The sequence below is a fragment of the Sciurus carolinensis genome, chromosome X (genome assembly GCF_902686445.1).
Source record: "Sciurus carolinensis chromosome X, mSciCar1.2, whole genome shotgun sequence".
Taxonomy (NCBI): domain Eukaryota; kingdom Metazoa; phylum Chordata; class Mammalia; order Rodentia; family Sciuridae; genus Sciurus; species Sciurus carolinensis.
The window spans coordinates 99989185-100061273 of NC_062232.1; the positions used below are offsets into that span (position 1 = coordinate 99989185).

General features: G+C 42.7%; 2 protein-coding genes and 2 pseudogenes across 2 annotated transcripts; 2 read left to right on the top strand and 2 right to left on the bottom strand.

Moving 5' to 3' along the window:
• Nucleotides 1-12267: 12267 nt before the first annotated feature.
• Nucleotides 12268-17576, bottom strand: LOC124971625 (rhox homeobox family member 1-like). Its single transcript, XM_047535301.1, has 3 exons — nucleotides 17197-17576; nucleotides 16004-16049; nucleotides 12268-12381 (listed from the first exon to the last, which is right to left on the bottom strand). Exons 1-3 carry the CDS (start codon nucleotides 17574-17576, stop codon nucleotides 12268-12270), a joined length of 540 nt encoding a protein of 179 aa, XP_047391257.1.
• Nucleotides 17577-18512: 936 nt separating this feature from the next.
• On the top strand, nucleotides 18513-26589 carry LOC124971626 (E3 ubiquitin-protein ligase Praja-1-like; annotated as a pseudogene).
• A 6473-nt stretch (nucleotides 26590-33062) lies between these two features.
• LOC124971627 (rhox homeobox family member 1-like) lies at nucleotides 33063-38056 on the top strand. The gene is made up of 3 exons (XM_047535302.1): nucleotides 33063-33552; nucleotides 35688-35733; nucleotides 37940-38056. The coding sequence occupies exons 1-3, from the start codon at nucleotides 33122-33124 to the stop codon at nucleotides 38054-38056; spliced, it is 594 nt and encodes a 197-aa protein (XP_047391258.1). The 5' UTR covers nucleotides 33063-33121.
• Nucleotides 38057-64339: 26283 nt separating this feature from the next.
• On the bottom strand, nucleotides 64340-65814 carry LOC124972484 (glycylpeptide N-tetradecanoyltransferase 1-like; annotated as a pseudogene).
• Nucleotides 65815-72089: the final 6275 nt, after the last annotated feature.

Here is a 72089-nt window from a genome sequence, read left to right on the forward strand (position 1 = left end):
GGAAAAAGGTACACTCACACATTGCTGGTGGGGCTGCAAATTAGTGCAGCCACTCTGGAAAGCAGTATGGAGACTCCTTAGAAAACTTGGAATGGAACCACCATTTGACCCAGCTATCCCACTCCTTGGCCTATACCCAAAGGATTTAAAATCAGCATATTACAGAGATACAGCCACATCAATGTTCATAGCTGCTCAGTTCACAATAGCCAGATTGTGGAACCAACCTAGATGCCCTTCAATTGATGAATGGATAAAGAAAATGTGGTATATATATACAATGGAATATTACTCAGCCATAAAGAATGATAAAATTATGGCATTTGCAGGCAAATGGATGAAAGTGGAGAATATCATGCTAAGTGAGATAAGCCAATCTCAAAAAACCAAAGGAAGAATGATATCGCTAATAAGTGGATGAGGACACATAATGGGGGGTGGGAAGAGTTAGTGTTAGGGTTAGAGTTAGGTTTAGGGGGGGCAAGAATGGAGGAAGGAAGGACTGTATAGAGGGAAAAGAGGGGTGGGAGGGGTGGGGGGAAGGGAAAAAATAACAGAATGAATCAAACATTACCCTATGTAAATTTATGATTACACAAATGGTATGCCTTTACGCCATGTACAAATAGAGAAACAACATGTATCCCATTTGTGTACAATAATAAAAAAGATAAATAAATAATTAAAAAAAATCTAGATATCTAGGGAAAACTGGAGATAACTAAAATGACCAGCATAAGCCAGAAAATGAAAAAGCATCCTTCTCAACTCTGACATCATATTTTTTATTAGTATAATGTGTTACTATGATGGATAAGTCACAGAACCCAGGGAAAAAGTCAAATACAAATAACATGACAACTGGTGTTATTGCTTAAATATAGGAAGATGAAAACCATATTCTTTAAAAAATATTTTTAGTTGTAGATGAAACCCATGACTTTATTTTATTCACTTATTTTTTATGTGGTGCCTGAGGACTGAACCCAGTGCCTCACATGTGCTAGGCAAGCACTCCATCACTGAGCTACAACCCCAGCCCCCCATATTCTCAATTCTACCTTTTAATTTCGTGTTAGAATAAGGAGTTAATACTACTGAGAACTGGGAATATCCAGGGAACTAGTTAACTAGAAATAAGCAGAGATAAGTAGAAAAATACATAGGAATCCAGAATCTGAAAAACACATTTTTCCTAATCTTAAATTCTCATTATAGTGGATAATGAGTGAATACTGTGGTCATCTAGTGGTATACAGGTGATTAGTTAGAGAAAGGTGACTGGAAAACAAAGAATAAATATTTGACACCAGAAAGTTAATGAAGACTTCATTCTCAATTCTTTTATGTATTATAAAATAATGAGTTAATATTATTTACAAGTAATGGTACCTATTTATTTAATTACAGGGAATTAGGTGTACCTAGGACAACAATTTGAATCCAGGAATTTTTAAAATCCATCGTATTGACACATAAATTTAACTATTGTTGCAATCATCTGTTAATGCCATAGGTGAATATTGGTACCCAGGTAACTAGTTTACAGGGGATATAGATAACCAAGAAATCTGTTTGAATACAGAAGTTGAAAAACTGTTCCTTTACCACCCTAATCTTATGTTGGAATGAAGATTTAGTTCTATTGATAATTAGTAGTAACATGTTCTCTAGGTAACTACAGATAACTAGTTGAAGCAAGAATGTGAAATCAATCTTTTTAAAAATATTTTTAGTTGTTGATGGACCTTTTTAAAATTTATTTATTTGTGGTGCTGAGAATCAAACCCAGTGCCTCACACATGCTAGGTGAGTGCTCTACCACTGTGCTACAACCCCAGCCCCAGAAATCAATCTTCTGAATATGAAATTCTTATTTCTGGTTGAAAAAATGTAACAGAAGTATAGATAATTAGGAGTAGCCATTTACTAGATACCTACAGGACTTTGAATTTAGGAAACTGGGAAACACTCTTCCCAATTGTTAATTCTTTTTTGGAATGTAGAGTTGGTAATGTAGGTAACAAGATGAATGTGGATAGGAGTTGAATTGAAATAACCATATAAAAGCAGAACAAGCAGTTGAAGGCTGAAGGCTACAAAAATTCTTCTCAAATGTTAGTCTGAATTTTTGTTGGAATAGGATGTCATTTGTACTATAACTAGTGGCACCTAGATGTTAGTAACATAGAGATGGTTGGAAATAGCTAGAATAAGTAGTTGAGGTTTAGCGCTGAAATAAAATTTGTCTGGGATTCTACATTCATTTTTCCTGTTGGATTAATCAGTTAGCACTGTAAATAAATAGTGCTTAGGTAAATATTTAAATAAAGCATATCTAACAGAAACCATGAGTTGAAAGCATATCTACTATGATTTGAATATGGTTTACCCCCAAAGATTTATGTGCTGGAATTTTAGTCCCCAATGTAATGGGATTGAAGAGGTGGGGCCTTTGAAATATGTCAATTAGATCTTTGAGAGAGTTTCATATTCTTGTGGCAGTGAGATAGGTTTCATGGAAATGCATTCTCACTCTCATTGGACTGGAGGTGATCTCTTGCCACGTGATCTCTCTCTCTCGCACTCTCTCTCTCTCTCTCTCTCTCTCTCTCGCTCGCTTTCACACACACACACACATACACACACACACACACACACACGCGCATGCACATGCTCCTAACATGGGATGTCATCCACCATGTTATAATGCAGCATGAAGGGTTTACCTCACCAATATCCAATACCAGTGTCATGCTCTGTGAGCTAAATAAACCTCTTTCCTTTATGAAGAATCCAGTCTTAGGTATTTTCTTATAGAAACACAAAATGGACTAAGATAACATTCTTCTTAATCTCTCTTATTTTGTGATGAAATAATCCATAAATCCAAGAGATGAATAGTGGGACCTACCTAGGTTTATAGGAGGTAACTAGAAATAAGCAGAAATACTGGTTGAAGTCAGGAAATAGAAAAAGACGTTGTCAAATTTAAATTCTTATTTCCTATTGAAATAATAAGTTAGTACCACAGATATGTAGTGGTATCTAGATAATTAGTTAAATATAGATAACTAGTGATAACTAAAATAACCAAAGTCAGGAAGCTGAAAATCATGATAATCTTACGTTTATCTTCTTATTTCCTTGTTGGAGTTATGAGTTGATTGGAGAGATATCCAGTGGGATTTAAGTAATCATTAATCTAGAGAAAATCAGAAAAACAAGTTGTACTCACCAAGCTGAAAACAACTCTCAACCCTAAATTCACATTTTATAAGCCAATCCCCAAAAAACCAAAGGCCAAATGTTCTCTCTGATTTGTGGCTGGTAACCCAAAACAAGGGAGGTTGGTGAGGGGAATAATAGAAGTCCACTGGATTAGACAAAGGGAAACAAGGGATGGGACGGGGGAGGGGAATAGGAAAGACAGTAGAATTAATCAGTCATAACTTTCCTAGCCTTGTATTTGTATATACCACCAGGGTAACTCTGCATCATGTATAGCCACAGGTGTGGGATCCTAAGTAGAATAAGTTATGCTGTATGTATGTATATTCTGCCAAAATACATTCTACTGCCAGGTATAACTAAAAAAATAAAATAAAATAAAAAATGTACAAAATCCTAAAAAAATAAATAAATTCATATTTCAATTAAAATGTTAATGCTCTACACAAACAGTAGTATCTATGTTAACTACATTCTTAGAGTTAGCTAGGGGTGACTAAGAAGTCTAGGGAAACATACACATTTACTCACACTAACTTCTTACTGCTTGTTGGGAAAATGAGTTAATTCTAGGAATAAGTAGTGATTTTTTGGCAATTGCTTAACTGGCAACATAAAGCACCCCTCACATCTGAATTCCCAAATCTTGTTGAATTAATGAGTTCACCCAGTAGGTATTAGTCACACCTGTGTAACCATTTTACCAGTGATTACTAGATGTAACTAGGTACGCTGACTGAATTTTAGATTTTGAAAAACCCTTTCTTCTCATATCTAAGTATTCATGTCTTCGTAATGTGGGAATAGTGCTATAGTTACTTAGGTAACTATTACGTAGAAATAAGTAGAGGAGCATGTAAAGGCACAATGCTATAAAACAAATCCAACTTTGCAGTCTTATTTAAAAAAAAACTTGTTAGTAGTCAGGCACAGTGGTGCATGCCTACAATCCCAGCTGCTTGGGAGGCTGAGGCAGGAGGATCATAAGTTCAAAGCCAGCCTCAGCAAAATTGAGACACTAAGCAGGGCTGGGGAGATAGCTCGGTTGGTAGAGTACTCGCCTTGTAAGCACAAGTCCCTGGGTTTGATCCCCAGCACCGCAAAAAAAAAAAAAAAAAAAAAAAAAAAAAAATGGGGAGAGAGACACTAAGCAGCTCAGTGAGACCCTGTCTCTAAATAAAATACAAAATAGGGCTGGGCATGTGGCTCAGTGGTTAAGTGTCCCTCGGTTCAATCCTGGGTACTTAAAGGAAAAAAAAAATCCACACTTGTTATTAATATAAATAACTGTTAGGTAAATACAATCTAGTGATACTAGAAATAAGTAGGAAAAATACATGAAGCTAGGATGTAGAAAAACACGTTTATTCAAACCAATTTTTATTTCCTCTTCATATATGGTATTGAAAATATACATAACTGATGGTAGATGTGAAATATTTCATTAGAGATAACTAGAATTTGCTGAAAAACTACATAAAACTTCAAAGCTGAAAACACAGCTTATCTTATGTAAAAATCTTTGTTTTTGGAATGTGAAAGTAGTGCTATAAATAACTAGAATACATAAGTAAATTTTATATAGCAATAATTAGATATTACCTGAGTGACTAGTTGAATACAGATTTTAAAAACCTCTTTCTCAATCTAATTTCTTTTTCTTTTTAAATTAATGCTTTAGTGATATAGATAACTAGTGTTAAGTAAGCACTTATCCAGGAATAACTGGAAATAATGAAAACTAACTGAAATCAGGATGGTGAAAAACATTTTTCTCAAGTGCAACTTCTTATTTCTTCTTTTTAAAATTATTTTTATTTGATCTTTTTAGTTATACATGGCAGTAGAATCTATTTTGATATATTTATACAAGCATGGAATATATCAATTTATTTCTTCTTAAATTAAGGTAGTAGAAAGGTAGATAACTAGTGGTATATACATAAACACTTTAACCAGATTAACTAAAAATAACTGGAAAACTATTACTGCCTCCAAAACAAAAAGGTACTTTTCTAAAAATTTTTTTGTGGTACTGGGGGTGGAATACACTTTTCTAAAACTTTTTATATATGTGTCATGACTACAAATAACAAGTAGTAAATAGGCATTTGATTATTTATAACTAAAAATGATTAGAAAGAATAAGTTAAAGCTGGGAACTTGCAGGAATCCATCTTGACCTGATTACAGCTATCTTGAACTGTTACTTGAATGGCCTCAAACTTGTGATCCGCCTGTTAGAATTACAGGCACCTGCCACCATACCTGGTTTCAGATTGTGCAAAAGATCTACCTGTATGCTGTCTACAAGAAAATCATCGTAGCTTTAAAGATTCATAGACTGAAAGCAGAGATGGAAAATGATGTTCCATGAAAATGGTAACCCAAAGGGAGCACAGGTGACTATACTTACATCCGATGAAACAGAAAATGTTTCACCTATCCAAAGAGAAAAATACTATTACAAGATAATGGCAAAGTGTCAATTTATCAAGTGTATATAACAACTGTAGATATATATGCACCCATTATTGGAGCACTAAATATGTAAAGGAAATACTAACAAAATAGAAAAGAGAATAGACAGCAATACAATACTAAATAGGAGAATATTATGACCTCATTTTCAACAATGGACAGATCATTCCAACAGAAAATCCATGCAAGGAATCATTGAACTTGAATCATAACTTAGATCAAATGGAAAACACACACACACACACACACACACACACACACACACACAAAACAAACAAACAAAAAACCAGTCTATCTGTGAGCACAGAAAGCACATTTGTCTCTAGCACACACAGAACATTCTCCAGGATGGCTCAGATGTCAGGCCACAGAACAAGGCTTGATACAGCCCTCCTTTTTCCAGACTCCTTGACCAGGGACCAGGTAGAGTGAGCACATCAGATCCTCAACAGACATTGTGTGAGGGACCACTCAGGGTCCCAGACAAGAAGTCAGTGTGCAACTAACTTTCCCTACCTGGTTCCTTTTGCTACTGGGTCTGGCTCCTCCCCTGGGGGACTTTCAGTCCACTGGGCAGCACCTCCTCTCCCACTCCAGCTGCCTATATGTTCTCTCATGACTCCCATTTTTTCCTCTGTCTCTGACTTCACTAAGGATAAGTTGGAACTGCACTGGGAAACTAGAGACCTCACTGGCTGGCTCCTCTGAGATCTCTCCTGTCCCATCGGCCCTCTCCTCCTCTTCCTTCTATATCCTGGATCTTCCCTTTGCCTCCCTGAAATCCCTTGATCTGTGCCCCTTCAACACCCTCATCTCCCTACCCTGCTGTCCACCCCTGCAGACTCTTCCCTCTCCCACTGCAGCCACTTAACTCCCTATGGTCACCATAGCTTCTGCCCCTTTCCTCATTAGAGGTATCAGGGACTCAGGGACTCCCAAACTTGCCACATGACACAGAAAAGCTACTTGGAAAAAAATGGATTTTTCATCTACTCTGATGAGTTTGGGAGTCACTCTGAGACTCCCTTGATGTACCCTTGGTCATTCACCCAAACTGCAGTGCACAGCAAAGAAAATCAGCCTCCTCCAAAAACACTGGCAGGAAGCTTAAGTCCTCACATTGAACCAGTAACCTCACCTTGTCCCATCTTCCAGAAACACATTCCAAACAGAATTACAAAGTCTAGTAAAAGCAAGGGTCAACTCTCTTTATATCAGTCAGTGAGTTTTGTACTTTTGTGCTTCTGCCTGACTCTTTGCTAAAATTGGAGAATGAAAGGCATAAGATCTGTGTCATGTCTGTTTTTGTATGCACACACCTATGCAGGTGTATGTTTTACATATGCAGAGGTGTGTGAATATGTGTGGTGTGTGTGTGTGTGTAATTTTGTAATTTTCCTATCTCAGAATGATATTCTCACAATGTATGATATCCCTTAAAGAAACTCTATGCTAATTGGCTGAAAAATAAATAAGTGTTTATATAAATAAAATATACTTTATACTCCCAGAAAAAAAATTGGGGGTACTGGGAATGGAGCCCAGGGGTGCTTCGCCATTGAGCTACATCCACAGCCCTTTATATATTTTTAAGTTTTGAGATAGGCTCTCACCAAGTTGCTGAGGCAGGACTCAAACTTGCCAATCTCCTGCCTCAGTTTCCTGAATCATTGGGATTACAGGTGTGCACCACTGTGCCCAGCTAAACTCACACATTCTTAACTAAAACCGGACACAGCCACTCATGGCAATATGCAACAAGAACTGTGAAGAGATTCACTGTCACATATTATTTTGGTCCTGGAACCTTAGCCTCAGAAAAGATTTAAAGGAGAAAACCCATGCATATGCAGATGTTCATTTATTCCAACAGCGCCAGGGAACAACCCTATGCATACGAAAGACATGAATGCATATAATTAACTACGAAGAAAATGATGAAATGTCCCAAAGTACTTCTGAAATATGGTTAAGTGGTAAAAGGAGAGCACACTATTGGATATGGAAAGTAATTGTTGAAGAGCTAAAGAGCTGAGGAAAAGGGGATGGGGACCTGGGGAGTCCCCATCTGCTCCAGGCCCCTTCTCTCCTCCTCCCTCCAAGTGGCAAGATTTTTTTTTTCTTTTTTTCTTTTTTTCTGGTTGTAGCAGGGATTGAACCCAGGGGCATTTAACCACTGAGCCACATCCCCAGTCCACTTTTTTTCCTTTGGAGATAAGGTTGCTCAGGGCCTCCCTAGGTTCCTGGGGCTGGCTTCGAACTTTCCATCCTCCTGCCTCAGCCTCCAGAGCCACTGGATGACAGGTGTGCACCACCAGGCCCAGCACAAGATGCTTCCCTTCCTTCCCTGGGAGCAGCCTGGGATTCTGGAATGGGAAGTGAGGAGAGGCCAGGCTCAGCAGGAGGTCAGGCAGTGTGAGGGGTCTGCCAGTAGAGGGCAGCTGCTGAAGTATTCCAGTCCAAAAGAAGGGCTCATGGTCACTTCTGGGTGACTGTACTGAGCCCCTCTTTTCAGTAATTCAGTCGTTTGTGGGTCCCAGGGTTCCAGGGAGGGGCACTCACCTTCTACTCACTGTCCCTCTGTCCCATCTGTGACCCTGCCGTGGCATTGGCAGGGGCTTGGCTGCCACCTAGAGAACCCGGAGGCAGCTCTGCACAGGAATGTAGGATCTCTGCTTGCTGGGTTCCGTAAGCTATTTCCAATCGTGTCAATAACTGCCTGGGAGATTTCAAGAGGAGTGATTAAAAGTTTTCTTTTGGAATCTGTTTTTGACAGGACCTGAACTAGCTACTTTAAAGATGAATTTTCCTCCTGGGGACTTTTGAGGCAATACAGATTTGCACACTGTGACACTCTACTGAGGGGGCTGGCTTTGTGGGTCCTGCCAAAACCCAGCTTGACGTGCTTTATTCTCTAACAATGTATTTGCTACAGTTCATATGGGAAGCACTTTGATATTAGGCCGCCGTATGTATGAAAAATTCTCCAGACTCCTGTGTCAGGCGACTGCAATTTCACACTGCAGGAGCCTCCCACAAATCCACAAGTGTTTTTGTTCTCGTCTGGAAGCAGCTTCAGAGCTGGGCCTGCCAGCAGGTGGAAATGTGGTCGTAACTTGCAGGCATGTTCTGATGACCAAAGGAAACTCGGGAGAAATGGGGTGGGGTGGCCATTCCAGGATGTACTCTCAATAAAGACCCTACACGTGTGTTTGTGTGCCCACACTCATGTGTGTGCAAAAGAGAGAGGGAATAGCCAAAGTGGCGGATCCCGACTCCTGGCTTGGAGAAAGAATCCGAGGGCTCGGCTGTGCACCAGGCCCTACCAGGTGGCTGGAGAAAGAGGCCATTTGCCATCTGTCCTTCTGGCTACTGCTGAGTGTGGGGAAGCCCTCCTCAGCCCCTCCCGGGGGATTGGAAAGGGAAGCCTCAGAACTTGGGCACGTGCCTCCTTGTTTCTGAGATACTACCAAATGTAGTTCCAAATGGGGAATGAAAGCTAACAAATAACATGATGTCCATGTTGGAATATTCCACAATGAATCATATATATATACATATATATGGTTAAAATGCACTATTGAAATAATAATAATTTTAATAGAAATGGAGGGGTAGAGTAGAGCTAGTAGATGAGGGGGAGGAAGGAGGGAAGAGAAAGGAAAGGTGCTGTGGAAAGAAATTAACCAATTATGTGCATATACAAATATGCATAATGAATCTTTTCATTATGTCTACTTATTATATACCAATAAGTGTAAAAAAATAGTTTCAAAAAAGAATATTCTTCCAGAGGAGTCTTTGTAAGCTACGTGGCCTAATGAAGGCTTTCCAGCTATTAGCCTGCCTTCCTAAAAGCATTCATTCGTCACCTGCACAAAGCTGGCATTACCTCATAGGCTGTGCAGCCAGCTGGCAGGCTGCACTTTGCAAGGACATGGGAGGGAATGATGGCCATTGCACTGCAGCCCCCCTCAGCCTTGTATGAGCAGGGTGCAAACTGCATCTCTCTCTCAAGGCTCTGAAGTGTCACATGCAAGAGTGGACATCAGGACACTGCAGTCCTTGAGGGGAGGAAGCTTAGTGTTGAGTGCGAATGAGAAACCTGGAATCTGCGCCCTTTGAAGGAAAGTTCTGGGCACTACGGTGGTGCTAAGGAGTGAGCAGCTGAAGCTGGGTGTGCACTCCAGAGTTGTGTGAGCTGCCCTCCCAGAACCTCATCTCCTCCCAAGCCCCTCAGGGTCTTGAGTCCTTCTTCTGTACCAGCAAGGGAGTGGACAGGATGCCAGTGAAAGCCACCCACACTGTGGAGAAACTACCTTGTTCTCTTCCTTTTAACAGGGTGTCCCCAGAAGAGAAAGTACTCTGTTGGGACAGGCAGCACGAAAGGAAGGGACTACTTGGCGGTCATTGCCAACTTCTTGCTGCAGGGCCCGAGATCATTTGCCTCTCTTGCTAATGTGCTGTTCTTGTGTGGGAGGAAACCAAGCATGTGTCTGCGAAGAGGAGGTGGCTGAGGCAAGGATTTACTCTCCTGGGGACATCCCTACAGCCTTGGTTTACAGGGCAGGAGCATAAGAAATCTGGGGTGAATCCCAGAGTAGAAGTGATGGGCAGCATTCTTAGGATGAGGGCCATGTGATGAGGGTTATGTCACCCTAGCAACCAACTCTGTGGGGGAGCCAGGAAGCAATGAGAACCCCAGCCCCTGCCAAGTCAGACCAGAATAAGGGAGCCCATGAGGGGTGCTGTTGTAACTCCCTTACTTGACTTGCAGGATTGCACCCTTTCTTCCAGGAGTCACATCAACACCAGACCAAAGTGTGGACAACGGTACAACCATAAGTGTGCACAGCGACCAATTATCAGACGACACCCATGATCAGAACTGAGGTTGTGGGGTCCTCGAGTCTCCCCTGCTATCTTTCTGTGTCCTCACTGAGAACCAGAGTGCCTGTATGGCTCTGTGACCTGGACAGAAGCTTGTTGTCCCTGGTAGACCAGAACAAAGCTGGAACCTTGAACATTCCCAGGCATGGGTACACTTGTGTGGTCATGGCCTAAAACAGGGAAAGATACAACATGCTGGCAAACCCAGAGAGACCAGCCCTAGCCCTGAGACACAGTCCTGAAACCCCGTTTAAGCTCCATAACCGACACCCTTCATTTGGAACTAGCTAGGAAGAACATCTCTCCTCTCACTGTTCACTGTGCGGAAGCAGAGGCCCCTCTGACTGCTGGAATTCCTAATCAGTGCTTTAGTCTGATGTGCCTGCCCTACAGTGTTCCTTTCTTGGGAGACCTGAGTGGCCCCATCTGGGATGGTCAGTCCTTTGGGGGAAATCCCCCTACCACCACCCCTGGGAAGAATCCAGCCATGGCTCAAGCTGAATGGAACACAGGTAAATGTACTTTGGCTCTCGTGAAAACAACTCAGAACAAACTTCATTCCCTACTTTGTATACATTCAGTAATTCTTCTCTTTATTCAAAAGTTCCTTTCCACATCTACATGGAGACCACATCCTTGTCCAATAAAGAGTTTTTGGTGTCCTATCCTTTCACCTGCCCTTTGGTTCTAAGTAATTGTAGTTAAAATAGAGGTCTGGAATTTTGATTCTCAGTCACTTCCACGTTAGCTCTCCCAGGTTCTGATTATATTATATCTGTCTCAGTGGAGACAGGTACACTATATATGAGTGACATTCACTTCTTTTGCCTTCTTCCAGGCAGCTGGAATGTGAAAACAATATTCTCTGCTGCTGTGAGTCGGACCAGATGTTGGGGATTAATGGATTTATGCTGAGTGCGCTTGGGCTCTCAGTTTCAGCTGGGGCCAGAGTGGATAGGATGTCAGGGCTGGGTCTAACGGTGTCCTGGACTTATTTGTACAGGCCTTGTAGTACTGAGGCTACTTAAGGCATTGAGAAACCTCAGTGTTAAGAAGGGAAGAAAGAGTCCACACTGGGCAATAAGAGTATCAGCTTTCAAAATCATCCTGCGGGCTGGGGATACAGCTCAGTTGGTAGAGTGCTTGCCTTGCAAGCATAAGGCCCTGGGTTCAATCCCCAGCACCACAAAAAAAAAAAAAAATCATCCTGTGAGGCAGGGGCATACACGTGTATTCTTGGATTTTTGGCACTCCCAACTGGGCAAGGAGCCTCCAGGTAGCAAGCCCAGTCTTCTGTGCAGGCACCACACTACACACACCCACTCTGCTGACACAAGCAAGTGTTCAAAATGAGGGAACACAGATAAATGTAACAGTCAGTGTGAACCCCCCTAGGATTTAGGAAACTGTGATTTGCAGAGCCTTCTGATGGTGACCCAGGCATGTCACCTCATTAATGCAGAGCTCCTTGTTATTATGCTGAAATGTCCCTTCTGGAAAAATTAACCTCCATATTTTAAATATCCCAGTATACATGAAGACAACTATATTGATAACTCACTTCTTTATTGCCATTATAACTGCTGAGGAAATAAGTGCATGTTGGGCATCAGTGCCAACAGATAAACATAATCAACAATCTTGTTCCAGAAGAAGGATGGCATTCTAGGGCCCCTCCATCATGGCATCATCATCATGCTGGGTAGAAGTAGGTGCATTTCTCAGGAGGGTTTCCCTCATATATTTCCTATGCTTGGCTCTCCTATACTTAAACCAAGCCTACAATCAGAAGGAAAAGGTATTGGTTTAGTACATTGAAGTTAATGTCATAATTGTAAAAAAGACATCATGCAGTTCTATAGGTCACTTGGATTTTTAAATTGTACAGCAGAAACTTTTTTGTTTCTGTTGCTTTGGGGTTTCGTAGTTCTGGTAATGGAACTCCAGGCCTCACACCTCCTAGGCAAGTGCTCTCCCACCAAAAGCTATTTTCTTATTGCTCAAATGCCTCAGGGGGCCTGGGTTATAGCTCAGCAGGGAAGGACTTGCCTAGAGTGCAGGAGGACCTGGGTCCATCCCCAGCACCACAAACAAGCAAACAGAACGACCTTAGGAGACTAAACGCCCTACCCGCTCCTTCAGCTCATCCTTGGGGAGCACCAGGCCTGTGCCCTGCTCTGGAAGAGGCCGAGTGCCTTACTTTCCTCCTTCCAGTCTAATGTTCTTCACTGCTTTCTTGCAGGTGTTGGATGCAGGTCTAACTTGTGAGTGGCTCTTGGTCCCTCATGCTAACCCCACACCTGCACAGTCTGCATCCTGGCAGCTGTCCCTGGGCCATGCTGTCTCCTGCTCCCTCACTAGGGATAGTTTCACCCTGTTTGTGGGGATGTTGGGTATGACAACATGTGGGCCCCATCAAAGTCACATGGAGGAGTACATCTCCCTGTTTGAAAAGCCCCTGTTCAGGGTGAAGTCAATATTCAAAAGGAAGGAGCATGTGGGACTTTGGCAGGGGGTGCCCTTCAGGGTGGCCACTGCATCATTTTCCTCTGAAACCTCGTGAGAACTGAAAGGGATCTGGAGTGGAGGCCTGGATGCTGCTTTGACAGTGTTAAGGGAATGAGAGCAACACAACCCATTGTCAGTCTCGCTCCCTGCAACCTGCCACCGCCTCCCAACCTTTCTGGAGACAGGACAAAGTCAGCTCACAGTTTCAGCTACATTTCCCAGATCCTGGACAGTGGTGCCATTGACCAGCATGGAGGGGCACCCTTGGCCCCACTGTTCAACCAGGACATGCAAAAGCTGTCTCTCATTCCTAAGGCACAAAGCTGCAATCAAAATTGCAAATATTAAAATACAAAAGGAAAAAATCCTGTCAGGTGTCATTATCCTCTCAGCCTCCTGCTTGATGAGCTTTCCATTGTATTTAATTCTTTGGTAAGTTCTCCACTGCAAATTGTAAATGTCACAAATGGCCTCCCTGCCCTCACGCCTTCTTCAGCTACATGAATGTATAATTTAAAGAAGGCATGTGTAAGAAAGCTCGGGCTGAGGGGGATCCAAAGGTTCCATCCCTCAAGTCTACATAAACATGAAGCTTACAAGGGACTGATGGTGTGGGCTGATATTAAGTCTGTATTCCCAAGACTGGTTTCCTAAAACACTTCTATTATATTTGCAAAAGAGAAGGGGAATTTGCATGTTAAGTTTCTTGGGAAATTCTCCCTGGAGAGTTTGGAAGTGGATGAGAACATCTGGACTTTCCCTCAGTTGTGTCCTGTGGCTCAAGTTCCCTTTAGAACTTCATAGAGAGACAAGTGACCCAGGGAGGGCAAAAGCAACCCACCACACTTTCAGATTTTCTTTTCCTCTGACTTTGCCTGACCACCTAAGAAATGCTCCAAGCTGCTTCCCGACTTCTCCCACCTGGGCCAGGCCTGACACTGGAGCCTGGCATGTGGCATTAGTACACCAGGGCTCAGGGGCTTGCTTTGTGGGGCTGCTTTTCTGGGCACCCACCATCATACTCACAGCCTGTTTCCATCACTGCACTCACACGTGCATGCTGCAGCAAAGCTAATAATAATAGTAAGGTCAACCTGAAGTTTCTTTCCTTTTTTGTTGTTGTTTTGAATGTATCACTTTGGTTTTTGGTCTTAGGGAGTCACTGTTTGATCCTATGACCTGCCTACATTTTAGTCATCACTGCCTGAAGGAATGAACAATCCATAATTAATACAGGTAGTTATCTACCCTGAAAAGAGGGCTACACCCCAAACACACACCTATTCCACAACACCCAACTCTTTAAAATAGAACCACCAAAATAGAAAAATAAATCTTCCCATGTTAGAAAATATTCAAGAAGACTTATATATGCATTTAATGTGGAATCTTCAAGGGGTATTTTGATCCCAGATAAATTTTTCTTACCCTTTCAATCTTCTTTGTTTAAGTGAAATTAATTCAATATTATTCTTTTTGCTGGTTTCACTCTGTATACAAATTTCCAAAGTTTTTGCAAACATTTGTTATATATTTCAACCATGTATGTTCCAACTATAATGTTACTATGTTTTAGCAATGTTTTTAGGTGGACACATCACAGTATCCTGAAAAAATTAAAATTAAAGGTGGTCACTCTATTATCTTTACTCTAAACTGACAAAGACTTGATTCACATCAATACTGTATGAAAATATTGACCTTGATCTCTACAAGGAAGCCCCCCAACCTGCAGTCCAAAGGCAGGTGAAGACCCCAATGATGTTGTTCAAGAGGTGAAGGCAAAAAAAAAAAAAAAAAAAAAAAAAGGTGAAGGCCAGGGCAGCAGACAGGAGAGAGCACCAGGTACTTTTGCTTTTCAGATTATGTGGTCATATCAGCCTCAGCTTAACTAAACATATATCAGTTACACACAGAATGTGTTCTATGGGTGAATTATTTCCCCCTCATCCCAATATGTATAAATCCACTCATTTAGTGCTTATGCTTAGTTTAAATAACTTAGTACAAGCCTGGTGTGGTGGTGCATGCCTATAATCTCAGTGACTTGGGAAACTCAGGCAGATTCCAAGTTCAAGACCAGCTTCAGCAACTTTTTTTCTTTTTTGGTACTGGGGATTGAACCCAGGGGCACTTAACCACTGAGCCACATCCCCAGCCTTTTTTAATATTTTACTTAGAGACAGGGTCTCGCTGAGTTGCTTAGGACCTTGCTAAATTGCTGAGGCTGGCCTTGAATTTGCGATCCTCCTGCCTCACCCGCCCAAACTGCTGAGATTACAGGCATGCACCATCATGCCTGGCTAGTTTCAGCAACTTAATGAGACCTTGTCTCAAAATAAGAAAGTAGAAAGCACTCAGGCTGCTGCTCAGTGGTAAAGCTCCCCTGGGTTCAATCTGTAGTACCAGAAGAAGAAAAAATAGTACAATTCAAACATCTTAAATACTTGCTCCTCCCTGCATCAATTTGAATACTTCCAAGGCAATCTGAGTCCCAATGTGAATCAGCACAGTGGTGCAGCTTAAAATATATCCATGATAGAAGGAATTGAACTTTATTTATTGAACATATGCCCATACATCTCTGTATTATATATTTTTATAATTATTCAGATACATATGTACATATATTTAACATTGTACATAGAATTGTCTTGTTTGTTTTTTCCTTTAGGAAATCTGCTTTCCCTTGGGCAATGGGAAAGAGCACAAGTTGGAGTTTACTTACTTCATTTTCCACCCATGACTACACCAAAATCCAAAACTTGTTTGGAAATGTAAAAATACAATAAAAACACATTAACTTGAAAACTTCTAGCACAAAGCTGTGCATACCCTAAAGCAGGTTTTAAAATAACTGTTCAGACAGAGTGCCATTTTCAGACTTACTAACCTGCACTTTGGTTTCAGCCACATATACACGTCTTGCAAGTTCCCTTCTGTGGAGAGAAAACCACAGGTGTTCAGCATTGGGTGTTATGGATGAAATAAATATAATTCTGGGCTCATTTGAAATTTACAATCTCACCTCACAACTACCCAAGCATTCTATTCTGTAATCCCCTGGAAAAGTCTGCTTTAGAAAGGGTTTTACCTCATCACAAAATTTAAGGTGACACTAATTGTTCAGTAGTCCAAACAGATAACTTGTCTATGTTAAAAATAACGCAAACATCTGAGGAACAAGTTATACAAATTTTAAATACAGGAAGGCTATAGTACTGAAGTTGCGTGACAGTACCTCATTCTTCTGATCCCAATAAAATTTAATTTACAAAAGCAGACCTCCAGAATACACAATAAAAGAAAAATAAAGTGGACTATCGAAAGTAAAGACTTCTATGAATCAAAACACATAATCAAGAGAGTGGAAAGGTAACCACAGAATGGAAGAAAATATTCAAAAATGATATCTGACAAGAGATTTTAAATATAGCTGATAGTTCCATATACTAGAATATCACTCAGCCTCAGAAATGAAGGAAATTCTGGCACATGCTACGACATGGAAAAACCTTAAAAAAATTACACAAAAAGATATAAGGCAATCACCAAGAGACAAACACCATAGGATCTCACTTATATGAAACACCTAGAGTAATCAAATTCATAGGATTAAAAAAGTAAAATGGTGTTACTGGGTCCTGAGGCGGGTGGGGGATGAGGGGGCAGGGAAAGGAAATTGTTTAATGGATTTTGAGTTTCATTTTGGTCAGATGAAGATGTTTTTGGAGTTCTGTTCCGCAACAACATGTAAATATGTAAATCCTTAATACTGCTTTCGTCCACACTTCAGAAGTGGTTTTGATAATAAATTTCAGGGTTTTGTGTATTTTACTACAATTCTGAAACAAAACAACCACCAGCCACCAACCAGTTTCCAGACCTAATTCATGACAATACTGCACAAAAATGTTGACGCGATTCCCACAAGGCAACCCCCACAAAGCAGAAAGGCAGGCGAAGACCCTACGGGCTTCTGCTCAAGACAGGCGGGGCAGAGGGGGGGATTGCGAGAGGGAAAAGTGACCCCAAAAGAACCTGAACCCCCCGGAGCCCGAGCGCCTCCCAGAGCCGGCCACTTACCTGCTGAGCACATCAGGGTACTGAGATTCTTGGAAAAGACTTTCCAGTTCCTGCAACTGCCACTTTGAGAACTTGTATTGGATTCGAGGACGCCTGCGTCGGGGCAGCGGAACCACTGCAGCCAATTCTTCCCTCTCCATAGGCTGCGGCTGTCGCCGGGGCTCCAGGCTACTGCCGTGACCCACAAGGCCTACATCGCCTTCCTGGATCATGTCACTCTCGAGCTTCTTGTTATCGAAGAGGCCTACATTTTCACCAAAGTGGCCACTTCCTGCTTTTGCGGCTTCCACTGCGACACCTTGCTCTTCAACATTCATATCCACCTCATACATTCCCAGGCCATAGTAGTTGGAACCACAGTATTGGTCCTCGCCATCCATGGCTGCTGCTCGAGAAGCCTCGCAGTTTCTGTGACCGCAGTGCACTCTGGGAACACAGCCGGGGTAACAGCGTGGTGTTCCCCCTCGATCTGCAACTTCACAATGGTTTCTAGGGTTCTGGGGCAACTTAGGCCCGGGGACAGCTCAGGCTCTATTTCAAAGGATTACTATCGGCTCTCCATTCATAACCAGTGGCTGTGGGTGGAACTTGGTTAGGGAAGCAAGTAATGGGGTGTGGCCAAAAATAAGGGTCTTGTGGAGAAAAAACGTGCCAACAGGGGGCGTGAACAGAAAAGGGGCCAAGCATGCAACTTAACTGAATACTCCACCTGGTTTCCAACTAGGACCCTACAGAAGGGACTCTGCTGAATTGCAAGTTGATTTAGGGGTGGAGAGACAGGGAGGAATTGAGATGCCACACTGACCACAGGACCCCTTAAGTGAACATTTGGAGAACATCTCATCCCATCCTCCATAATTCCCAACCTGTACATGTCACAGGCTAGGAATTAATCTGACCTGATCCACTAAGGGACAGCTTGCTCTCAGTTCCATCAAGAACACTGAAAGACAAATCTGCCAACTCCCATAAGGGATGCAGCTGCACATTGGTGCTGTGATGCTAGAACATTCTGGGTATTGAGACACACTCTACAAGAAGCCCCATTAGTCCCTTGAGAATGCCCAAACACACCACAATTTTGATACTCAATTCACATAAAGGTTGTAAGGAGCAAAATAAATGTGTGACAACTTGTGTGATGTGTAGTCTGCAAAACAACTTGTAAAAACAACTTGAGTGCTGTGATAATGTAATGTTTACCCCGAGTAAGATAACCAAATGTGACTGACTCCTGCCAAGACTGGCTGGCAGAGTTCGATAAGAAAGGATTTATGAAGACTGATGATCGAACCTTGCTCTGTCTCCAATCCATGATGCCAGTGCTGCACCAAGCCTGGAGGAGACTCACTGACTTGCTCGCATTGGCCTGGAACATCTGTCGTCCCCATCGTGACCAAGACGTGGAGCTAACCATGGAGCTGCCTCACCCTCGTCTTCCACGACAGCGTTGCTGCCCCGTGTGTGTACCCAGCGTCGCTCCGCCAGAGACATCTCTGCCTAGCGTGCCTGCAATGACCTCGTTGTACTCCGCCATCCAACCATCCTCGCTGATCGGGACTCCGGCCGAAGTGAGTTCCTCAGCAAGATCTCCTGGGCTGTCCTCCTGACTGATCACTGGAAGCCGCTGCCCTTCGACTTAAGACACGTCGTGTAGGAGTGGACCTTAGGAACGGGTTTAAGTAAGGAGTGAGTCTTGCTTACTCGGGGCTTATACTATTCTAACTTATTGATTAAGTAATGTGTGAAGAGTTAAGATAATTATAATACTGGTGTGATTAGCATTAAATAAAAGTCAATTGATTTGGACCAAAATTATTCTCATTGACTCCTCCTTGCCACTTGTGACAAAGGTCCAAGTGTGAAACCCTGCTCAAAGCTGATCACAAACAGGAATGCTTACACTGCATGAGGTCCTTCCTGCTTCCATTTGTAGTGAGATTAAAAATTTAATATTTTAAAAAAGCATTTAGAAAAATATCTTTACAGGAGGAAAAAATAAAAGGAAATGGAGAGAACTACTGAAGTTCAAGAAAACATTTCTTGATCACAAGAGACTGTAGTTTCATAAAATCCCCTTTTCCTCTCTAGGATGCCCTCTTCTTCACATTCTGTTGCCTTGAACCTTGAGCATAACATTTCTTAAAGCTCCCCCAAGCACCCTGCTTATCTTAAGAAGAGCTACAAAATGTCCAAGAAAGATCAAGTCAGCCCTGACTGGGACACTTGTGATGCTTTGGTGTTTAGTTCTCAGAACTTTAAGATCAGAACTAGATAAGGAGCGTGAAAGATAAAGAGGAGAAACTTCAGGCAGGGATGCAGGGCAGAGAGAAAGTATATGCAGAAGCAGGACTGACAGTTAAAACTGTCAGGACAGAACAATGGCAGTTGAGGAGTGCTGGCTTTAAAGTGCTTTCAAATAACTTCTGTTCCATGGAGTGAAAATGATTTGCAATGGGCATCTCAGGCAGTTTGCAAATTGGCAGCTGTGACCTGAGTCTGCTCTGTAGACCTGATTTAGATGACCAGTGTACTTTTTGATCAAACATACTTCAGTTCGTGGTCAATGTTTAAGGAAGTGAAGGTTTTATGCAAATGTTTTGATATTTGACCATCTTGAAAGATGGAAAAATCTGGCAGTCCTGGCCCAGCATTCCTAGGCAGCAGCACTGAGCTGGAACTGAGTATTGGCTGTTCCCTTTGCAAGAGGCATATTCTTCCCCACTATGCCAGACTCCACCCTGCTTGCTTCTCTCATTGATGTTACCTGCCTGGCCTTGGCAGCATTTGAATTTGCTACCCTGATCATTACAGGTGTTTAATGCCATCAAGTGTCAGGCATATAAAAGCAGAGAGAAAGACAAGATGAACCCCATCACCCAGTTTCAACAATTATTCCTAGACAATCTGGTTTTATGAATACCTATGCAACACATTTGCATCTACATCTGGATTTCTGGGATGTGAATCTAAACATCATCAATTCATCAGTAAATATTTCAGTGTGTATCTCTAAAAGAGCTGAGTGAGTGCCTCCCAATCAGACCTCTTTTTGTTATGCCACACATGCCAGGTCTTCTAGTGATAACAGGAGGGGTGTGTGTGTGTGTGTGTGTGTGTGTGTGTGTGTTGTGTATTACTGAGTAACAGTAGTGAATGTTTCTGATGGCTTATTCTGCAACTAGGTATCATGTCAGGTACTTATGTATACTGTGTCGTTGATTGTGCTCATCAATTCAATGACAGAGATAATGCATTTATTCTCACCTTACCGATTTTCTTCACATGGAAGCCTTCCCTACCCAGGAGGGTACACTTGTAATCCCAGCTACTCAAGAGGCTGAGGCAGGAGAATCCCAAATTCAAGGCAAGCCTGGGAAATGTAGTGAGACCCTGTCTCAAAATAAAAAATAAAAGGACTTAGCCTGGCACAGTGGCACATACCTGTGATCCCAGCCACTTGGGAGGCTGAGGCAGGAGGATCAGAAGTTTGAGGCCCGCTTTGGCACCTTAGCAAGACCCTAAGCAACTCAGAGACCCTGTCTCAAAAAACAAAAAGGGCTGGGGATGTGGCTCAGTGGTTAAGCACCCCTGCATTCAATACCTAGTACTAAAGGAAAAAAATGGACTGAGGATGTAGCTCAGGGGTAGAGCATCCTGATTTCAATCCCCAGTACCAAATAAAGAAACAAATGTCCTCCCTGATATGTATATAGGTTTGTGTATGTGTTCCTGCACATGTACACAAGTATATATAGACCGTATACTGCTATTGTACATATATATTTAATTATACGTAGGGACTGGAAGATTTTGTGTTGTTTTGTTTTTTAATGATGAACCCTCTCACAATGAGAAATTTCCTTAAGCTGAGGATTCCTTATGTCCTTTTACATTTACAAAGCTTCCAAAGTTCAAAAATGCCTCCCTAAACATGGAAAAGACAACAAAAACATGCCAACCTCAGACTGTCTCAGGAGAAGCTGTCCACATTCTGAAGCAGGTTTTAGAATGTCTGCTCTGCCAAATAACTTATTTCAGCTCTGGTGACCTGCACACGGGTTTCAGTCACACTCATGCATGCTGCAAGCTTCTGTTTTGGGGGAGAAATGCACAAATGTTCAACATTTGTAGCTGCAGATGAAACGAAGTGCTGCACTTTCAAGCTCGCTTTCAATACCTGTACCGCCACACAGCTTCCTCGGTACACTGTGCTGTTATGTCAAGGTTAAGGCTTCCATTAGGGATGGATTTCTCTCCACACTCAGTTGAAGGAGGCAGCCTCAAACTCAGACTTCCGGATGAACAATACTTTTTGCACTATTTTGAAAAATCACAGTTAGGTATTATGATTACATTCTTTTTTTAAAAAATTTTTTTAGATGTTGACAGACCTTTATTTTATTCATCTATTTATATGTAGTGCTGAGAATCGAACTCAGTGCCTCACACATGCTAGGCAAGCGCTCTACCACTGAACCACAACTCCATCCCCTACGATTACATTCTTAAAAACTTAAATAAGAGCAGAATCTGACCCTCCACATCTACCACGAGCCATGCCTTACTCTCCTCACCCTCATCAGGCCCTGGATCAAATCAAATTCTGTTCCCAGAAGGCTAACGCCAGGGCAGTTTCCACACTATTGACTGAAAGGCTGCATGGAAATATTTACCTTGGTGCCCAGAAGGCATTGCCCCTGCCCTGATGCCCAAGGGAAGGTGGGTCCCATTGGCCTTGGATCCAGGGTGGCCTTTGCTCAGGAAGGGTGAGAAGGGACCCCAGGGGACAGGAGGCCTGCACCCAACCCCTGTTCCAAGGAAAATGGGTGCTTCCTTGAGCTTGGATCCTACCTCACAACCAGGTATGGACATGGAATACATTTGAAAACTCTCTCCCAATCCTGCAGGAAGCATGTGGTGAAAGCAGTGAGGTAGAGGGACTGCTGTCTGTCCCGACTGTCTTAGTTCCTGGCTGGCCATTCCTGCCACCATCTCTTAGTCCATGGGGCTTTGAACTCTGACGCCAGAATGACTTTCCACTACTGCTACTGGGGCTGTGGTTCCTCGCTAAGTTTTTTTTTTCTTTTTTCCAATTCTCGCTAAGTTTGAGGCAGTATTTTGCCCTCCCTGTCTTCTCCCAATAAAATCACCAGGTTCAAGGGAGCCAGAGTGGGGGTGCATTGGGGGTTGGGATTGCATTTCTCTGGGAGTGAAGAGGCAGAAAGAGATTAGAGCATTGAAGCCCTGGTTGTAAGGCAGGAGGAAGCCTAGTGCTGCGAACTCACAGTAGGAGAGACAAAAAGGCTTCCAAGTCCCAGGAAAAGGTAGCTTCCTGGAGTTCACTAGATCCTGGGTCATCGTCCTGGCACTGGCCATATAGTTCTTCCCTGTCCTGGTAGACTCCCATGCTGCGGTATATGGTATCATCAGTGGTTTCAGCTGGGTTGAGGCTCCATGCCCTGGTTGCTGTGGTCAAGTTGTGTTCCTCCACAGACTCTGGGTAGGGACAGGAAGAGTACTCAAACATCGGGATCTGATCATGTTGTGGTGACTCTTTCCAGTGTCAAGCATGCCTACCTAAGATGGGAAGCCAAGGTACTAATTTTTAGTCAACCAACTATTGGCTTTTTTTTACAACCCGTCCCTGGGTGTGTAAAATGCTGTCGCATGTATATGCAAAAACCAGGCCATGAAATAGGCACAAAGCATGCCAAAAGGCTGTGGATGAAGTGAGGGGGTGCATGCCTACACAAAAGGGTCTCTCTGTTGCAGTGCAGCTGACTGCACTCACCTTGGTCAGGAGCCTGAGCTGAGAGGGACTTACCTCTTTTTTTTTTTTTTTCCTGCCACTTTGGCTGTGGGAGGTGGATATAGGAAAACCTCACAGCGTCACTTAAGTAAAGTTTTATACTGACTTTAAAAAAATTTTTTAAGTTGTTGATAGACCTTTATATTATTCATTTATTTATATGCATTGCTGAGAATCAAATCTAGAGCCTCACACATGTTAGGCAAGCACTCTACCACTGAGCCACAACCTCAGCCCTCTGCTGACCTTTAATTCAGGCAGCCTTCCATATCCAGCAGCCAATAATCCAGCAAGGGTAAGTAATTAAGGGGAGATGACTTGTTAGCTGGCAGCTTGCTTTGAGTATTTGCAGTGATGCTCAAATCAGAGCGCTCCACACAGCCAGGAGCTCTGGGAGTAGAATCTTAGGACTGGGTTTGCCCAGCAGTTAGTTATAGGGTGCTCAGACGTCCTGTGAAAGAAAGTCAAAGCACCTCTTGAGAAAGTCCAGGTACTCTGGGTTTGTAGCAAGGAATCCAACAGCGTAAGGGGCAAGTGTAGACCCCTGCCCAGTGCTTAGTGCATGGAGAATGCTCACACCGCCCGCACTCTGGATGCAATAGTGCACATACATCCTGTGCTGTTTCACCGAGGCGCTTCTGCTTGCAGGTCCTCCACACTAGCTCACGTGTGCCCTGTGCTGGGCTCCTGCACAGGGACCTGGGTGAGAGTCCACTCTCCCCCTGCCTCCTTCCCCTTCCACCCTCCCTTCCTTGCTCTAGAAATAGCGACTTGATCTCTTGTTCAGACATAATCCAATTTTATTGCCAAATAGCAGAGCACCAGGACAGATGGAAGGTGTTGCGGCTCTTCCTTCCAATAGTTATTTGTGGGTGTGGTAGGAGGCGTACATATCCCGAACACTGAAATGACTTCTAATAATGGGTTCTGTGCACAATATCATAGTTTGATAGGGATTTCTCCTGTTTTCCCTTTCACAACTACCTTTGTCTTCAGCGCCATATTAGGAAATAAAATGAACCATTTCAAGGAACCCTAAAGTATCATGGGGCTTAGGGACCTCCCCTACTGTTCCTCATGCCTAAGTGTCCACTGCCTCACGTTTCTCCAGTCTGGCTAAGAATTCTTACAAAACAAGGTGGCGACTGACCAATTCAGCTCAAAAAGAGGTCAAGGGCTGGAGTCCCACAGCCTCTCTCTGACTGTCAGCCAGGTGCCTCCTCCTGAGCCTGGCTCTTGCTGGACTCTGCCTCCTCCCACTATCTTGGCTGCTCAGTTCATGATCCATCTGTAGCTTTCAATCAGTTATGACATGAGAGACCTCCAGGGGTTCTAATCCTGGTGTGCGGTACACTAGCTGGGACATGTGTGACAGCTCAGTGTTCCCTCACATCTCAGACCTGCATGGTGCACTCTGGAGTTACCTAACCTTCAGTCAGTCTCAGGTGCCTTAGGTGTGTGTTGCTCTGTGGGCACCAGGAGTGCTAGGATTTACCAGAATGCTTAAGTTGAATCATAATGTGTATGTGAAATTTTAATCACTCTTTCAGTGTGTTAAAGACCCAATGGAGAGCAGCAGCTCTGGCAGTGGTGGCGGTCGGAGGTCCAAGAGCTCTGCCCCTCTGAAAAGCATGCTGCTGTCCAGACAGGTTTCAGGTCATCCACGAGCCATCAGGAAAGGATTGCCAGCCAGAGAAAGATGACAGCCGAAGTCCCAATGCACAGACCAGGATCCGGTTAAACCACCAAGAGGAGCTGATCACCATTTGCTACCACATATCGTAGTTGGGACGACTGTGAGAGCTCGGGAACCAGCCTGAATGTTGATAATGAGGACTATTCCAGGTATCCGCCAAGAGAGTACAGGGCTTCGGGCGGCAGAAGAGGAATGGCTTCTGGACATATTGACACTTTTGGGGCAGATGATAGGAGGAGGGGGCTGGGCCTGTTGAGCGACCGCCAGTGAGAGGGAAAACTGGCAAGTTTAAGGATGATAAGCTGTATGACCCAGAGAAAGGGGCGAGGTCTGTGGTGGGGTTGCCTCCCCAGTTCTCTAGCTTTAACCACGGTGTGCGAGAGGAGCTTGACAAGGTAGACCCAGCCCCTCTGGCAAGATGCTCTGCTAGCAGAGCAGAGTTCCCGAAGCAAAATAGTGTGGCCTCTCAGATGTCTTCTGCTGAAGGCAAGGTGGCTACAAACGGTGACAGTTTGGAGAGGGAGAGAAGGGGGCAGAACTTAACTGCACATCCCAGTAGGGCTCCTGTGAGTATTTGTGGTGGTGGGGAAAACCCCTCAAAGAGTGCAGAGGAACCGGCGGTGAAGCCCAAAGTCCGAAATCTGGCAAGTTCAAACTGCGTGAAACCAAAAATTATTTTTTGATACTGATAATGATGATGATATGCCACACAGTACTTCCAGGTGGAGGGATGCTGTCAATGCTGATGAAGGCCACTCGGATGGTCTGGCAAAGAGAGGCAGAGGCGAGAGTTCAAGTGGCTACTGTGAGCCAAAGTGCTCTGAGGACAAGAGGGAAGCAAGGAACGACCAAGTGAAACCAGAGAAGGTGCCAAGGAGGTGACGAACCATGGCTGACCCTGACTTCTGGACATATAGTGATGATGACTACAAATACTGTGATGAAGACTCTGACAGTGACAAAGAGTGGATCGCTGCTCTGCGCAGGAAGTACCGAAGTCGAGAGCAAAACCTGTCTTCCAGTGGAGAAAGCTGGGAGACCCTGCCAGGAAAGGAAGAGCGGGAACCTCAGCAAGCTAGAGTGAGTGTGAGCGTCACCGACACCAGCCCTGGCATGGGCGCTGGAGCCAGTGCCAGCGCCAGTGCAGATGCCATTAGCAACGGCAGCAGCTATCTCGAGGAAGCTCAAGAACCATCGCTTCAGGAAGAGGAACAGACATCCCTGGAAGAAGGAGAAATTCCCTGGCTCCAGTACAATGAGAATGAGAGCAGCCATGAGGGGGACAACAACTCTGGTGCTGGATGGCAACAACAACCTTGAAGATGACTCCAGTGTCAGCGAAGACCTAGAAGTGGATTGGAGCCTCTGTGATGAATTTGCGGATAGTTTAGGAGTGGCCGAGGCCATTTCCTGCGTGGATCCTCAGTTCCTGACCTACGTGGCACTCGAGGACGCCTGGCCCAAGCCATGGAGACTGCCCTAGCACACCTGGAGTCTCTGGCAGTGGATGTCGAGGTGGCCAATCCACTGGCAAGCAAGAAGAGCATCGACGCTCTTCCCGAGATCCTGGTCACTGAAGATCATGGTGCAGTTGGCCAAGAGATGTGCTGTTCTATCTGCTGCAGTGAATATGTGAAGGGGGAGGTGGCCACTGAGCTTCCATGCCACCACTATTTCCACAAGCCCTGCGTGTCCATCTGGCTTCAGAAGTCAGGCACATGCCCCGAGTGCCGCTGCATGTTCCCTCCCCCACTCTAAAGACCAAGGCATTTTACTCCTGGTCTGTTTATTTTCCCCATAACTGAAACCCACAATACTGCAGGAGCCCTCTGAAAATTAATAATGAAAATGAAACCATTTGGTCAATTAGACTAAACCCGTTGATTCCTTGTGATTATTTCCAATGTGAAAATGGTTGTGTATGGTTGCATTAAAAATCATACAGGTGGGGGCACACGCCTGTAATTCCAGTGACTTGGGAGACTGAGGCAGGAGGATTGAAATTTCAAGGCCAGCCTCAGCATCTTGGCAAGACCTTGTCTCAAAGTAAAAAGTTAGAAAAGGGCTGGGGGTGTAGCTCAGTGATAGCGCACTCCTGGGTTCAATCCATAATAATACACACACACACACACACACACACACACACACATCATACTGCCTTTTAGACGTTAGAAAGGGAAAACTAAACTTTCTAAATGCTACTTGAGTGGGCAATAAGAGCATACATTTTCTAACCTGAAAGTCGGAATAAATGGCATTTGTTTTATTCAGTAGAATATGTTGCTGTTAATTGTAATGTCAAGTTTATCTGTTAACTATGTCCAAAAAGCAAAATAATTTCTGTTGCATGTTCTGGGTTAATGTTCCTATAATTGCAGTGCCATAAAAGCTTATTAAAGTACTTTTGGTTTTACACGGTAAAAAAAAAAAAAAAGACCCAATGGATGGGCTGGGGTTGTGGCTCAGTGGTGGAGCTCTTGCCTCACATGTGTGAGGCACTGGGTTCAATCATCAGCACCACATAAATAATAAAATAAAGGTATTATGTCCATCTACAACTAAAAAACCAAAACAAAAAAAAAATACCCAGTGGATGTCCATCCTAGGCAAAAATCACTGCAAATCACAGTCTGACATAGAGGTAAGTGTGCCCTGTATCCAGACTGCTACTGTCTCAATCCTGACTTTACTCAATACCTGCTGCATGGCTAATCTGGTGAGTATCCTATTCTATAACTTTGCCTGAATTTGATTTTTTTTTATACTGGGCATTGAATCCAGGAGTGCTCTACCACAGAGCTACATCCTCAGCCCTTTGTATTTTTTGTAATATTTTTGTTGTAGATGGACAAAATACTTTTATTTATTTATTTATTTATTTTTATGTGATGCTGATTATCAAACAGAGTGCCTCACACATGCTATGCAAGCACTCTACCACTGAGCCACAACCCCAGGCCCCGTTGTTTTTTTTTTTTTTTTTTTTGAGACAGGGTCTTACTAAGTTGCTGAGGGTAACCTCAAACTTGGGATCATCCTGCCTTAGCCTCCCAAGTAGCTGGAATTACAAGGGTGCACCACTGTGCCTGGTTCTGAATTTAATAATTTTTAAAATGTAGTTAACATTCATTCCTCATTAGTGGTGGGTTGTGAGTGTTAATCAAGGTGATAATTACAAATCTTTACAAATGACCATATCATGCAGACTTGTATATCCTACTTTAGTCATTTAGAATGTTCTATAAACCCAGTCTCACATTTCTTTTGTTTGTTTGTTTTTTAGTTGTAGATGGACACAATACCTTTATTTATTTATTTGATGTGGTACCTCATACGTGCTAGGCAAGCACTCTACCACTGAGCCCCAGCGCCAGGCCCTAGTCATTTTCATTTTTATTTATTTATTTTTAACTCATAAGGGCTCAAGAGAGGAGAGATACTGTGATCCTCTGGCAATGTGTGATGAAGAAAAGACACATTCTTTTCTTTTTTAATTTTTTTGTATCAAGGATTGAATTCCAGTGTGCTTATCTACTCGGTCACAACCCCAGTCCTTTTTTATTGTTTATATAGAGACAGGGTCTCACTAAGTGGCTTAGCGCCTTGCTAAGTTGCTGAGGCTGGCTTTGAACTCACTATCCTCCTGCCTCAGCCTCGGAGCCACTGGGATTACAGGTGTGCATCATCACATCTGGTGAGACATTTCCTTGTGAAAATGCCGCATGGACCTGTCTGTGCTTCAGTCAGGAAGCCTCTGTTGGCTGCTGCATGTCTGAGCCCTGTGCAGCAAGTGTGCCAGGACAGCGTGTGTCCCCTCAACAGATGCACCTTCTGTCTTGACCTAACCCACGGTATCCCTAGAAAACAGAAAATAATGCCAGTTACCAAGTATGAAGTGCCTTCTCTGGGCCCAACCCAAGCAGCAGCAGTAGAAAAGTTGGAGCGGGGGCGTGGCAGGGGCCACTTCACACTCCCACTGTTGGGTCACTGGCTGCTGAGTGGAGAATGGTGCTAGGAGGAAAGCGGGGGAAGCAGAGGGACGGGAGGCTGGTGCAGTATCCCAGGCTTAAGGTGGTGGTGAGTTCTGAGGTGTGTTGCAGGAAATGGGAAAGGTGCGGGGAGGGGTTCTGAGGTGGAGTCGCAGGGTTTGCTGACAGGTTGGATACGTGGAGTTGAAGGAGATGACGGTTTATGATCTCCTGGGCCCTTAGAAACACCAGTGAGGTGGACACTGTAGATATCCCCGTTTTGTAGATGAGGAGGTCAAGGGTCAGACCCATTCATCCTGTGTCCAGGACATACGGGGATGCAGGCTCGAGACCTGTGCTCCTACCTGCCACCTCCCTCGGCTGGTGGTCCTTTCCTGCTCCTCACAACACGTACCTCTTCCTAATGCCCTTTTCTCCTATCATTGTTCTTTCTTTTTCTCCTTTCTCTCTCTTCCTTGCCTAGGGATACAACCCAAGGATCTCACTTGTCCCATCTGGTGGCATTGGCAAGAGGCTGAGTCCTGTTGTCCTGATACCCTGTGTGCTGCAATGTGCAAAGACCTGTCCATACTCAGAACCACTGTGAAGACCAGAGCCACCCTTTTTGCTACTGTTATGGTCCAGGGATGTTGCATTCATTGTCTCTGCTTAGCAAAGAATTGAGGAACATGACCCAGGAATGGTAAGCAAGCAGCAGGTTTATTGCAAAAGCGACAGTTAACAAACTTCTCTAAAGAGACTAGGCCCCAGAGCCAGGAGTTGGGTGAAGAAATTTTTGATGTTCATTTTATGGTCCCTAGAATGTCCTCCTTTCCTTATCTCTACCCCTTGTACACTCTCCTCACTATTGTTCATTGGTGCCTCCCTGTGTCCATGCATCTATTTCCATTATTCTATTGGATCCCTACTTAGCATGACTATAGAAGTGTCTGTCTGATTGGGTCCCCTGCTTGTGTCAACAGGCCTGTTGGTCAACCAGGAAGTTAACCTCATTATAGGACCCGCTCCCTGTTCCTTTGGTCTCTGTCTCTTCACTTCCATCTTGCCTGGCTGCCTCCACCCCTCTACATCTCTCTTAGTAGCCTATGGACCCCTAGGTTCTGCCTCTTTCTATATACTGCCAAAACTTATTTTTAAATCAAATGTCCATATTTTTTGTACATACATCACATTAAAAAAGAAAATAGCTGGGCATGGTGGTGCATGCTTGTAATCCCAGTAGCTCAGGAGGCTGAGGAAGGAGGATCAAGAGTTCAAAGCCAGCCTCAGCCAGAGTGAGGTCCTAAGAAACTCACTGAGACCCTGTCTCCAAATAAAATACAATATAGGGCTGCGGATGTGGTCTAATTTTGGAAAAATCTCTACATCCCTCCTTATGACAGACTCTTTAGGGTTTTTCTTGGCTACTGAAGTTATCAGTTATCAGGGTCATGGCTAGGGGAGTCTCTCAAGTTATCAGGTGGTGTGGTGCAGAAAGTGTTAAGGCGATTTAAGGTGACTGAATGGGGGCAGGGCATCAAACAGTTTGTGCATGCACAGAGAAACAATGTACCCTATGCATTCTTGAAGGAGCAAGGACCCCTCAAGCTTCCCCTCCCCCACCCCAGGTTGTGAAAACACAGCCCCTGGGGGCCACGTGCGACTTCTCCAGCCCAGCACCTGGTGGACCAGTGAAACTTGCCTGAGAGTCATCCCAATAAAGTTTTCTTTTTGATTCACATCTGGCCCGTCTGTTCTCCAATTACCATCGTCTGATCAGGTTACCACAGTCTGATCATAGAGAAGGTACCCCAAATCCAGTAAGATTCATATCCATACATATGCTGAGTACTCATTGGTGGTTTTTGGTAGATACTGCTTACTGGGTCACTCCTTTACCAGCCCCCTGGACTTTTTCCTCCAGGGTCAATCCTGTGCTTGAAGCCCACTTTGCTCGTCCTAACAGCACTGCATTTCCCATGACACAGGCCTCTCTTCCCTAGTCAGACATAGTCAGTAGTAATGGTGGTCACTCCATGATTTGAGTACGAAGCTTGCTGCTTGACCGCTGGTTGCTTATTTCAAAACTGACGTAGGTTTTTCCCCTTCTTTTCTCTCCTTGTCTGCCTCCATAACCTCGGGGAAAGCAAGATTAATTTTCATCAAGTCCCATGCTGTAAAATTCATGTCCTTCAGCTCAGTGGCCACAAGATTGAAAGAAGCTGTATCAGTAGGATGTGCTGACCTGGGAACTGGTATCTGCAGGTCTGAGCAACCACTGTTTCAAGGCATGGGAATCGTATCTGCAGACAGTCATACCCAGAGCCTAGTCCTGTAATTTCCCTTTAAAAAAACCTTTGTTCCCCCTGGTTAAGGGGACAGTAGCTCTTGAGACTAGTCTGCTATTCTCCTCATTTACTAGCAAATCACTAAGACTTCTTTCTTCTTTTTGTCAAAACCTCATCCTCATTGTTGCACCAGGGACAAGGGTCAAGCTTTCAGCAACATGATCTTCAACTAGCAGATTAAGTCCAGTACTTATTTTCACCCAAAGTTCTTCTACTTATTTAAAGAACTCCATCATTGCGCTTACTCAAAGATAGTATTTCAGAACCTCAGAAGGCCTGAGATACTCAGCAAGTAGCTCTGAGCATCAGACAAGTCCTCTATTTTTCTGGACATCTGTGCTCACATCTGTAAGATGAGCTATGAGCACAAGAATATTCATACAGGAGTCATCCAAGCTGGGCTCTAAGTCCAGGATTCTAGTAGTCTATTCTTAAAATAAGCTTCTCAAGCTTATAATAGTTTCCTTCCTCAAAGCACAAAGGTTTCTTTGCCTGTTCTGTTGTTGTTGTTGTTAGTATTATTACTATCATTATTATTGGTACTGGGGTTGAATCTGGGGGGAGGGGCTTTACTACTGGGCTATATCCCCAACCCTTTTGTTTTTTATTTATTTTTTAAAAATTTTGAGACAGGGTCTTGCTCAATTGTGAGGCACTTACTAAATTGTTGAGGCTGGCTTTGAACGATCCTGTTGCCTCTGCTTCCCAAGTTGCTGAGATTACAGGTGTGTGCCACTGTACCTGGCTGAATTTTTCTTTTACAAGATGGAATCTTACTATATTGACCAGGCTGGTCACAAACTCCTGTAATGAAGTGATACTCCCACCTCAGCCTCTGAAATAGCTGAGACAATAGGCACGTATTGCCATGCTTGACTTAAAGAAAAAAATTGTGGTTTTTTTTTGGGGGGGGGGTGCTGGGGATTGAACCCAGGGGTATTTAGAACTCAGCTACATTCCCAATGCTTTTTTTATTTTTCACTTTGAGACAGGATCTTGCTAAATTGCTGAGGCTGGCCTTGAACTTGGAATCCTCCTGCCACAGCCTCCCAAGGCACAGGTATTGTTCTAGGTATTTTCTGAATATTAACTAATATATCTTCACTATGACACATGCTGCATAAGCAATCCAGTGTAAGCAACACCAGCCAGCGTTACTTTTTAGGTGGTTTTTTTTTTTTTTTTTTTTTTTTTTTTTTTTTTTTGGTAGCAGGGATTGAACCCAGGGGCACATTTCCAGCACTTACTTTTTCATTTATATTTTATTTTGAGTAAGGGTCTCACTAAGTCGCTCAGGTCCTCGCTAAACTGGCGAGGCTGTCTAAGTCTCCCAAGCTACTCAGATTACGGGCATGCACCCCACGCGAGGCACAGCCTAAGCTTTCTTGCAAGTGATCAGCACTGCTCAGATTGTACACTCCGACTCTGAGGTAGATTCAGGACTGAAAATGGGGAGCGCGGAGACTTCCTCAAGGGACTCACAGGGTTTCCTGCAGAGTGCCTCTCACGACGCAGAACGCTTTGTGGACCAGGCCCAAGATACTCCTGGGACATTTATGGGAGCTTGGCCTTGCTTTCAGTTTCCTTGCAGGAACTGTGAGCGAGTAACCTCCTAGGGGGTCAGGTCATGTGAATTCCTCTCTCGTGCCACGTGCAGGTTGTCAATTATGGATGGCGGGTCCTGAGGTATTCTCCGAATGTTCACGCGGGGGCCTGTGGTCAGTGTGAGTTCTCACCCCTCCCCTTCTACACAGTCCCTTCTGGAAGCCATAGGTAGTTCAGATACGGGGTGGTCAGCTAAGGGCAAACCCCGCCCCCATTCCACGCATGCCCCTGTTGGCACAACCCCCGACACTGCCACCACTTTTGGCCCCGCCCCATCACTTGAGCGCCTAACTAGCTCCACCCCTCGCAACTGGCTAGCAACTGGCGCCCAACAGACAGCCAATAGCAATCCTGGAAAGAGTAGCGTGTGTACGTAGAACGTGCCGTAAATCCGTAGCCAATACCTCTAGGACTAGCTCCACCCTGTGGCACGACTCTCTTGCCAGCCAGACCGCGCTCGTGGACGCCACGCGGCGTCTGGTGCGTCGTCGCAGTTATGGCACACTGGTGCCAGTACTGCGACCCCGACTACTATGGTCTGGGAATATATGATATGGAGATAGCAGCTGAAGCAGAGGAAGGTATAGCAGCGGTCGCCGCAGAAGAGGAAGCGGCACCTGCTGCAGGCGGCCACTTTCGTGAAGGAGCCGTAGGCCTCATGGAAGAGGTGATTCAAGAGGCTAACCTCAACCACGAGGATGCTGTGAACCAGGAAGATGATGTAGACCACGAGGCCGGTGGCGGTAACCAGGGGCCTGTGCAGCAGCCCGGGCAGGATCAACAGCCCGGGCAGCCTGCAAACGGGGCCGCTGCGATTCCACAGCCGCGTCGCAGGCGTCCACGAACCCAATACAAGTTCTCGCAGTCGCAGGTGCAGGAACTAGAAAATGTTTTCCAAGAAACTCAGTACCCTGATGTGAGCACCAGGTAAGTGACTGGTGTGGGAGGTGCTCGGGCTCCAGGGGTTCAGGTTCTTTTTGTGGTCACTTTTCCCTCTCCCGATCCCCGCCCTGCCCCGCCCTGCCCCGCCCTGCCCCGCGCGTCTTGAGCAGAAACCGGTAGGGTCTTCACCTGCCTTTCTGCTATGTGGGGGTTGCCTTGTGGGAATCGTGTCAACATTTTCATGCAGTATTGTCATGAATTAGGTCTGGAAATGGGTTGGTGGTTGATTGTTCTGGTTTTTGTTTTCAAATTGCTGTAAAGTACAAAAACAAACAGTATTTAAACCAGTTTTGAAGTGTGGACTTCAGTGATATTATATATTTGCACATTGCTGTGGGACAGAACTCCAGAAACTTCTACATGTGGCCAAAATTAAACTCTATACCCATTAAACAACCACCAGTGTTCTATAACTACCATTCTTTTTTATTTGGTGAATTTGATTACTCTGGGTACCTCATCAAGAATTTGTCTTAGTGATTGTCTTATATCTTTTTGTGTAATGTCCTTAAGGTTTATTCATGTTCTATCATGTGTCAGAATTTCCTTCCTTTTTAGGGCTGAGTAATATTCCATTATATTCCTATATTCCTTTTTTTTTTTTTTTTTTTTTTTTTTTTTTTGGTACCAGGGAGTGAATCCCGGGGCACTTAGCCACTGAGCCACAGCCCTTTTTATTTTTATTTTTTATTTTGAGACTGGGTCTCACTAAGTTGCTTACAGCCTCACTTAGTTGCTGAGGCTGTCATTGAACTCAAAATCCTCCTACCTCAGCTTGCTGAGCCACTGAGATTACAGATTTGCACCAGGAGACCCAGCTTATATTCCATTTGTTTAAGCATTCATGTGGAGAAACGAATGGGGTGCTTTTGCACGTGGTTCTTTTGAATAGGGTTGCTATGAACATAGGTGGACAAATATCTCAAGTCCAAGTTTTCATTTCTTTCAGGTGTATACCCAGAAATGGATTTGCTAGATCCTATGAAAATTCTGTTTAATGTTTTTAATGCTTTTATGAGTGCATCATAATAATATATAATAGTTGGGTTGATTTTGACATAATCATACATGCATGAAATTTAATTTACTTCATTTAATTCCTTGGTGTCCCCTTTTTACTGTTTCTCCTCCCTCCATGTTAAGTTTTTAGGGAACCACCAGACTCCTTTTCCATAGTAACTACAGGATTTGACATTTCCACCAACAGTGCATGAGGTTCTTACAACAGTTATTTTCTGGGTTTTAATATTTGGTATCCTAATTAGTATGAGATAGTATCACTGTGGTTTTGATTTGTGTTTTCCTAGTAGTCAGTGGTATTGAGCATCTTTTCATGGGCTTCATGGTCATTTATATATCTTTTTAAAAAGAAATGCTTCTTTTTAAATCTGAGAGGGGTTTTTTGACTATGGAACTATCACCTGTTTCTAAAAGTTACTCTCATCAGATATTACAATTTTCAAATATTTTCTTCCATTCTGTGGTTGCCTTTTTGCTCTCTTGGTTATGTCCTTTGATTCAAAGACAATTTTATTCTTTACATAATCCACTTTATCTGTTTTTTGTTGACTGTTTAGGTGGCGTGCCTTTATATTTGAAGTCTTATTGAAATCAGGGTTAGGAGAATAAATTCCTGTCATGCGACTGCATTCCCTCAGTGTTCCTGTATTTAAAATTTGTATATCATGTTTATTATATATCTTGCAGTCATTTTTATTCTTTAACAGCAGCACGTTAAAATTATGGGTCTTGACCACTGAGCTGTTAGTGTCACCTTAAATTTTGTGAGCGGTAAATGCATTTCTTTTTTTTTTTTTTTTTTTTTTTTTTTTAGTTGTAGAGGGACACAAAACCTTTATTTTATTTATTTTTATTTATTTTTTGTGGTGCTGAGGATCAAACCCAGTGCCTTGTACATGCTAGGCAAGTGTTCAACCACTGAGGTACATCAGCAGCCCTGGGTAAACCCATTTCTAAAGTGAGACTTTCCCAGGAAATTACAGGAAGTATACTTGGGGAGTTGTGAAAGGAGACTATAATTTTAAAACAAGCACAGGTTGCACATAATGTATTTCATCCATAGCACTGAATACTGAACATCTGTTGTTTTCTCTCCACAGAAGGGAACTTGCAAGATGCATGAATGTGAGTGAAGCCAGAGTGCAGGTCAGTAAACCTAAGAAAAGCAATTTGTGAGGGCAGTCGTTCTAAAACCTGCTTCAGGATGTGCACACCTTTGACCTAGACTTTTTTGATAATTTAAAAAATATTTTTATTAGTGCATTATAATTATATATATTAGTGGCATTTGTTTTGACATAAACATGTATATTTACATTGGTGTTATTTTAATTGTCTTGTTGAAGTAGACTAATTTTGAGCTTTGGAGGATCATAAATGTGAGCTTGTGGTTTTTTCCCATTACCAGAGGAAATGTGATTTCCTAAAGGAAAAAAACAAAACAAATCCAAAAACTACTTCTGCATTTCTACATACAAAATTAAATATGTAAATAAAAATATATATACATAATTACATACATAATAAATATGTATAGGTATATATTTAAAATAAAGTTCAGCTTCTTCCCTAGGTATCTGTTGGCACCTCTGTGAGGAGTAAGGATGGGCCTGGTCTGACCTAGGAAGTATTTCACATTTATGGAGAAAGGAGTAGAATTAAGAGAGGATTGATTTGCATTAACTTGCTTACACCAAGTGTAAGCACTGAGTTAGCTGAATAAATTTATAAATGTGTGATGAGAGAGTAATTCATTGAAAGTACACGCTCTAAGTGTAAGTAGCATAGGTTAAGTTGAGACTCGTGGGAAGATACCTGAAAAGTACAAGTGCCTAGTCCTCCTGCTTGTGTTTGTACATATCGTTAAGGTGACAGAAAGGGGCGGCCCTCCATTTTAATTTGCATACTGTGATGTAACTACCTGAAAACATTGCCGAAATGGTAATGTTATGGTTACAGTAGGGCAAAGGTTTGCAAGAGTTGGGAAATTTGTCCAAAGAGTGACCCAATCAAAAGAATATTGAATTAATTTTACATTATGTTTATGTAGACTTGAGGGATGGAACCTTTGGATCTCCCTCAGCCCGAGCTTTCTTACACATGCCTTCTTTAAATTATACATTCATGTAGCTGAAGAAGGCGTGAGGGCAGGGAGGCCATTTGTGACATTTACAATTTGCAGTGGAGAACTTACTAAAGAATTAAATACAATGGAAAGCTCATCAAGCAGGAGGCTGAGAGGATAATGACACCTGACAGAATTTTTTCCTTTTGTATTTTAATATTTGCAATTTTGATTGCAGCTTTGTGCCTTAGGAATGAGAGACAGCTTTTGCATGTCCTGGTTGAACAGTGGGGCCAAGGGTGCCCCTCCATGCTGGTCAATGGCACTGTCCAGGATCTGGGAAATGTAGCTGAAACTGTGAGCTGACTTTGTCCTGTCTCCAGAAAGGTTGGGAGGCGGTGGCAGGTTGCAGGGAGCGAGACTGACAATGGGTTGTGTTGCTCTCATTCCCTTAACACTGTCAAAGCAGCATCCAGGCCTCCACTCCAGATCCCTTTCAGTTCTCACGAGGTTTCAGAGGAAAATGATGCAGTGGCCACCCTGAAGGGCACCCCCTGCCAAAGTCCCACATGCTCCTTCCTTTTGAATATTGACTTCACCCTGAACAGGGGCTTTTCAAACAGGGAGATGTACTCCTCCATGTGACTTTGATGGGGCCCACATGTTGTCATACCCAACATCCCCACAAACAGGGTGAAACTATCCCTAGTGAGGGAGCAGGAGACAGCATGGCCCAGGGACAGCTGCCAGGATGCAGACTGTGCAGGTGTGGGGTTAGCATGAGGGACCAAGAGCCACTCACAAGTTAGACCTGCATCCAACACCTGCAAGAAAGCAGTGAAGAACATTAGACTGGAAGGAGGAAAGTAAGGCACTCGGCCTCTTCCAGAGCAGGGCACAGGCCTGGTGCTCCCCAAGGATGAGCTGAAGGAGCGGGTAGGGCGTTTAGTCTCCTAAGGTCGTTCTGTTTGCTTGTTTGTGGTGCTGGGGATGGACCCAGGTCCTCCTGCACTCTAGGCAAGTCCTTCCCTGCTGAGCTATAACCCAGGCCCCCTGAGGCATTTGAGCAATAAGAAAATAGCTTTTGGTGGGAGAGCACTTGCCTAGGAGGTGTGAGGCCTGGAGTTCTATTACCAGAACTTCGAAACCCCAAAGCAACAGAAACAAAAAAGTTTCTGCTGTGCAATTTAAAAATCCAAGTGACCTATAGAACTGCATGATGTCTTTTTTACAATTATGACATGAACTTCAAGATATTAAACCAGTGCCTATTTCCCTCTGATACAGGTTTGGTTTAAGAATAAGAGAGCCAAATTCAGGAAACAGCTGAGGGAGTCATTGCTGAGAAATGCACCTCCTCCTACCCAGGATCACCTTGAACTCCAGGTGTTGGAGGGGCCCTAGAATGCCATCCTTCTTCCGGAACCAGATCATTGATATGTTTATCTGTTGGCACTGACATATGGGCTGCTGTTGATGCCCAACATGCACTTATTTCCTTAGCATATTTCCTTAGCAGTTATATTGGCAATAAAGAAGTGAATCATCAATATAGTTTTTTTCATGTACATACTGGGGTATGTAAAATGTGATGTAATTTTTTCCAGAAGGGACATGTCAGCATAATAACGAGGAGCTCTGCCTCAATGAGGTGACATGCCTGGGTCACCATCAGTAGGCCCTGCACTTCACCTTTTCCCAAGTTCCATGAGGGGTTCACACTGACCCATACATTCAGCTCTGTTCCCTCTCCCATCTTGCTATGCCCACCTCCACTCTGCCCCTTTGGGACTTGCAACATGTGCAAGGAGGGGCAAGCCAGGTCTCTAGCAAGAGAACAGTGTGTCTTCACACAGGGCTGAGTTCCAGCCATGCTGGTGAGTTCACTTGTGAATCCTGGACTCTTGAGAGAAACTCCCTAAAGGGCAACTCGCAGGATTTATGGGAAGGTGGTAACTGAACACTCGTGTCCTTAGTTTGAATCTCAGTTCACTTCCCTCCATTTTTGTGAGGCACATGGCCACATAGCAGCTGTTCTGCCCTGGAGGTCCTGCTGCTTACAAAGAAACAATACCATCGAAGCGAGAGTGTCCAATGAGCAGTTTTAGGAAAGCAGGCTGATAACTGGAAAGTCTTCGGAAGGACATTATTTCTTTAACTGTTTTTTCACTTTTAATGTTGTAAGTAGACATAATAAGGGAATTCATTATGCATATTTGTATATGCACATAACATAATTGATCAATTTCCTTCCATAGAACCTTCTCTTTTCAAACTTCACTCCTCCTGCCCCCTCATTCACTAGCTGTACTCCACCCTCTGCCTTCTATTATTTCAATAGTACACTTTAACTATGTATATGCATTTTAAATATATCTAATATATACATATATTTTACATATATATATACACGTACATATATACGCACACAAACATTGTGGAATATTCCAACATGGACATCATGTTATTTGTTAGCTTTCATTCCCCATTTGGAACTACATTTGGTAGTATCTCAGAAACAAGGAGGCACGTGCCCAAGTTCTGAGGCTTCCCTTTCCAATCCCCCGGGAGGGGCTGAGGAGGGCTTCCCCACACTCAGCAGTAGCCAGAAGGACAGATGGCAAATGGCCTCTTTCTCCAGCCACCTGGTAGGGCCTGGTGCACAGCCGAGCCCTCGGATTCTTTCTCCAAGCCAGGAGTCGGGATCCGCCACTTTGGCTATTCCCTCTCTCTTTTGCACACACATGAGTGTGGGCACACAAACACACGTGTAGGGTCTTTATTGAGAGTACATCCTGGAATGGCCACCCCACCCCATTTCTCCCGAGTTTCCTTTGGTCATCAGAACATGCCTGCAAGTTACGACCACATTTCCACCTGCTGGCAGGCCCAGCTCTGAAGCTGCTTCCAGACGAGAACAAAAACACTTGTGGATTTGTGGGAGGCTCCTGCAGTGTGAAATTGCAGTCGCCTGACACAGGAGTCTGGAGAATTTTTCATACATACGGCGGCCTAATATCAAAGTGCTTCCCATATGAACTGTAGCAAATACATTGTTAGAGAATAAAGCACGTCAAGCTGGGTTTTGGCAGGACCCACAAAGCCAGCCCCCTCAGTAGAGTGTCACAGTGTGCAAATCTGTATTGCCTCAAAAGTCCCCAGGAGGAAAATTCATCTTTAAAGTAGCTAGTTCAGGTCCTGTCAAAAACAGATTCCAAAAGAAAACTTTTAATCACTCCTCTTGAAATCTCCCAGGCAGTTATTGACACGATTGGAAATAGCTTACGGAACCCAGCAAGCAGAGATCCTACATTCCTGTGCAGAGCTGCCTCCGGGTTCTCTAGGTGGCAGCCAAGCCCCTGCCAATGCCACGGCAGGGTCACAGATGGGACAGAGGGACAGTGAGTAGAAGGTGAGTGCCCCTCCCTGGAACCCTGGGACCCACAAACGACTGAATTACTGAAAAGAGGGGCTCAGTATAGTCACCCAGAAGTGACCATGAGCCCTTCTTTTGGACTGGAATACTTCAGCAGCTGCCCTCTACTGGCAGACCCCTCACACTGCCTGACCTCCTGCTGAGCCTGGCCTCTCCTCACTTCCCATTCCAGAATCCCAGGCTGCTCCCAGGGAAGGAAGGGAAGCATCTTGTGCTGGGCCTGGTGGTGCACACCTGTCATCCAGTGGCTCTGGAGGCTGAGGCAGGAGGATGGAAAGTTTGAAGCCAGCCCTAGGAACCTAGGGAGGCCCTGAGCAACCTTATCTCCAAAGGAAAAAAAGTGGACTGGGGATGTGGCTCAGTGGTTAAATGCCCCTGGGTTCAATCCCTGCTACAACCAGAAAAAAAGAAAAAAAAAATCTTGCCACATTGAGGGAGGAGGAGAGAAGGGGCCTGGAGCAGATGGGGACTCCCCAGGTCCCCATCCCCTTTTCCTCAGCTCTTTAGCTCTTCAACAATTACTTTCCATATCCAATAGTGTGCTCCCCTTTTTCCACTTAACCTTATTTCAGAAGTACTTTGGGACATTTCATCATTTTCTTCGTAGTTAATTATATGCATTCATGTCTTTCGTATGCATAGGGTTGTTCCCTGGCGCTGTTGGAATAAATGAACATCTGCATATGCATGGGTTTTCTCCTTTAAATCTTTTCTGAGGCTAAGGTTCCAGGACCAAAATAATATGTGACAGTGAATCTCTTCACAGTTCTTGTTGCATATTGCCATGAGTGGCTGTGTCCGGTTTTAGTTAAGAATGTATGAGTTTAGCTGGGCACAGTGGTGCACACCTGTAATCCCAATGATTCAGGAAACTGAGGCAGGAGATTGGCAAGTTTGAGTCCTGCCTCAGCAACTTGGTGAGACCCTATCTCAAAACTTAAAAATATATAAAGGGCTGTGGATGTAGCTCAATGGCGAAGCACCCCTGGGCTCCATTCCCAGTACCCCCAATTTTTTTTTCTGGGAGTATAAAGTATATTTTATTTATATAAACACTTATTTATTTTTCAGCCAATTAGCATAGAGTTTCTTTAAGGGATATCATACATTGTGAGAATATCATTCTGAGATAGGAAAATTACAAAATTACACACACACCACACATATTCACACACCTCTGCGTATGTAAAACATACACCTGCATAGGTGTGTGCATACAAAAACAGACATGACACAGATCTTATGCCTTTCATTCTCCAATTTTAGCAAAGAGTCAGGCAGAAGCACAAAAGTACAAAACTCACTGACTGATATAAAGAGAGTTGACTCTTGCTTTTATTAGACTTTGTAATTCTGTTTGGAATGTGTTTCTGGAAGATGGGACAAGGTGAGGTTACTGGTTCAATGTGAGGACTTAAGCTTCCTGCCAGTGTTTTTGGAGGAGGCTGATTTTCTTTGCTGTGCACTGCAGTTTGGGTGAAGGACCAAGGGTACATCAAGGGAGTCTCAGAGTGACTCCCAAACTCATCAGAGTAGATGAAAAATCCATTTTTTTCCAAGTAGCTTTTCTGTGTCATGTGGCAAGTTGGGAGTCCCTGAGTCCCTGATACCCCTAATGAGGAAAGGGGCAGAAGCTATGGTGACCATAGGGAGTTAAGTGTCTGCAGGGGTGGACAGCAGGGTAGGGAGATGAGGGTGTTGAACAGATCAAGGGATTTCAGGGAGGCAAAGGGAAGATCCAGGATATAGAAGGAAGAGGAGGAGAGGGCCGATGGGACAGGAGAGATCTCAGAGGAGCCAGCCAGTGAGGTCTCCAGTTTCCCAGTGCAGTTCCATCTTACCCTTAGTGAAGTCGGACATGTTTGGAGATAGGAAAGAATGAGTCCCCTTTTAGTATAGAGACATCCCCTATTAGTATTGTATTGCTATTTTGTGTTCTGTCAGTATCTTTACATATTTAGGTGCTCCAAAATTTAGTGCAGATATATCTACAGTTGTTGTATGCCCCTATGAATTGACACTTTGCCATTATCTAGCAACATTATTTTTCTATTTGCATAGTGAAAACCTTTTTCTTTTTTTCCTTCTTTCCCTCTTTTTTCTTTTGTTCTTTCTCTCTCTTTCTTTTTCTTACTTTCCTTCCTTCCTTCCTTCCTTTCTTTCTTTGATTGAACCCCAAGATGCTCTACTACCGAGCTACTTCCCCAGCAATTTTTACCTTTTATTTTGAGACAGCATCTAGCTCATTTGCTGAGGATGGCCTTGAACTTGGAATTCTCTTGCCTCAGCCTTCTGAGTCACTAGGAATATGGGAGTGCAGTACCACACCCAGCTAAAACCTTTTCCTATCTCCATTGTGTATAGTCACCTGTGTTTTCTTTGGGTTACCATTTTTGTGGCACATCGTTTTCTATCTCTACTTTCCACCTTTATCAGTCTTTATAGCTACATTGTGTGCCTTCTAGACAGAATGTAGTTGGACCTTTTTCAAAATTCAAAGCCAAGTGTGGAGGGTGCCTGTAATTCCAGCTACTTGGAAGGTTGAGGCAGGAGGATTGCAAGTTCAAGGCCAGACTCAGCAACTTAATGAGATTCCATATCAAAAATAAAAAATCCATTCCGCCACAGAATGTCTTCTGATTGGAGAATTTAATGCAGTGTCATTCGATGTAGTTATTGATAGGTAAGTACTTAGCATTGTCATCTCATTGTTTTCTGTTTGTGTTGTAGAGCCTTGCTCTTTTCCTCCTCATTTTTTTCTCTTCTTTTGTGATTTGGCAATTCCTAGAGTTATAAGCTTGAATCCCTTTCTCTTTCCTTTTTAGTGTACCTATTACAGGTTTTTTCCTTTGTGGTTACCATAAGGATAACATAAAAAAATCTTATGACAGTCTATTTTATACTGATAACAACTTTGCTTTGATTGCATACAAAACTCTACATTTTTATTGTCCCACACACATTTTATTTTTTAATATCACAATTTACATATTTTTGAATAGTATCTGCATACATTTTATTTTAAGGGATGCTGTCTACATAACTTGCCTAGCCTTGGCCCAAACTCACGGGCTCAAGAGATCCTCTTTAGTAATTGGGACTACAGGACGGTGAGACCATACCTGGGTTTTGTATTATTTCTATTACTAACTCTGTAACTTGGTCCAAGTCACTTAACCACTGTATCTCTTTTCTTATTGATAGGATCTTTATAGTAAGAACCTATACCTTGTGTACAGTTATCCCTGGGGTCAGATAAATTCAGAAATATTTCAAAAAAATCTGAAGATGTAAAGGAGTTATGCAAACATAAGGAGTACTTCCATGCACTGTTACCTAAGTTTCACATTTTCCCATTTGTATTCCTCGCCTTTTCTTCCAGGCCAATCCTTCCCATTTGTCCATTATTAATCAAGACAGAGAAAGGAAGTGAGGTGAGGGCAATAAATTGAAGAGGAATTTTTACAAATGAAGAGGGTAGAACTTCAATGTATATATAAAAATATTATTTTCTACACCTTAAATTTATGGAATAAAAGAAACCAGAGAAAAGAAATGTTCATGATTTGGCTCTGCTAAGGATAATACAGTTATGTTTATTGAAAATGACCTATCTTTTAGACATGGTTATGGAAATGCTTATTGATGAAATAATGTGATTAGTGAATTTGCCTCAAATATTCCAGGGGTAGGTACCGGAATGTTGAAGATTTAGTTAGGGTATTGATTGAGATATGTTGGCTATAGTACGGAGATCCTTAGAAAACTTGGAATGGAACCACCATTTGACCCAGCTATCCCACTCCTTGGCCTATACCCAAAGGACTTAAAATCAGCATACTACAGTGACACAGCCACATCACTGTTTATAGCAGCTCAATTCACAATAGCTAAACTATGGAACCAACCTAGGTGTCCTTCAACAGATGAATGGATAAAGAAACTGTGGTATACATATGCAATTGAATATTACTCAACTTTAAAGGAGAATAAAATTATGGCATTTGCAGGTAAATGGATGGCGTTGGAGAATATCATGCTAAGTGAAATAGGCCAATCCCCAAAAACCAAAGACCAAATGTGGGGCTAGGGATATAGCTCAGTTGGTAGAGTGCTTGCCTCATGTGCACAAGGCCCTGGGTTCAATTCCCAGCACCACACACAAAAAAAGGCCAAATGTTTTCTCTGATATGTGGATGCTGATCCATAATGGTGGGGGGCAAGGGAAGAATGAAGGAACTTTGGCTTGGGCAGAGGAGACATGGAGGTGGGAAAGATGGTGGAATGAGATGGACATTATTACCCTATGTATATGTATGATTGCATGAATGGTGTGACTTTACATTGTGTACAACCAGAGAAATGAAAAGTTGTGCTCCATTTGTGTATGATGAGTCAAAATGCATTCTGCTGTCATGTTTAACTAATTAGAACAAACAAAAAATACGTTGGCTATGTATAGTAATTATTAAAACTGGATGATGGGTATATGAATGTTCATCTTATATTTTATTTTTATATATGCTTTCCTTTTTTCATAATTTACAGAAAAAAATGACCAAGGGCTGCAAAATCAAATGCCAACAGGGCTAGGCATGTAACATGCAAGAGAAACAAGATAGGTGGAGACCATGGTGATCTGGGAAAGTCTGTGTCTCCTGCAAGGGGATATAGCCAACATTCAGCACCAGATCAGTGTTGCAGGGTGGGAATGTGAGGTCATGGCCGAAAGATGTTCCAGTTTTTCAAGATGAGTCAGAAATAAAAATATTTTTATGAAATCTTCCATTCTATAGATGTTATCAACTAATTCTACTGTTTTCTCAAAAAGTATGCTGTTCACCTAAAACAGGTCTGCGGACCATAGTCAGCCAGTTGCTGCCAATTTACAACTAGTTTCTGAGAAATTCATTTTAGGCTACTACTCTAGGACAGTGGAATGTAAAAAACCCTTCCAAAGATGTCAGTTCTAAAATGCCTTCATTCTGCCCTGTTCGTCCTCTTCATAAGTCCTGATCCAATATATACTTTGTTCTGCAACCTCCACCCCTGCCTGTGATCTTCTCTAACTTTATATATATTTTTTTCTTTTGCACTTCCTGGTACAAAAGAAAAACCCAGGGGCACTTACCATTGAGTCACATTCCCAGCCCTTTTTATTTTTTATTTTGAGATAGGTTCTTGCTAAATTTCTTAGGTCCTTGCTAAATTGCTAAGGCTGGCCTTGAGCTTGTGATTCTCTTGCTTCAACCTCTGGAGTTGCTGGGATTATAAGCACAAGCCCGCTTCTTCTTCTCTTCTTATCTAGTCCTGATTTAACACCTACTGGACAGTCTCATGCTATGAGATATCTTCCCACCTCAAAGCTGCCCCAGCCTCATCCAAGTAAATTTTGTGTGTGCCACTTTGTGGTCAAATTTTTTTCTTTGATCAGCACAGGAATCCCTTCAACACCTATAATTCATGCTTCTGGTTTACTCTAGGTAGCTCTAGTTAGCAAATTACCTCAATCCTACTGAGTCTCTGTACAATTAACTCATAAGAACAAGCAAATACAAAATTGGACGTAAGACTATTGTTGTTCTCAGTTTCCTAGCATGGACAGATTATGCCAGTTATCACTAGCTATATATAGTGTAACTCATCATCTAGGCCCGCCTACATATGGTACTAACTCACTATTCCAAAATAAAACTAGAATTTATGTTTGAGAGGAATGTCCTTTTCAGTCTTCTGACACCAATAAGTATTAGCAGTTATCTTTAGATATCCTATAATCCTATTAGTTATGTATTACTATTCATCTCAGATTAATAAGTTCTTTCAACATGAAATTCAGAGTTAGAGTGAAAAGGATGTTTTCCTATTCAATTCTCTAGTTACATCTCACAGTGTCAACTGCATTCAGTCTACCTCTAAGAGTCTTCATAGTCTCAAGAGTTCCAGCATTGCTTGAAAACCCAAGTCAAAAGTCTTCTCTGAGACTCAAAGCAAAGTCCTAGTTGTGAGCACCTATAAAATTATTTTAGAAAGTTACATATTTCCAACACACAATAGTGGGACAGGCAGAGGGTAAACATTTCCATTCCAAAAGAGAAGAATGAGGACATAAAAAGGAGGGCTGGGATGAAAGCCAGACCAAAACCCAGCAGGATAAACTTTAAATTCTGTAGCTCCATCTCTGGCGTCCAGGGTACATGGTGCTGGTATATGGGTCCAATGGGCTTGTGCAGCTCCCTATGGCCTTGCTGACTTCAGCCCACATGGCCACTCTTAGCTGTCTCTGCTTGCTGCCTACAGTTTCCTTGGTCCCTGTTTCCAGCATCTCTAACTTCCTGTGGTCTCCACTGCAGCTTCAGCTTTGGTCTCACAGCTTCACATATTGCCCTTTCAGGAGCTATCTGCAGAGATTCTGACCCTGCCACACACTGCTTGGACTCCCAGGCCTTCCTCTGAAATTTCAGTGGAAGCCTGCACAACCCTGCAACTCTTACATTCTGCATGCCTGCAAAACCAACACCACGTGGATGATGCCAAGTCCTGCAACAGCAGGAGCAGTAGCTGGGCTCCCTTGGACCGCAGCTGCAGTGGCTTCCGAGAGCCTGGATGACTGAGCATGGTAAAATGATTCCTGGGGAAACAACTTCCTAGGTGTCCGTATGAGAACAGGGAAATTCTGGGCGACTCTCTTAGTTAGCAAAAAAAGACTGAGAAAAATGCAAACTTCATGAGTCATCTCAGCTGTTTTTTCAGGAACACAGTTTCACAGGGGATACAGGGATGAAATGGCACCCATGGAGTCACTTTTCTGGTGGAAAATGAGCCCCTGAAGAAAGACAGGGACTGCGTTTATATAGGTTATTTTGAGGGGTGGTCTAGTGAGCATATCAGTTTCCTTGCGCACTCAGGAATTTGAGCTTTTTGGGACGGGCGGTCTCTGGGCAGTGTCGGGAGAGGAGTTACTTTGAAGGAGACTAATGCCGCCTAGAGACTGTTACTTTAGGGGTGATAAAACACCTCCATGTCTGCAGCCGGCACCAGGGAAACATTTGTCTTGGGAGATGCAGGCTGTCAGTGCATGGCCTTCTTTTTCACTCCCCTTTCCCAGGTCACATTACCTCGGGGATTTTTTCATTCTCCATATCTATTACTCTTCTCAAAGTGAAGTCCTTAAAAGAAGTTTAGCGTTTAAGCCCCACCTTGAGCCTGCAAGGAGTGGGTTGTAACTGAATCGGTCCTTGTCCCCAATGCCAATTAATGTCAATTCAATAATGAGGTCACGGTTTTGAGAAAAAGGAAAAAGAAGTTTTATTGCTTTGCTAGCAAAGCAAAACCACAGGGGACTCCTGTCCCAGAGGCTGTGATTCTGCCCATCAGGGGAAACAGAGGGCTTTGAAAGGAACAATTCCAGGGTTGCATTCCAGGTGTGGTCTGGTAGGGGGGTCCCAGGATGCCTGATGGTGTGTCAGGATTCACCTGTTAATTTGGGAGATATTCACTTCCTAGATCCTCTGGCAGACATCTCCTTCCTGTGGATCTCAGATAACTCAAGGTAATCTCATTCTCTGCCCCTGGTTACAGAGGGACAGAGGGAGAAGAGGAAAATAACGTGTCTTTTAAAAATAAGACTCAGAGCATATATTCAGAGCTTATATTCAAAAGGTGAAGTGGGTCACTGTTACAAGGTCTGGCCAATTCCTGAGGTGCTCTCCAATTATCTTTCCTATTGTCTCCGTGCAAAGTTTGACTTCTTTTTGATGTTGCTGCTCTCTTCAATAACCACAAATTCTGGGCTCAACCTTTTTTTTTTCTTTTTAGGAACCAATACAGTAGATTTTATTTTATTTTCAGGGGGAGTTAGGCTTTATTGCCATTAAAAAATCATCTTATTGGAGTCAACTCCTCCCAAAGCATCAGGGACTTTTTCAATCTGGGGATGGTCATTACTCCAGGAACACTAAGTACGACAAGGAAAGAACCTAGTTTCTGTGGTTCCCTGTGGCATCTCCAAGGCCAAGTTTTCTGAATCAATGGATGAAATGACATAGTCCCAGTTCCTCAGAGATATGTCACCCTTAAGCTGGTCATCATTGCTTACCTAAGTAACCAGCAAGAACAGACCAAGACTGAGCTGAGAAAAGAGTAACCCAGCAGACATTGCCCTACCCCCCACACCAAGCGTGAGGGCTGATGGCTGGCAAAAGCCTGCGAACCCACTTTACCCAGTATACTGCCACTTTGGGAAGATACCAGATTCCAGAGGAGTCCATCGGTGTCTTCTAAAAACCAGCACAAAGTTTACAGCACTCTGAGTTTTGAACAGCCCTCAAAGAAGAAGGTGAAACCAGTTTGCTGTGATGTTTCTGGGGGAGCCACAGAACTTTTAACTTGTCTCCTGCCCCTGGCCTGATACCTTCTTCGTCCCACCACAGTAACAGGTGATCCTGCTAAGACTGGGATGATGTTACTTCTTTACTCAAAGTCCACCCAATGTAAGATGGCTGTGGTCAGGTCAAGTTGGATCCCTACAGATTTCCAGTTTTAACTAGTTATTCTAATCATATTTAGTTACCTGCAGTTAACCAAATACCTATTTACTACTAGTTATTTGCAGTCATAACACATTCAAAAAAGTTTTAGCAAAGAGAAGTACTTTTTTGTGGGGGGCCAGTAGTTTGTCAGCTGTTTCTAGTTATCTCTAGGTAAGATGTTCACCCATATACCACTAGTTATCTACCTTTATAATACCTTGCTTCAAGAAATAAGTCACACTTGAGAAAAATGTGTTTTTCAACATATTAGGCTCAATTAGTTTTCTAGTTATTTCCAGTCATTCCTTGACAAATAGTTACCTACTATTTGATTTGACTATCTAATCTGATTTGATGACTTTCCCCCTAAGTCTTATAAAACAAAGTCATCACATTTTACCTAGTTTCAACCATAGGTTACACCTTCACTTGTCCATTTGTTCTTAGGCTGAATTTATAGTTTCAGTACTCTTAAATATCCATAGATATAACACTATCTATTTGACTAGTAAAACCCAATATAATGAAAATATACACTCACATTATACTTAAAACTGACAACTCAGAAGACATTTTATTAAACCAACAATATTAAACTAACCTTATTTACAAAGATTTACCCATCACATTAAGTTGAAAAGTATTTGGGTTTGTTCCTATATTCCTGGGAGTTGTGCAAATATTTAATTTATCTAAGTGTTCATTTATTTCTAAGCCAATTTGAACAGGACTCCCTTAAGGGATTTTATGGATTCTTTAGTTAATACCACCCAGAGTTGAGAAAATGTCACATATACATAATTTATATTCATACATAAACATAGAGACAAATACACAGTTTTTCTAGCTTTAATTTTAAAATTTTATTCATGTATCAGTAATACAAAAATCATTACTTTCAGCTGAGAATGGTGGGATATATCTATAGTCTCAGTTACTCAGGAGGCTGACGCAGAAGGATCACAAGTTCAAAGCAAGCCTCAGAAACTTAGGAGACCCTAAAGTAACTTAGCTAGACCCTGTCTCAAAATTTAAAATAAATAAAAAGGGCTGGGATGTAGTTCAGTGGTAAAGTGCCCCTGGGTTCAATCCCCAGTAGCTAACAAAAAGTCATTCATTGGTTTATACCCACTTTATATATATGTGATCATCCAATATTTGTGGAGTAGACTTTTAACATTTATTTTGCCCTACTATAACATTTTATGGAGACTGTGGACTATATTTTAGATGGGAGGCTGAGGAAATATCTATCACTTATCTGAATGTCTCCAAAACCCATGTAAGTGGGTAAAATATTGAGGCTATTTCCAATTTGCCTTTATCCATTTGAGCTTCATGCAGTTACTGCTAGGGGATCCTGAGTCCTTTGAGAGCCCCCAGTGGGAACAAAGGGTCTAAAGTGAAAGTGACTATAGAGATCTGAGAGGCTGATTTGGAAAGGAAAATGTCTGGCAGGGGCAGAAAGAAGCATGAAGGTGTAGGAGCTTGTATGGCACCTATTAAAGAATTCAAGGCTACTGAAGACAGGATTGAAGGTAGTAGGAGAAGGAAGAAGAGGCAGAACCAGTGGAAAGGGAAAGGTCCTAAATTTGGGGAGGTTTTAAGTTTCCCCAAGAGCCCAATGATATTCCGAATTATCCTCTGCAAAATCATGGACAGAGTTGGCAGAATATATAGCCAGTGGGGGCTCAACTGAAGGGTTTAAGTTAGCTGAGACGTTCCTATGGGAGAAACAGGATCAAAGAGAACAGAAAAGTCTCACAAAAACCAAAGGAAGATATTTTCCAGCTCAAGGAATTTCCCCACTCGAGACAGCTAACGAGAGGCCTTCTAGCCCAAGAGGTGCCTTTCAAAAGAAGCCTGGAACTCTAACCCAGCTTCAGAAAGTACTCAAAATCTTGGTCATCAAATCTCTCCTTTCCGACTTTAACACAAGCTTGTCTGGAGCAATGATTCAGGACTCTGATGCATCACTGGATCCCACACCTCCAGCAATGGAGGAAAAGTCTTCAAATGTGCACCCTCAGGGTTCTGGGTGAGAGGTCCAGGAGTCTAATGATCAGTCTGATTCTACCCAAGTCATGGCACCTGTTAAATTTTTAAAATTTGCATTTGTTACAGATGGTAAGGAAGGGTTTAATCAAGGGGAAATAACAAGATAGGTATAGGGAGAGAGGAGGAGCCCAGAGTCAGGGATGGGCAGAGGCTGCAGCAGAGCCACCCCGTGGGTCCAGAAGCAGTAAGCTCCCAGGGTCCAGTGGAGTGGTGTGGGCGAGAAAACAGATAGCTATGCAGGTTGCCCCAATGGGGTCTTGCAGTGTGGGGAGAGATTGGGCTCAGCTGTAATGCGGCATGACCAAGTGGGAAATAATAGCAGGTTAGAGATCAGTGGATGGAAAATTATTAAGAGGAAACACCTGGGGTAACGGAGGATTCCGGCCAAGTGGACCAAATAGGATTCTTGCCCATGTCAGGCCAAGGTGATCAGATATCACCTGGAGATGGTAAAGCATGAAGAACCAGATCAGATAACAAGAGTGTGTGAATAGGTATGGAGGATGGCTCAACTGAGTAAGAGTTTTGCTAAAATTGGACAATGCAGAAACAAAGTCAGAAACCCAAAAGTCTAACCCAGTTGGTGAAAAAGAGCTCAGGGAAGCCTTTGTAGAGTTTGGTGAAGGAGAGAATCTCTGTCAGCATGGTGAATTAGGAGACATATAAAATAGGGCTCCTCTCGTCCATGAGCTCAGTCCAGGAAGGAATAGAAAGGCGCTCTCCAGTGATAACTTCAGGCAATTCCAGTGAGTCGGACAGGGCGCTTGGCCATGTCAACTCCAGCCAGGAGGTGGAGGGGAGGAAGGAGAGGAAGGAGACAGGGCACTTAGGAAGGGACGTGAGGAAGAGTAAGAATGTAAAGACGTAGGATGAAGAAGGGAATGAAAATGGTTGCAATGTGGGTAGAATGAAATGCTGAGTCAGACGCAAGATGTCAGGGCCTCTGCGGGCAGGTGAGCTGGCTCCCCTCTGGGCAGGCTGTCCTCATCCTGGGGGAAGAGGTTAGGCACTTGTGGCTCCCACAAGGGGGTGAGCAGCCACCAAAATAGGCATGTTGTGAGGGGAGGGGATGCGAATGGGGTGCTCCAAGGCACGAAGGGCGATTATGCAGAGCAGGACCCACAGGACTGCTTTAGGCAGCCTTGGCTGAGGCCATTCAGGTCCCCAGACCTGGAGTTGGAACACTAATGTGAGTTGAGGGCCTGTGGGGAGAACACAGATTGTCTTTGGGACACAGGAGCTATTGATCCCTCAGGGTAAGGGGCTCTCAAACAAGCTGGCACCTTGCCTTGTAGAATGCTGCTGCTGTACCACTGTCCCAAGCTGGGGTCACCTTGGATTCCAGGAATGTGAAGGAGGCGCCTTCCTGTTCCTCCAGTGGACGAGTGCTGACAGGTAGGGGTGGGAACATCATCGAAAAGAATCTAATGGGACAACTGGGTTCCTGTTTCCTTCAGTTCCTTCTGGGACTTAATCTAAGAAGAAATGGAGACTTCTTTTCTCTGCCTCATCCTGAACTGACTGATGGGAAGGACCTGGTCCACAAGGCATATTTCAAAGCACAGTGTTTTCAACACTACAGACAAACTTGTATTTAACATGTTTGTAACATATGCTATATAGTATAGGGTAAGGATTGTCATATATATATGAGTATAATTGTACATATTATACATGACTCTATATAATATAGAAATGGCTTAAGTTGAAGCACATAAAATTTTTCTGAATCCCCCCTGAATTAAAACAAAAATATACATGGGGTGAATGTGTAAGAGTGGTCCACTTTATATTTGGAATATAGCCCTTGCTGCTTATTTTTAAAGGGAAAGGTTTTTTTTTTTTCTTTTCCTCTTTCCCCTCTCCCCCTCCCTAACCTGGGTGCAAGGAACAAGATTACCTTGAGTTATCTGTCCTCCACAGGAAGGAGATGTCACCAGAAGAACTAGGAAGTGACTATCTCCCAAATTAACAAGTGAATTTCAACACACCATCAGGGTGCACCTGAGATGCCCTGCCGGAGCACACCTGGAATGTAGCCTTTGAATCCTTCTTTAAAAGCCCTCTGTTTTCCCTGATGAGCAGAATCAGAGCCTCTGGGACTGGAGTCCCCTGTGTTTCTCCTTTGCTAGCAAAGCAATAAAACTTCCTTTTCCTTTCCTCAAAACCTTGTCCTGCTTATTAAATTGGTATGAATTGGCATTGGGGACAAGGATGGAACTTTCGGTAACAAAATTGGCACCCCAGATGGGACTCTACTCTGGCTTTCTTGGGCAGGCCTGGCTCTTCAAGCAACCACACTTCCATGCTGAGGGTATAAGGCAAACTTTCTGAGAGCTGACTGCTGGAAAGTTAGGAGATTGGCAAGTGTGCCTCGAGTTGAACCAGAGGAGCTATTCCTGTGAGTAAAGGGAGGGACTGAGGGACTCCCAGCAGCTGCTGAAGCCCCTTTTGCTTCAGGGAACTCCCACCTTCCTTCCCTGCACTGTAAGGATTGCTCCATCTTGGTCTACTTTGAGAAAAAGGAAACTGAATGCAGTAAATTCAAGACACCTTGGCCATTCAGTAAGCTCCTCTGGTGTGCACACTGAGACCCTTGATTCTACACATCTGGTTCCCCTTTATGGGAACATCTGTCCCTTTGCATGGGGACATCTGTGGTGCTGCTGGTGTAGAAGTCATGGTTAAGTGGGAGTTGGGAACTTGGGGGAATTTGCCCCATCTGGTCTGTCTGTTTTAAAGGTTCCCTTCTGTTGGCCATGGTTTGGAGATCCTCTGTTTGTCTGTCTCTTTGTTTTTTGTTTGTATTTTTTTCTAGTCCTTTATGACACGGGCAATATTGTGTTGATCCTATAGATTGTTTCTTGGGAAAGATAAAGCTGTCTAAGAAAAAGATGTTTTACTATAGCAATCTGGTCTTTGAATGGTTTGCTGAATAACTGTGATCTTGTAGCTGGGAGTTGGTCTGTCAAAGATAAAATAAGTGAAAGATTCTGTATGTAAAGGCATGTATGCAATTATATAATAAGGAGTCTAGACAGTCAAAAACTAAGTTGGATGCAAAAAGGTGTTGCCTCTAATGTGCGAATATAGCAGGGTACCAAAAGAGAATTTAAAAAAATTTTTTTTAATCCTTTCAACCCAGTGCTGACAGTCTGAGTACTGCCTTTCTGTCTGGCCCCTGGCAGCTGCAAATCTTCCTACTGTGGGTCAGGGACACCAGTCCCGAGATAAAGGAGAAAAAAAAAAAAATCCCAGGAAAGAAGCTGGGTCTGTAGAGAAATGGGCAAAGAGGACCTGGCCTCTGCCCTGATTTCCAGCCACTCTGCCCATGGGAATAAAATCAGAGTTTGAGAACAGGGCCTGGTTCACTGCTTCTGTAGACAAATGAAATCCATGTGAGCTATAGGCCTCACAGATTTTCTTTCTGGGTTCTTGTCTCATGGGTTCAAAGTATGAAAATCATGGATGGTGGCAGAGGACAAAAATAAAAGAAGTAAAATTAGTTTGAGAGGAAAAAAGATGAAACTCCCTGTGATATGAGGGGGAAACTTGCAGAAAGCTTTTCCACTTGAGTATAGTAGTTCAGTGACTTAGGCTTCTGGATAAAGGCATTGATCAGAGTCCATGCTGAACAGACATTAAAAGCATTGGGGCTAATTGTTGGAATCTATGCTGTACAGGTGTTGGGAAGGTACCAAGGCTATTGACTTGACCCATGACTTTCTATTCAGCAGGGCAGTTTTAGTCCTTAAGTCTGAATTTTTTGTAACCTCCATTTGGATTCACCCCGTTGCATTTTTCCACCACTCTGGGACAAAGGAGTAGACTAGAATGCCTAATTTCACATTTGAAAAAACCTTATTTGGGGACCATTAACCTCATTATCTGATTAACTATCCTATCTTATGGAGGTGGGGTGGGGGTAAAAATCACCAGTCTCAAAGAATGGGGCACTGGGTTCTAGTACTATTAACTTATGACTTGGGGACAAAGTAGTCTCCCCTTTTAAGATCTGACAGGATGCCTCATTTGGCCAGGGGACATTTCTGGTTGCAGCCCTGCCTGTTGCCTACAGAGCTAAAATACAAGGGCCTCCCTAGTCTCCATGTATGCAAGCACCTGTGTATTGGCTCTGCTGATTTCTGCAAAGAGAGGTCCCTAACAATTTCTGTATGTCAATGTGACCTTCATTGCACAGAGTGCCCTAGATGTATATGTATATAAAGAGAGAGTCTCTGGGTACAACTGACAGTGGGGAACTCACTTGTTGATGGCATTATGATGATGATAAGGGAGACTGGTCAAACAGCAATATCCTGTGCTCCAACCCCTTGAGTGCAAACTGGAAGGAGAAAAGATTAAGGCACAGATTTTGTATATGCCAGACTGTTGGATCACTCTCCTGGGATAAAATTTGTTGTGTAAATTAAAGGTACAGATAACATTCTCACTCCAAAAGCAACAACCTCATTTGCAAGTGCCTCCAAGGAAAAGGAAATAGAGCCTGCTCTGTTGGAGGTCTACTAAAAGTGAGTAAGGCCTTTTAGGCCAAAGGGACCCTGAGAAAGGTGATCAATGTTATCTTAACCAAGATTTTGTTTTAGGAGAAAATAACTTGCCACAGGGGGCAAAAAAATAACCTCTTAAAAAAGAGAAATTAATTGGAATTCATTCTCTTCTGTACTATTGTTTAAAATGTAATTTGAGTTGGCTTTGCCAGATATCCTCCTCTGCCTGTTCTTCCTGTTAAAAAACCTCACACTGATGAATACCAATTTGTATAAGATTTGAGAGCTATATTAGAGATACGTATATATCTGAAACTCAATGTTTGTCTGAGCCTTATCTAAATGTTCTGTAAGAGTTTATAAAATGAAAGTTCATATAGGTTTAACCAATAAGTACTATCTTTTATACATTAGATCTGGCCAAATGTGCCACACTGCCATTTGAGAAACTGTCTTATATCTGTCTGCTTGACTAAGTTGAGTTCTCATCATTAGCATTGTTCCCTAAATGTATAAGAGATTTTTGCTACTACTGCTAAACTCTACAAGCCTGTAAGTATCTGTGGATTCTGAATTTTACTGTGGAAATTAAACCTAGTTATATGAGGATATATGTGTAATTGTGACACTAAATTTTAGCTTTTCTTTGTATATTAAATATGTTAATGTTCTTCTAGTATACAAGTTTTAAAATATAAAGCTTAGGAGAGCACTTTACCAACCTGGTGTTCTCCAGACTAAAGTTGTCTGTAATGGTAATTTTGAACTTAAATCTCCAAATAAATTTGTTATGTCTATATGTCATTTAATGTTATGTAACTGGACCTGTTATCTATAAGATGTATGTAAAATTTTATGTTACTTTTTATGCTGGGGTGGAAATTTAAATGTATTTTTACATGATAATGAAAGCCTGGTCAGTTTAAAGGTTAACATTGTGAAACATGAAAATATTTTGCCACTTTCCCACAAAAAGGAGTTTAAAGCTCTCTTAGCTTTTGTTTGATTCATGTTTCAGATGTAATATTGTATTGCATTAACTAACATTCATATAGACTCAGGAAACAATATATGGGAACTTTGTAAAATGATTTTAAAGAAAGAGGCAGAAATCAGTTTCAGAAATAAGACACTTTACCTAAGATTTTTCAAGAGCCCCACCTCACCTGAGTAAAGCATGTGCTTCTCACCTTACTCCATGTTAAGATGATTTTAGGGCTGGGGAGATAGCTCAGCTGGTAGAGTGCTTGCCTTGCAAGCACAAGGCCCTGAGTTTGATCCCCAGTACTGCAAAAAAAAGAAAAAAAAAAAGATGATTTTAAAGTAGGCTAGACTTAAGCTCAAAGTTATGTTCAAAGTATAAATTTTGTTCTAAAAGTTACTGTGATCTCAAAATAGGAGATATACTATAAAACTAAGTAAGGTTTGTGTTATGAAAATTATGTTTCCTCAATCATAGCTCTTATACAAACTTGTTGGGAGAAATCCTAGGTCTTGACTGGCAGCAGTGAACGTCTCAAGTGTGTAAGGAAAACCTTCGCACATACAGACCTGACAGGAAAACCTGCCAGAAGGAGCATTCCACTTCGGCCATCTAGGAAAGTACATAACTTCCCCAAATTGACGTCAGTGTTACCAAGGGAACCAAAAGGCAGGACTTGAGAGACCTAAGAAAAGGATGTCAATTCAGATAGGACAAAGGTGTAACCATGGCAAATGATGATTAGTCAAAGGTGTAACCATGGCAAATGATGATTGGTCAAGGTGTAACCATGACAAATGATTAGTCAAAGGTGTAACCATGGCAAATGATGATTGGTCAAGAGGACTATAAAAGTTTTGTGTACTTCTGCAATAAACAAGTTTGCAGGCTGCTCGCCACATGCCTGCTTCCACCCAACTCCTGGAGTCTGAGTCTTGATTCCGTGCGCCACTTACCCCACGTCCAAGCTAGCCCAGCACAAGAAAAGCAACACAAACTGAATACGTTTTTTAAAAAATATTTGTTAGTTGTCAGTGAATCTTTTTATTTATTTATTTATTTATATGTGGTGCTAAGAATCAAACCCAGTACCTCACACGTGGCATGCAAGCACTCTACCACTGAGCCACAACTCCAGCCCCCCTGAATATGTTTTTGCTTTTCTTAATTTCATTTTGTATTTTCTTGTAAACTTTATAACTGTTGTCTATTAATGTTTTGCAGCAGTACTCCTTCTAATACAACAACCTCAGTTAATTTAATATAAGAAGACATCACCTACAGGACAGATAGAATATAAGGCTAACTTCCAGTGCTAATATTGACCCCAATTAAATTGAAGGAGTTATTGTAAAATTAAATCCCATTACTCCCACTTAAAGACTGCTAGATGTTTAAAACCAAAAACTTGGAGACTAAAGTCAAGGAAGTAAAAGGGCCAAGGAAAAAGCAGACAATATTTGGCCCTTGCCCTCGCAGTCAGTACCCAGAAAATGATGGGACCCCTCTAAGGGCCCTACAACTCCAGTGAGTCATCTGATCTGCTGATCAGGGAGATTGAGAGGACCCTAGAGAACAGGAAGCCAACCAGTGCACATTCTGTAAAGAGGAGGGTCATTGGAGACAGAAATGTCCCTGATGCTTCCAAGAGAAGCCATGTATGGTCATTAAGAACTTGACCCATCCTGGCAGATGGCACCACTGGTAAAGGAAAACTAAAGGAGCCAAGAGGCTTCACTCATGCCCCCAAGAGTGACTTCTCACATACCTCAGCTGGCTCTTAACAGTAGATAGGAACAAGGTCAGTTTTGACCAACTTGGTCTTAAACACCTGGCAGGAGAGTATAGCCAAAATTACAGTCCTACATGGGCACTTAAAAGGAAAAACAATGTTTTTTTTTAAATGTAACTTAAGATGTACACTTGGAACAGTCCTAACAAAAGTAAATAAAGGTGGAAGCTATAAAGAAAGAGTTCTTATGTGGAAATGACTAATATTTAACTGGCACAAAGGACTGTAGAGATACAAGTTTGTCCTATGTTTCAGAGACTCACTGAAATACTAAGTGCTTTTGTATTAATTGTTTACCAAAAAGTAATGCTTTGCTATCTTGTTTATTGTTGTCCCAGCATGATCCTTGCCCTATGTATACCTTGTTCAGTCACCTGCCAACTGCCACCATGAACCTCTGGACTGCTGTGATGCTGGATCCCTGTTATCTGTTCTCCACAGCAAGGAGATGTAATCAGAAGAACTAGGAAGTAAGTATCTCCCAAATTAACAAGTGAATTTCAACACACCATCAGAGTGTAAGTGACGTGCCCTGCCAGGGCACACCTGGAATGTAGCCTTTGAATAGCTTCTTTAAAAGCTCTCTGTTTACCCTGAAGGGCAGAATCAGAGCCTCTTGGACTGGAGTCCCCTGGTTTCTCCTTTGCTAGCAAAGCAACAAACCTTCATTTTCTTTTTTCTCACAACCATGTCCTCATTATTAAATTGGCATGAATTAGCATTGGGGATGAGGATGAAACTTTGGTAACAAAATTGGCACCCCAGATGGGACCCTGTTCTGGTTTTCTTGGGCAGGCCTTTAGGTAACAGATGGATGGGGAATAAAAGACAAAGGATTCAAAGTATTTCCTATATTGCTGAATGATAGAGTATTTTCTTAGAGTGGATGAGGCCCTGGGTTACATCCCCAGCACCAAATACACACACAAACACACACACACACACACACACACACACCAATGAGTTAAAATACTATTCAAGCCAGGCATGATGGCCCATGTCTGTAATCCCAGCAAGGGGGGAGGGTGGTGTCAGGGGGATCTCAATTTTGAGGCCTGCCTTGGCAACTTAGACACTGTCTCAAAATAAAAAATAAAAGGACTGGGAATGTAACTCAGTGGCAAAACACTCCTGGATTCAATCCCCAGTGGTGATGATGATGATGATGATGATGATGATGATGATGATAATGATAATGGGTTGGGAGTGTAGCTGAGTGGTAAAGTGCCCCTGAGTTCAATCCCCAGTGCAGAAAGAAAAAATACTGTTTGAAACCAATGTTTTTGGATAAACATATCTCATTCAATATTTGTGACATACCTATTACTAAAAGATTCTTTGTTGTTTATTTGCTATTCAAACATAAGTGAGGGTACAGCATTTGATGTGGTGATACAAGATTTTCACCCTGCTTCAAAATCAATAAGATAAAATATTGATGCATTTTAAAACTTTTCACCATTTGTTCCTCCATGTAACAATATGTTTTAGAATAAATCAATAATTGGTTTTATGAAAATTCAAGTCATTCATAAAAGTCTAAGGCAGACAACTACTGACATCTGATGATGAAGAAATAATCAAGGGTGACATTGGTGACATTTAGTATACACAGAACAATGAAGAGGGATGGGTGAATGAATGCAGAGAGGAAATGTAATAAGAATGGACATACCTTATATGCTTTTTTTTTTAAATGAAAAAGTCTAAACTGAAAATTTCCATCCACTTAAGAAAAAGAAACAAAGGAGATGGAAAGAATTATCAAAGTTCAGGAAAACATTTCTTAATCACAAGAGACATTAGTTTCACAAATCCCCTTTTCCTCTCTAGAGTACCCTCCTCTTCACAGTTGGTTGCCTTGATCCTTGAGGCATAGCATTTCTTGAGACTCTCACAAGCACCTGCTTATCTTAAGAAGAGCTACAAAATGTCCCAGAAAGAATGATCAAGTCAGGAGGTTCCTGGTTCATTGCTTGGAGACCTCCTGTCTCCAAGACATGTGAATGTCTTGGTGTTTAGTTCTCAGAACTTTAAGATCAGAACTAGATAAGGAAGGTGAAAGATAAAGAGGAGAAACTTCAGGCAGGGATGCAGGGCAGAGAGAAAGTATATGCAGAAGCAGGACTGACAGTTAAAACTGTCAGGACAAAACAATGGCAGTTGAGGAGTGTTGGCTTTAAAGTGCTTTCAATTAACTTCTGTTCCATGGAGTGAAAATGATTTGCAATGGGCATCTCAGGCAGTTTGCAAATTGGCAGCTGTGACCTGAGTCTGCTCTGTAGACCTGATTTAGATGACCAGTGTACTTTTTGATCAAACATACTTCAGTTCGTGGTCAATGTTTAAGGAAGTGAAGGTTTTATGCAAATGTTTTGATATTTGACCATCTTGAAAGATGGAAAAATCTGGCAGTCCTGGCCCAGCATTCCTAGGCAGCAGCACTGAGCTGGAACTGAGTATTGGCTGTCCCCTTTGAAAGAGGCATATTCTTCCCCACTATGCCAGTCTCCACCCTGCTTGCTTCTCTCATTGATGTTACCTGCCTGGCCTTGGCAGCATTTGAATTTGCTACCCTGATCATTACAGATGTTTAATGCCAACAAGTGTCAGGCATATAAAAGCAGAGAGAAAGACAAGATGAACCCCATCACCCAGTTTCAACAATTATTCCTAGACAATCTGGTTTTATGAATACCTATGCAACACATTTGTATCTACATCTGGATTTTTGGGATGTGAATCTAAACATCATCAATTCATCAGTAAATATTTCAGTGTGTATCTCTAAAAGAGCTGAGTGAGTGCCTCCCAATCAGACCTCTTTTTGTTATGCCACACATGCGAGGTCTTCTCGTGATAACAGGAGAGGTCTGTGTGTGTGTGTGTGTGTGGTGTGTGGTATGTGTGTGTGTGTGTATGTTGTGTATTACTGAATAACAGTAGTGAATGTTTCTGATGGCTTATACTGCAACTAGTTATCATGTCAGGTACTTATGTATACTGTGTCATTGATTGTGCTCATCAATTCAATGACAGAGATAATGCATTTATTCTCACCTTACCGATTTTCTTCACATGGAAGACTTCCCTACCCAGGAGGGCACACTTGTAATCCCAGCTACTCAAGAGGCTGAGGCAGGAGAATCCCAAATTCAAGGCAAGCCTGGGAAATGTAGTGAGACCCTGTCTCAAAATAAAAAATAAAAGGACTTAGCCTGGCACAGTGGCACATACCTGTGATCCCAGCCACTGAGGCAGGAGGATCAGAAGTTTGAGGCCCGCTTTGGCACGTTAGCGAGACCCTAAGCAACTCAGAGACCCTGTGTCAAAAAACAAAAAGGGCTGTGGATGCAGCTCAGTGGTTAAGCACCCCTGCATTCAATACCTAGTACTAAAGGAAAAAAATGGACTGAGGATGTAGCTCAGGGGTAGAGCATCCTGATTTCAATCTCCAGTACCAAAAAAAGAAACAAATGTCCTCCCTGATATGTATATAGGTTTGTGTATGTGTTCCTGCACATGTACACAAGTATATATAGACCATATACTGCTATTGTACATATATATTTAATTATACATAGGGTCTGGAAGATTTTGTGTTTTTTTGTTTTATTTTGTTTTTTAATGATGAACCCTCTTACAATGAGAAATTTCCTTAAGCTGAGGATTCCTTATGTCCTTTTACATTTACAAAGCTTCCAAAGTTCAAAAATGCCTCCCTAAACATGGAAAAGACAACAAAAACATGCCAACCTCAGACTGTCTCAGGAGAAGCTGTCCACATCCTGAAGCAGGTTTTAGAATGTCTGCTCTGCCAAATAACTTATTTCAGCTCTGGTGACCTGCACACGGGTTTCAGTCACACTCATGCATGGTGCAAGTGTCCGTTTTGGGGGAGAAATGCACAAATGTTCAACATCTGTAGCTGCAGATGAAACGAAGTGCTGCACTTTCAAGCTCACTTTCAATACCTGTACCGCCACACAGCTTCCTCTTACACTGTGCTGTTATGTCGAGCTTGAGGGATGGATTTCCCTCCACACTCAATTGAAGGAGGCAGCCTCAAACTCAGACTTCCAGATGAACAATACTTTTTGCACTGTTTTGAAAAATCACAGTTAAGTATTATGAACACATTCTCAAAAGTTTTTTTTGTCTTCTTTTCCCCCATAGCTTTATTGAGGTAAAATTGAAATACAACAAAATTCACATATTTTGAGTATGCAATTTGAAAAATTTTGACATGTATGTAACCAATACAATCAAAATAAAAATATTTCCATTACTTTTTTAAAAAATATGAAATCATGCCAACTGTTTCCTGCATGATTTATTACATTAGATATCAGTCATTTTAATATGTATAGAACCCTACCCCCACATGTCAACTTGTTCTAAATTAAATGGCACACTTATAAATATCTCAGAAGTCAAGAAAGAAGGAACAAGAAAAGTAAATAAAAATTGCTTTGAACTAAGTGATAATAAAAGCTTAAACTATCAGGATCTCTGGGATGAAACAGTACTCAGATGAACATTTAAAAAGTACTTGTATCATAAAGAAGCTAGAATAAATTATTTTCAAATTATGTAGTAGAAAGGAAAAAAAGAGGAGCAGAAGTATATGAGAGAAGAAATAATACGGCTAAAATTTGATAAAAAATAAACAAATCTAATCAAGAAATAAGCAAGAACACAGAAGTTAATGTCAATGGAAAGGAAGCTATCGGAATAACACTACAGATGCTAAAAATATATTATGGCAATATTACAATTTTATGCCAACATATGTGGTAGCTTACGTAGTTTGGAGGATCTATCCAGTGGTCATAGAGGCATGTTAAAGTTACCCAGTATGTTGTGTTGTGGTCTCTTTGATTCTTGAAGTTGAGAAGATTTGTTTGATGTACGTAGATGCTCCATTATTTCAGGCATAAATATTTATGACTGTTATGTCTTGTTGAAGTATGATTTCTTTAAGCGGTATGAAATGTCCTTCTTTATCCCTTCTAACATTGGCTTGAAGTTCACTTTATCTGATATGAGGATAGAAACCCCTACTTGTTTATGCAATCCTTGTGAGTGATATGTTTTTTCCCATCCTTTCATCTTCAGTCTGTGGATGTCTTTGCCTATGAGGTAAGTCTTTTGGAGACGGCGTATTGTTGGGTCTTATTTTTTAATCCAATCTGCCAATCTGTGACTTTTGATTGATGAGTTTAGGCTTTAATGTTCAAGGTTATTATTGAGATATGATTTGTATTTGCGGTCATTTGGATTTATTCCTAGTTTTTAGTTTGAATTATTTTCTCCTTTGATTGACTATTCTTTTAGTGTAGTTTCTTCCTTTGCTGGTTTTCACTTTTTTTCCATTTCATCTTCAAGGAATATTTTGTTGAGAATGTTCCATTGTGCAGGCTTTCTCATTGCAAATATTTTTAACTTTTGTTTATCATGGAAGGTTTTTATTTCATCTTCAAATCTGAAGCTTAACTTGGCTGGATATAGGATTCTTGGTTGGCATTCATTTTCTTTCAGAGCTTAGTGTATATTATTCCAGGACCTCCTAGCTTTGAGGGTCTCAGTTGAGAAATCAGCTGAGATCCGAATTGGTTTCCCCCTATGCATAATCTAATATTTTTCTCTCATAGTCTTTAAAATTCAGTCCTTATTCTGTATGTTATATGCACAAGGCACATGTTATATAATGTGCCTTGGTGTGGGTCTGTTGTAATTTTGTATATTTGGGGTCCTGTAAACCTCTCGTATTTGATTTCCATTTCATTCTTTTGGCTTGGAAAATTTTCTGACATTATTTCATTGAAAAGATTGTGGATTCTTTTGATTTGTATCTCTGTGCCTTCATCTGTCCTGATAAATCTTTTTTTTGTGTGTGTGTTTTATTTATTTATTTATTTATTTATTTTTATTGTAAACAAATGGGATACATGTTGTTTCTCTGTTTGTACATGGCGTAAAGGCACACCATTTGTGTAATCATAAATTTACATAGGGTAATGTTGTTTGATTCATTCTGTTATTTTTTCCCTTCCCCCCACCCCCGATAAATCTTTATATATGTATATATACTTTTATTATTCACCCGTTAACTCCATAATGTGCCAATCACGAGCTAGTTTTCAGCAGTTACATTCCCTTGATCACGGCTGCATGAGGATGTGATTAAGTGGAAAACAGGGAGACCAGAGACACAGCCATAAGTGACTTCACGTAGCCCACATCATTACAATACAATTGTCAAGTTCGCTGGCGGTTTGGTAAAGCCGGTTCAGTTCTGTTCCCTTTGCCAGGAATTCTCACGTTTGTGCAAATTAGACCAACAAGTGGTAGAGTTCCATTTCCTGGTTTGAATTCTTAGTGGCTTTATCCAGAATCTCACTGGTGACTGGTCACTGTAACACCAGTCCGACCTTCTCAGCCCCCATGCTGGGGCACTTCCAATTGTATAGGTAATACTGCAGGTTGCCATCCCCTATGCCAAACTTGAGCTTCTCCAGGAACGTTTTGTTCTCCATGAAATCCAGTGCATTGAACACGTCAAACCCTTTCATTTTGGCTAGAACAAGGGCATCGCTCATGAGGTCTAGAAGAGGGGTCTGGGTGTGAACACTGTAGAAGGAATATGCAACTTTTAGACTCTTGTGGGTTGGATGGTTCATGATGGTGGAGGGAAGTGTATAAAAACTCAAGAAATCTGTCACCTCACCGTTTGCTTTCTCCACCATGAAAGTGTCTATGATATTCTCCTGGGGCTAGAACCACTGCTCCACCTCCTCCTGACTCACAACTGGCATGAGGTGAAACTGCTTCAAATACCTTGTGAGGAGCTGGTGCACTACTAGAATGTCCTTTTTTCCCATTGGTCGCAGCCCAGCTGTTTTGGGAGTCTCTGGCAGTCAGTAGAGCTTCATGGTGCGCTGCATGGTCATATTTCTGCTCAGGTGGGAGAACTTCACTTCAATCAGCTTCTGTGGGTTTAGGGACTGATGCCAGTACCTGCAGGTGCCAACAGACTTTGGCAACACTACCCCGGCAGTGTAAACAGCTTGGAAAATGCCTTCCTGGTGAACCCACTGGGTTATCTCTCAGATCAGGACTGGAGCCACCCTCTTGGAGCACAGCTTCTTGTGGACACACAGGAAGTTGATCTCCACCATCTTCTTCTCTGTGTCATAGTTGTGGATGTTTTCTGGGTTGGCGCTAATGAACCCAACCAGTTTCTGACTTGAGACCATTCAAACCCTGCAGTGCCACTGGGGAAGCCAGCCAGCCGGATGGAGAGCCCACAAAAGAAACTCTGGGGAATAATCAAATCAGAACATGTTGTCATCATCTTCCATGTAGTTCTCATTCAGGAGGGTGTAGAGTTCCTTCAGCACACCACGGTCTCCCAGGTCCAAGGCATCCCAGGCAAAGCCCTGGGGCAAGGTATAGGGCTCCTGGCAGGTGTTGTCTTTGTCAAGTTCCACAGGACCATGGGTGTTCACCACTTCACCTAATTTAGGGACAGGCTGTATATCCCCAAACTGGTAGCTTCGCTTGCTGGCCTCCTCCATGGTTTTGGCAGGTCCCTGACGCACTGAGAACAGCTCAATGGCTTCTGTATTTCCTGGATCCTCTCTGCTGGCAAAGAGTTCATCTTCACAGGCTGATCCTGGGTTGAATCTGTCTCATTGCCTTTTTCTTTCTTCTTCTTTTGTTTCTTTTTCTTCTTTTTGGCTCCAGTGTCATTGGCTGGACTCAAACCACTCCGGTTATAGCTGTTGTCCTCCTCATTCTCGCAATTGCTGCAGTGCTTATGGCCGTTTCGGTTCCCTTCCATCATCTGCGGCAGCTTCACTGTTGTCTCACTCCCCCTGATAAATCTTAAATGTGGTCTTTTCTTGTTATCCCATAGTTCATGGAAGTTCTGTTCATGGTTTCTTAACATCTTTTCTCCGTGGTCAATTCTATTTTCAGATTATGTATTTATCTTCATTGCCTGAGTTTCTGTTGTCCAAGAGGTCTAGTCTATTGGTGATGCTTTCTATTGAATTTTTAATTTGGTTTATTGTTTCCAGTACTCAGATGAACATTTATAACTTAAAGTACTTGTATCCTTTTGAGCATTTGTGTGTGTGTTTTTTTTCAGAATCTCTGCCTCTTTATTGAAGTAATCTTTCACTTCCTGTAATTTCTCTCTGATTTCATTTCTTATACTAACCTTTACTTTTCATATCAGTTTAACTAGGTATATTCTAAACTTCTCTGACATTTCTTCCACTGTGATGTTGATGGATTCTGTTACTGGAGTATCTTGGTTTGTTTGGGATGATTTGTTCCCTTGCTTTTTCTTGTTGTTTGTGTGTCTATTCATCTAATAGTGTGGATCTGAGGCAGTACAGTTTCTACCCTGTGGACTTATAGTGTCCCTGAAAGTTTCTAATACCTCACTGTTTAGGGAAGACAAATAACATCAACCAATATAAACAATATACAGCATTAAGCCAAATAGTTCCTATTAGGATGTCTACAGTGTTGTCACAATAAGCAGAAATGATATGATCAGTTATTGCCTACAATAAAAACAGCAAGTTTGAAAAAGCATTCATAATTTCAAATGGTGGACAGGGACAGCACAGAAGTGATGTAGGATATGATGATTATGAGGGAGGAGGAGAGAAGAAGTAAAAAATTAAAGGAAGAGTGAAAGAGAACAATAGAGGTTGGCTGTTAGCAATAGAAAAGAGAATTAAGGGAAACAGGTAGGAGAAATATATATATTATATATAAAGTAAATTTATATATACACTTATATAAATTTATTATATACAAAGCAAAAATTTTTAAAAATTAAAAATAAATATAAAAGAATACAAAACAAAACTAAAATATACTAATCGAACATCCTAGTTCACAAGAAACTAATCCATGAAAAATAACTGGCTTAAAAAATGCTAGAAATGAGAAAAAATATATATATATAAATGTTCGTGTATCATTAAGGTCCCAATTAAACAGATGAAAACAATTTTAAAAAATCTTGATGAAAAGTTAAAGAATTCTTTCCACTGGAGTTCAAAATATTCTCAGCTTCTCTTCTCAGCAGTTTTAGGCAGGGTTGTCTGGAGCATGATGCTCCACCCTCTGGATTGCTGGAGTGAGAGAGGTCATCCCATAGGCAGAATTCCTGGAGGCAGGGTTTAGGCTTAGGTGGGCTCCAGGCTGTTTGCTGAATGCCAATTGGTCTGGAGATTTAAAATCAGCACACCTCCAATGCCCAGACTTGCTTGTCCGTGCTGGAAGACTATAACCAAGGGATCTCCCCTGGGTTCCACTCATGTGGTGGGGGACCCAATTCTTAGTCCCCTGTGTCATCCTTGGACCCCACATTTCCTGGTCTCAGGTTCAGTCTCCAATCTCTTCCGCCCTGGCCCTTCCAAGTTCCTGGCTAGATGTGTGTCTCCCAGTCCCAGCTGGTCCTGCAAACAGCTGGATTGTAGGGGCAAGGGGAGAGCCAGATGGGTTTCCACAACCAGTTGTCCCCTGTGTAAACCTCTCTCCACATCGGATTTTCTTCTGGTCACTTAAGCACACTCTAGGTTGTACAGTGTGTTTACTGGGCCTGTATTTTGGGCTAAACTCAGGTTTCACAGGAATGGGACACCTCAGCTGCAGGCCCCCATGCAGTGGCTAAAAAATAGTTTCTTCTTTTGTCCTCTGCACGCCACCTGGAGAGATGGTGGCTTCTTTGCCCCCACACAGACATCGTGCAGTGTGTCTTTCAGGTTTGCTGGACAATGTCATTGATCTCTAAACAAATGCTCTGTACCCTGATACACCTCATACCTCCCTAAAATGCGGGTTCCTTTAATTCCCTTATCCCTCCACTTCACTCACAGAGAAACCTCTTTGGCTGGAACTTCTGGCCCCACCATGGCAGTGGCTGTGCTACTGGGGATTTCTTCCTTATTTTATTATATCCAGTACCCTGAGTCCCCGATCTATTGTGAAGGTCCAGTTTTAAATTCCAGTAAATTTCCCCCACTTTTTTTTGATCACCTGCCTTACAGAGAAGCTGCCTGTCTGCTTTGATTTCACTACACAGAACAGCCAGTAATGCGACCTCCTCTATTCCACCATCTTGAAAACCTCAAAAACTTAAAGAGCAGAATCTGACCCTCCACATCTACCACGAGCCATGCCTTACTCTCCTCACCCTCATCAGGCCCTGGATCAAATCAAATTCTGTTCCCAGAAGGCTAACGCCAGGGCAGTTTCCACACTATTGACTGAAAGGCTGCATGAAAATATTTACCTTGGTGCCCAGAAGGCATTGCCCCTGCCCTGATGCCCAAGGGAAGGTGGGTCCCATTGGCCTTGGATCCAGGGTGACCTTTGCTCAGGAAGGGTGAGAAGGGACCCCAGGGGACAGGAGGCCTGCACCCAACCCCTGTTCCAAGGAAAATGGGTGCTTCCTTGAGCTTGGATCCTACCTCACAACCAGGTATGGACATGGAATACACTTGAAAACTCTCTCCCAATCCTGCAGGAAGCATGTGGTGAAAGCAGTGACGTAGAGGGACTGCTGTCTGTCCCCAGGCTGCCTGAGCTCCACAATGAGGATATGGCTTTGAGAATAAGGAAAAGGAAGGGTTATTGCTTTGCTAGCAAAGGAAAAGTAGAGGGGACGCCAGTCCTAGAGGCTATAATTCTGACCACCAAAGAGAACAGCGATCCTTTAAAGAAAGTGTTCAAGGGTTTAGAGTCCAGGTGTTATCGAGAGAGAGAGAGAGAGAGAGAGAGAGAGAGGGGTCTCTTTTAAAGTAAGCCTCAGAACAGCTAGGACTATATTCAAAAGGTAAAGTGGACCACTGTTACAATCGCAGAGCTTTGAAGTCCTCCAGGAAGGACTTCAGTTGGCAACAGGAAGCCAGGTGCTCCAACTCACAGCAGGAAGGACAAAATGACTTCTGGGCTCCCATGGAAAGGTAGCTTCCTGGAATTCACTGGAGCATGGGTCACCATTCCTGCACTAGCCATAATGTCTTCCCTGGTCTGCTAGACTCCCAGGCTGCAGTATCTGGTTCATTAGTGGCTTCAACTGGGCTGAGGCTCAATGCCCTGGGTGCTGTGGTCAAGCTGTGTGCCTCTGCAGATGCTGGGCTTTGATCCACAGAGATCCTCCAGAGAGACAGGAGAGACAGGAGGAGTACTCATTATCTAAATCTGGTTGTCTTGTGGTGATTGTTCCTGGTGACAAGGATGCCTGCCTAAGGTTGGAAGCCAAGGTACTAATACTTAGTCATCAGCTATTGGATGTTTTCAAGTGTCACTGGTCCTTAGAACTGCCACTGGGCACATGTAAGGGCATGGCCATGAAATAGGCACCAAACATGAGAAAAGGTGGTGGGGGTGGGGCGGGGGGGTGCCCTCAGAATAGGGACTCTGTGTTGCAGAGGAGCTCACTGCACTCACCTGTGGGGATACACAAGCTGAGAAATGAGCTTTGTTCTTTTTTTTTTTTCCTGGCAGAATTGGCTGTGGAAGGGGAGATGGGAAGACCTCAAATGACCACTTAGCCAAAACTTGTCCGCTGTGCATTACCCACAGCCTTCCATATCCAGCAGCCAATAATCCAGCAAGGGTAAGTAATTAAGGGGAGATGACTTGTTAGCTGGCAGCTTGCTTTGAGTATTTGCAGTGATGCTCAAATCAGAGCGCTCCACACAGCCAGGAGCTCTGGGAGTAGAATCTTAGGACTGGGTTTGCCCAGCAGTTAGTTATAGGGTGCTCAGACGTCCTGTGAAAGAAAGTCAAAGCACCTCTTGAGAAAGTCCAGGTACTCTGGGTTTGTAGCAAGGAATCCAACAGCGTAAGGGGCAAGTGTAGACCCCTGCCCAGTGCTTAGTGCATGGAGAATGCTCACACCGCCCGCACTCTGGATGCAATAGTGCACATACATCCTGTGCTGTTTCACCGAGGCGCTTCTGCTTGCAGGTCCTCCACACTAGCTCATGTGTGCCCTGTGCTGGGCTCCTGCACAGGGACCTGGGTGAGAGTCCACTCTCCCCCTGCCTCCTTCCCCTTCCACCCTCCCTTCCTTGCTCTAGAAATAGCGACTTGATCTCTTGTTCAGACATAATCCAATTTTATTGCCAAATAGCAGAGCACCAGAACAGATGGAAGGTGTTGTGGCTCTTCCTTCCAATAGTGATTTGTGGGTGTGGTAGGAGGCGTACGTATCCTGAACACTGAAATGACTTCTAATAATGGGTTCTGTGCACAATATCATAGTTTGATAGGGATTTCTCCTGTTTTCCCTTTCACAACTACCTTTATCTTCAGCGCCATTTTAGGAAATAAAATGAACCATTTCAAGGAACCCTAAAGTATCATGGGGCTTAGGGACCTCCCCTACTGTTCCTCATGCCTAAGTGTCCACTGCCTCACGTTTCTCCAGTCTGGCTAAGAATTCTTACAAAACAAGGTGGCGACTGACCAATTCAGCTCAAAAAGAGGTCAAGGGCTGGAGTCCCACAGCCTCTCTCTGACTGTCAGCCAGGTGCCTCCTCCTGAGCCTGGCTCTTGCTGGACTCTGCCTCCTCCCACTATCTTGGCTGCTCAGTTCATGATCCATCTGTAGCTTTCAATCAGTTATGACATGAGAGACCTCCAGGGGTTCTAATCCTGGTGTGCGGTACACTAGCTGGGACATGTGTGACAGCTCAGTGTTCCCTCACATCTCAGACCTGCATGGTGCACTCTGGAGTTACCTAACCTTCAGTCAGTCTCAGGTGCCTTAGGTGTGTGTTGCTCTGTGGGCACCAGGAGTGCTAGGATTTACCAGAATGCTTAAGTTGAATCATAATGTGTATGTGAAATTTTAATCACTCTTTCAGTGTGTTAAAGACCCAATGGATGTCCATCCTAGGCAAAAATCACTGCAAATCAGTCTGACATAGAGGTAAGTGAGTAGGCCCTGTATCCAGACTGCTGCTATCTCTATCCTGGCTTTGCTCAATACTTGCTGCATGGCTAATCTGGTGAGTATCCTATTCTAATTTTGCTTGAGTTTAATTTTTTTTAAAAACTGGGCATTGAGCCCAGGGGTGCTCTAGCATTGACCTACATCTTCAGAACTTTTTATGTTTCATAAATTTTGTGACAGGGTCTTGCTAAGTTGCTGAGGGCAACCTCAAACTTGGGATCATCCTGCCTTAGCCTCCCAAGTAGCTGGAATTACAAGGGTGCACCACTGTGCCTGGTTCTGAATTTAATAATTTTTAAAATGTATTTAACATTCATTCCTCATTAGTGGTGGGTTGTGAGTGTTAATCAAGGTGATAATTACAAATCTTTACAAATGACCATATCATGCAGACTTGTATATCCTACTTTAGTCATTTAGAATGTTCTATAAACCCAGTCTCACATTTCTTTTGTTTGTTTGTTTTTTAGTTGTAGATGGACACAATACCTTTATTTATTTATTTGATGTGGTACCTCATACGTGCTAGGCAAGCACTCTACCACTGAGCCCCAGCGCCAGGCCCTAGTCATTTTCATTTTTATTTATTTATTTTTAACTCATAAGGGCTCAAGAGAGGAGAGATACTGTGATCCTCTGGCAATGTGTGATGAAGAAAAGACACATTCTTTTCTTTTTTAATTTTTTTGTATCAAGGATTGAATTCCAGTGTGCTTATCTACTCGGTCACAACCCCAGTCCTTTTTTATTGTTTATATAGAGACAGGGTCTCACTAAGTGGCTTAGCGCCTTGCTAAGTTGCTGAGGCTGGCTTTGAACTCACTATCCTCCTGCCTCAGCCTCGGAGCCACTGGGATTACAGGTGTGCATCATCACATCTGGTGAGACATTTCCTTGTGAAAATGCCGCATGGACCTGTCTGTGCTTCAGTCAGGAAGCCTCTGTTGGCTGCTGCATGTCTGAGCCCTGTGCAGCAAGTGTGCCAGGACAGCGTGTGTCCCCTCAACAGATGCACCTTCTGTCTTGACCTAACCCACGGTATCCCTAGAAAACAGAAAATAATGCTAGTTACCAAGTATGAAGTGCCTTCTCCTGGCCCAACCCAAGCAGCAGCAGTAGAAAAGTTGGAGCGG

Bases quoted from the DNA above. Each gene is read 5' to 3' on its own strand.
- LOC124971625 (XM_047535301.1), bottom strand. From the start codon at position 17,576: ATGGATGGCGAGGACCAATACTGTGGTTCCAACTACTATGGCCTGGGA. The intron at 16,050-17,196 runs GTAAGTGGCCGG...TTCTCTCCACAG, and splicing joins TACCCTGATGTGCTCAGCAG to AAGGGAACTTGCAAGACGTG. The intron at 12,382-16,003 runs GTTAGTAAGTCT...TTCTGATTGTAG, and splicing joins TGGCTGAAACCAAAGTGCAG to GCTTGGTTTAAGTATAGGAG.
- LOC124971627 (XM_047535302.1), top strand. From the start codon at position 33,122: ATGGCACACTGGTGCCAGTACTGCGACCCCGACTACTATGGTCTGGGA. The intron at 33,553-35,687 runs GTAAGTGACTGG...TTCTCTCCACAG, and splicing joins TACCCTGATGTGAGCACCAG to AAGGGAACTTGCAAGATGCA. The intron at 35,734-37,939 runs GTCAGTAAACCT...CCTCTGATACAG, and splicing joins TGAGTGAAGCCAGAGTGCAG to GTTTGGTTTAAGAATAAGAG.